This window comes from Sorex fumeus, unplaced genomic scaffold, assembly GCF_029834395.1.
Source record: "Sorex fumeus unplaced genomic scaffold, SorFum_2.1 ptg000039l, whole genome shotgun sequence".
Lineage (NCBI taxonomy): Eukaryota > Metazoa > Chordata > Mammalia > Eulipotyphla > Soricidae > Sorex > Sorex fumeus.
The window spans coordinates 3889210-3961298 of NW_026606096.1; the positions used below are offsets into that span (position 1 = coordinate 3889210).

Here is a 72089-nt window from a genome sequence, read left to right on the forward strand (position 1 = left end):
GTGACGTTGGGCCCTTTGATTACAACATGTCTTGGTATTATTCAGTTTTTGTTTATTTTGTTTGGTGCTCTTTTTTCTTAGAATTTTTATTTCTGAGAAGTTTGGTCTCACAGGTATTGAAAGGTTTAAAACACAGATAAATGTTAAAATATATTCATTATTATTGAATCTAATCAAAGTAGATAAAGTGTTAACTAGAATTCATCTACCTCACAGGCATTGGGAGTGTTGGGGGGGGGGTGTTATTGGGGTTCTTCGTGGTGAAAAATAAGTATTGGTAAAGGGAACTGTGTTTGATATTTGCATGACCGAGACTGAAACCTGAAAGCTTTGTAACTTTTCCCACAGTGATTCAATAAATAAATAAATAAATAAATAAATATATAAACAACAACAAACATATTCATTATTAAAATACACATTTAAACAAGTAACAAGGCTTCAACTTGCAAGTTAAACAGCTATCTTAATATACAAACTAGTTTTCTTATGAATGTAGAATGTATGAAGTAACATGTATCTTCATTTTCTGGGCTAACCAATAAAATAATTTACAATCTGAGACTTCCTTTCTTAGTTGCAGAAAAGACAGTGCCTTGATCCCACAACATATAAAGATAAATGACAAACATGAAAAGAAAAACTTTTTCAAACCTCTAATTCACGGACAAATCTTAAATCACAAGACATAACATATAACATGAAAATACATGGTGCATGAATCAAACTCCCATACAATCTTTCCCAAAGGTGGGCAAACAGTGGATGGGTAGGAGAATTATAATATTTCTAGCTAAGGAACACCTAGATCCCTAAAATTTCTTGTGTACCCATTGCTCAGGTCTCCAGCCAAGCCGGGCTTGTTTTATTTGTTAACTAGTTAAACTAGATATGAACATGATGGTTTGTACTTCTTCCAGAGTTCCATGAGGTCGTAAAGTATCTTTAAATCAGAATTTCCATTTCTCAGTATGCTATCTTTTGAGGAAATAACAGATGTAAAAGACCAGATATAGACAGTGAGATGACTCCGTTGTGGGTGGTATCCTTGAACCCCACCAGCTGAAGAGTAATGTTCGCTGGGTGGCTTATGTGAAGGGGAGAGGAGAGAGGCAATAGTCTTGAGAAGAAAATCTACTGCTTCCCTCTCTACCCCCCTTTATCTGGGGAAGTGCCTGGGAAATTCAGGACTGATGAAAGTCTGTGATGAGCCCCCTAAGCAGCACAGATACTCATGTCTTGCCAGTCCCATGATGCCCCTACCGTCAACCTGTTCTGTGTGGTGTGAGAAATGATCCTTGCCACCTGATTTTTTAAATTATACATAGTAACCCTATATTTTAGCATTGTTATTTTAATGTTAGCTGATAAAAGATTATAATAGCCTAAGTTCTTAGTTCAGCAAGGTGTGAGGCATTATATAGGGTTTAGATCTTTTGGTATTTTCTGTTTATTGTGTTCAAAGTCTTTAGTACTACTTCCTCTCCTCAGAAAAATTTCACTACAGCTCATGATCTTAGGGTTTTCTTTCTGGGAAGGTTATGGTAGTAGCAGTATTACAGAGGTAAAGCATGTATAGTAGAAGCATTGTTTTGTGCAATTGGACTAGAATTTCTTTTGCTAAAAGTTGTAGCAGAACCTGGCAAGCTCCTGTGGCATGTTGAATATACAAAATACAGTAACAATAACGAGTCTCATTCCCTTGACCCTGAAAGAGCCTCCAATATGGTCGCTAGGAAAGACAAGTAAGGAGAGGCTGCTAAAACCTCAGGATTGAGACGAATGGAGATGTTACTGGTGCCCACTCAAGTAAATTGATGAACAAAGGGATGACAGTGATGACAGTGACAGTGTAACAGTGATTTTTTTATTGAATCATCAAGAAATTCACAGTCACAAGGTTATTTATGGTTGAATTTCAGTCATACAGTGTTCCAAGACCCATCCCTTCACTAGTGTACATTTCCCTTCACCAAGCTCCCTAGTTTTTCCCTCCCCCTGCCAAGTCTGCCTTTATGGCAGATATTCCCCCAATCCCCCGTCTCCTTCCTCGAATATTCCAAATAAATATGTTATACTTCACAAAACAGAAAACTTCTCCAAATCCCACAGGAAAGTAGGGTCCTGACGTTTCTGTGACCCATCCTGAATGGTGTGAAATGCTGCAGGTGTCAGGCAAGGAAAGAAGGGAGTCCCCTGGGAAAAGAGAGCCACACCTGACTGATAACTGAAAAGTTTCTTCATCTAAGCTAAGCTTGTTGAAGTAGACTGCACTTAAATATATATATATATATATATTTACAGTTTTTGGTTACATTTAATATTCGAACAGCAATCCCACCACCATTATACCTTCCCACCACAATATTTCAGATGTTTCCATCCCAAACCCAAACCGCTGCCCCAAAGCAGAACCAAAATAATATATTTTGTATTGTTTGTTATGAATAAACTGCTGAAAATGATCCAAATAAGTTTCCTTAGAGGAAAGTGTGTGAAGATTGTTGTATTTCACCCAGGGGCCATTAAGCCCTTTTATAAGAGATCACTAACATGTTGTTAAAGGTTGAGCCTTGTGTGAGTGTGTATATATATATATATATATATATATATATATATATACACACACACACAAATAATATATATACACACATATATATATATATATATGTACCAAAAGTATCCCGCCCACACGGCAGAGTCTGGCAAACTCCCTGTGGCGTATTCAATATGCCAAAAACCAGTAACAATGATGGGTCTCATTTTCCTGACCCTGAAAGAGCCTCGAATGTGGCCCTTTTTAAAATCTCAGGACTAGGACGAAGGAGATGTTACTGGGGCCTGCTCGAGGCAATCGATGACCAACAGGATGACAGTGATACAGTGATTTTATATATATATATATAGATAGCACAGCAGGTAGGGCGTTCGCCTTACAAGCGGCCAACATGGCCAACCCGAGTTCGATTCCTCCGCCCCTCTCGGAGAGCCCGGCAAGCTACCGAGAGTATTCGATATGCCAGACACAGTAACAACAAAGTCTCCAATGGAGATGTTACTGGGCCCGCTCGAGCAAATATATATATATATATATCACACAGTCACAGTCCTCCCGTTATTCATCGATTTGCTCGAGCAGGCCCAGTAACGTCTCCATCGTGAGACTTGATGTTACTGTGTTTGGTATATCGAATACGTCACGGGGAGCTTGCCAAGCTTTGCTGTGCGGGCTCAATACTCTCGGTAGCTTGCCGGGCTCTCCGAGAGGGGTGGAGGAATCGAACTCAGGTCGGCCATGTTGGCTGCGTGCAAGGCAAATGCCCTACCGCTGTGCTATCACTCCAGCCTATATATATATATATATATATATATATATATATATATTTGTAAAAATATATTACCCTCTAAGATTGGTTGCCTTCTACTTTAAACCCCATCAAATTAGATGTGCTACTCTTGGAATATTAATGGTATGAGGTATGAGATATCATCCAGTAGTACGTTCACTCGTGAGTGAGCCTCAGCCTGACCGTGTGGAGAGCAGTTGTGAGCATGGCAGTGGTTGTGTTCTGTAGGTTTTTGACTGTGGAGGCTGGCTTCTTGGGGTAGAGAGGGGAACTCTCCCACCCCTTCCCACCTCTCTCCCACCCCTCTCCACCCCCAGGCTGGCGTGGGGTCCAGTGGCATGGCTACAGTGAGTTGTTTTACACTCTCTTCCAAGAGATTTATAATTAGTCTCATGGCCATTGATGAGATTATATGGTGTTAGCAAGGGGTGGCTTGTGGGTGTGACTGCCAAGTTGCCAGAAAGAGGGGGGAGATGGGAGTAGACAGCACTTTGACCTTACTTACTATTGTAACTGTGAAAGGTTAGTTCCATTGTCACACAAGAGCCATCAAACAAAAGACAAAATAACAGATCAACAAAGAGGTTAATCAAGGAAATTGAAACAGTAATCAAAAGTGTTGTCCAAAACAAAAACCCAGATGGATTCACTAGTGAATTCTTCCAAACCTTTAAAGAGAACTTACTCCTAATCCTATTCAATTTTTTTGAGGAAACTGAAGAATCAGAAACACTTCCAAACAGTTTCTATGGGGCAAATATTTCTCTGATACCAAAAGCAGACAGAAGCACCACCAAGAAAGAAAATTACAGGCTGATATCCCTGATGAACACAGATGCAAAGATCCTGAACAAAATTCTAGCAAACAGAATCCCATGACTGATCAAAAAGATTATACAACATGACCAAGTAGGATTCATATTGGGTATGCAAGGAAAAGATAAAAAACATATAATTATATTAATAGATGAAGAGAAAACATTTGACAAGATCCAGCACCCGTTCATGATGAAAACAAAAAACAAACAAACAAATACTCTCAACAAAATGGGAACTGAAGGAGCTTTCCTTAGTATAGTCAAAGCGATCTACCACAAGCCCACAGCAAGCATTATTCTCAATGGGGAAAAAACAAAAGCCTTCCCTCTAAGATTAGGGATAAGACAAGGTTGCCCACTCTTGCTACTTCTCTTGAATATAGTAATATAGCACTGGACATACTTGCCATAGCATTTAGGCAAGAAAAAGTTATCAAGAAATCCAAATAGGGAAGGAAGAAGTCAAGCTATCACTATTTGCAGATGACATGATATTATATTTAGAAAATCCCAACGATTCTACAGAAAAGCTCCTAGAAACAATAGATTTGAATAGGACAGTGGCAAGTTACAAAATCAATACCCAAAAGTCCATGACTTTCCTATATACAAAAAATGAAAGTGAAGAAAGAAACATTAAAAAAAAAATCCCCTTCACAATAGTGCCTCAGAAAATCAAATACTTCAGAATCAGCTTAACTAAACAAGTGAAGGACCTGCACAAAGAAAACTACAAAACACTACTTCAGGAAATAATAGAGGACATGAGAAAATGGAGAAAGATTCCCTGCTCATGGATGGAAAGATTAACCCTATCAAAATGGTAATTACCCCCAAAGCAATATATAGATTCAGTGCTGTTCCTATACGAATGCCCATGACATTGTTTTTTGAAGAAATAGACAAAACACTTCTGAAATTCATATGGAACAGTAAACCCCCATGAACAGTTAAAGAAATTCCTGGAAAAAGAAGATGGGTGGTATCACCTTTCCGAACTTCAAACTGTACTACAAAGCAGTCACTGTCACTATCACTGTTTTCCCGTTGTCCATTAATTTGCTCGAGCAGACCCAGTAACATTGTGAGACTTGTTACTGTGTTTGGCATAGTGAATACGTAACAGATAGCTTGCCAGGCTTTGCTGTGCGGGCAAGATACTCTCGATAGCTTGCTGGGCTCTCTGAGAGGGGCAGAGGAATCAAACTCGGGCCGGCCATGTTGGCCACATGCAAGGCAAACACTCTATCCACTGTGCTATCGCTCTAGCCCACTACAAAGCAGTAGTAATTTTTTTTTAAAAAGCCTGATATTGGAATAGAAACAGACGTGCAGACCAATGTTGCAATAAAGTTGAATATCCTGACACAGACCCTCAAATATATGATCACTTAATCTTTGAAAAAGGAGCAATAAATGCTAAGTGAAGCAAGGAAGGCCTTGTCAACAAGTAGTGCTAGAAAAACTGGACAGTTGCATACAAAAAAAAAAGAGAACTCAGACCTCTGTCTAATACCAGCCACAAAAATCAGATCAAAATTGATTAAAGATCTCAATATCAGACCTGAATCAATAAGGTACATGTACAAAAATATAGGCATACCCTTCCATGCCACTGAAGCTGAATTCATGTTTAAGGATGAAACTCCACTGACCAAGCAATTGGTAACAAATATAAAGAAATGGGATTTCATTAAACTAAGAAGCTTCTGCACCTCAAAAGAAACTGACCAAAATATAGAGACAGCTGATGGAATGGGAAAAATTATTTACCCAATATTTATCAGACAAAGGGTTAATACCCAGGAGATATAAGACACTGGTAGAACTTTACAAGAAAAAACCCTCCAACCCCATCAAAAAATGGGGAGAGGAAATTAACAGAAACTTCCACAAAAAAGAAATACAAATGGCCAAAAGGCACATGAAAAAATGCTCCACATTGCTAATCATCAGGGAGATGCAAATCAAAACAATGAGTTATCATCTTACACCACAGACAAAGACACACATCAAAAAGAGCAAGAACAATCAGAGCTGACACGAATGCAGGAATAAAGGGACTCTCATTCATTGTTGATGGGAATGCCAACTTGTCCAGCCTTTTTTGGAAAACAATATATGTGTTCCTCAAAAAACTAGAAATCAAGCTAGCAATACCACTTCTGGAGAGTATACCCCTGGGGGTGCAAAAAAAAAAAAAGAAAAAAAAACACACATTAGAAAGGACATCTGCTCTTAAATGTTCACTGCAGCCCTGTTCACAACAGTCAGAATCTGGAAGCAACCTGAGTGCCCAAGAATAGACAACTAACTGGATAAAGAAACTATGTTACATCTACACAATGTAATTCTATGCAGCTGTTAGGAAAAAAAATAAGTCATGAAATTTGCTTATAAAATGGATAGGCATGGAAAGTATCATGCTAAGTGAAATGAGTCAGGAAGAGAGGGACAGACAGAATGACTGCACTCATTTGTGGACTATAAAGTAGCATATTATGAAACTAACACCCAATGACAGTAGAGACAAAGGCCAAGAGGATTGGTCCATGGTTGGAAGCCTGTCTCAAGGTGCTAGGGCAGAGGCAGTTGGGATAGAGAAGAGACCACTAAGTGAATGATGGTTGGAGGGATGGTATGGGATAGAAGAGGTGTGCTGAAAGTAGAAAAGGACCAAACATGATGTCCTCTCAGTATCTATAGTAAACCATAATGTCACAAAGTAGAGAGAGAGAGTAAGAAGGTAACCTGCATGGAGGCAGGGAGTGGGGTGGAATGGGGGTGATGGGAGAGATACTGGGGACATTGGTGGTGGGAAAGCTACGCTGGTGGAGGGATGAGTATTTGATCATTGTATGACTGAAACTTCAACATGAAAACTTTGAATCTCACGATGATTCAATCAAAAAAAGATGAAGAAGAAGTTAACTGGGGTGATCTCTGAGGGGGACAGACAAGTGCCTGCCCAAACAAAGCCCCGACAGCTGCTCTTCACATCCCAAACCTGCCGTCATGCCTCCAGCCAGTCTTGAGGCGATGCAGTGAATCTAATCTACTGAAAGCTCCAGATACACAGGTCTTTATAGCTGAAAACTCTAGACCTTCTTGGAGTTAGGGCGGGCAACCTACTCTAACCTCCCTATACTTAACCATGCCCAGTTAAATGTTTAATTTCCCAGTTAAATATTCTGGATTTTCTGGAGCACCATGTTCAAACACTGCAATACTACTGGATAGTAGCACACCAGATTGGATGGGATGTTAACACAAAAATCAACCTATGTTGACTAACAAAAACGTTAACACAAAAGGCTTAACTTGCAACAATAGCTTAGTAAAACCTCAGACAAGGACTTAACGTCCTCATGACAAGATATAATTTTCACATTTATTTTCTTTTGGAAGTAATTTTTTGATCATTCGGTTAGCCATTTAGTGGTAACAAGCAATATAAAATAAATTATTGTGGGCCTGCTACTGGGGCAGGCTTGAGGGGTGGTTGGGAAAATGGAGACAGAGGTAGAGGGAAGGTGGCAGTGGTGGTGCGGTTGGTGTTGGAATACTGAATGCCTGTAACAAATCATCATGAACAACTTTGTAAACCACGGTGTAGGTAGGTAGGAAGGAAGGAAGGAAGGAAGGGAGGGAGGGAGGGAGGGAGGGAGGGAGGAAGGAAGGAAGGAAGGAAGGAAGGAAGGAAGGAAGGAAGGGAGGAAGGAAAGAAGGAAGGGAGGGAGGGAGGGAGGGAGGAAGGAAGGAAGGAAGGGAGGAAGGAAAGAAGGAAGGGAGGGAGGGAGGGAGGGAAGAAAGAGGAAGAGGAGAAAAGAAAGAAAGAAAGAAAGAAAGAAAGAGAAAGGAAGGAAGAGAAAGAAAGAAGAAAGAAAGAAGAAAGAAAGAAAGAAAGAAAGAAAGAAAGAAAGAAAGAAAGAAAGAAAGAAAGAAAGTAGGTTTACTGGCAATATACCTGCAGGTTGGAAGATGATGAACTTATAACCTCAAAGCAACCATCTTGTCTAGAGCCTTAAGAAGGTGTTTTTATAAGGAAAAAACAGAATAATGGGTGGGCTGCATAATAGTTGGCAAAAGAATAAAATGCCCTTTCAGACTTGTTCCCTTAAGGCACACTCATTCTTATCTACAAACCAAAAGATAAAGGATTAGGTTTTTAGAGGAAGGATAAATTGAGAATAAACTGTCCTTATCTTTAGACTTAGGGACAAGAACATTTTCCTTGTCTAATATTGATCTTTGGTCTGATTTCAAGGCTGCATGATAACCCCAACACCACTGGCAACAATTAATCAAGTGAGCTGATAGGAGCCCCCAAGCTTTGCCGAGTATGACCCAAATAAACAACAACAATAATAATAATAGTAATACTTATAAGAAAGACATTTCAAGGTATTTAAGGCATTTTTAATTCCCCTTCTCATTATAAAAGTTTAATAAATTTTAATGAGGACTATTAAAAGTATAGGAAGGAACTCATGCAACAGTGCAGACAGCAGTCTCAGGAGGGTGTGTTTATACCTGGATTACTATGCACTTTGAACTAAAAGGGATATTAAAATGTCATGACCACATTGGTGGTGGGAAATGTACACTGGTGAAGGGAAGGGTGTGGAAACATAATAGACCGAAATCTAATCATGAACAAGTGTATCTCACTGTGATTCAGTAAAAAATAAAGTGTCATGACCAATCATCGCACAATTGTCCTTGAGTCTTTTTGTAGAATAGCAGGATTTTTATGCCTGAAGAAAACTGCATGAACTTGAGAAAGCTGTGTCCGCCTAAGAGGAGTTAGGTTTCAGCCGTGTGGTTAGGGCTCCTCCTGGCGGCTCTATGCAAAATGGATAGTGGAATCTGTCACTGTCACTGTCATCTCCTTGTTCATTGATTTACTCGAGAGGGCGCCAGTAATGTCTCCATTCATCCCAGCCCCGAGATTTTAGCAGCCTCTCCTTATTCGTCTTTCCCAACAATAGGAGGCTCTTTCAGAGTCAGGGGAATGAGACCTGTTATTGTTACTGGGGAGTTGCCAGGATACTCTCGGTAGCTTGCTTGTATGTACCGAGAGGTACATACATACATTTCTGTCTATGATTTGTTGCCTAATGTCTGAACCCCATCAAACATGGTGTGACAATCATGGAAAATGGGTAGGAAGTGTCTTATGATGTGTTTGGAGTGTGATGGTGGATGGGTAGTGGAAGTAGGCTGCCTGGGCTGGGTCCCCAGGGGCAGGGAAGGCTCTCACCCATCCCACTCTGGGGCGCCCCAACTGAAAACAGCCTGGCGTGGAGTTCCTGATTTTTTAATTTACTTTTTCCTTTTTCATTATGTGTTAGTCCTTATGTATTAGTCTCGTATTAATGTCACAACAAATTGCCACAAATTTATTGGCTTAAAACAACAATTGTTTGTTTGGAGGTTCTAGCAGGGGAGCGCAGCTACTCGTATACCCTCGACCGAAGACCGGTCTGACTCTATCCGGGAAGGCTGGAGCGATAGCACAGCGGGTAGGGCGTTTGTCTTGCACGCAGCCAACATGGCCTACCCGAGTTCGATTCCTCCGCCCCTCTCGGAGAGCCCGGCAAGCTACTGAGAATATTCGATATGCCAGACACAGTAACAACAAAGTCTCCAATGGAGACGTTACTGGGCCCGCTATCGAGCAAAATAACAATTATTTTTTCCTGATATTTATATAAATTGTAAATTCAGAGTGAATTTCACTGCTGATATTTATATAAATTGTAAATTCAGAGTGAATTTCACTGGAGAAAACTGATGGAGGTGGGAGGGTTTCTTCTTTTTTTTTTTCCTTGAAGGCTGAGTTCTAAGAAGAAATCCATTTCTTTGCCTTTTCTAGTTTCTGGATAATTTCCACTTTTCTTACTCATAACCTTGTAGGAGACAAAATTTTTTTCCCAAAATAAATCTCATTGGCTTAAGAATTGTTTCACCCAAAAGTCCATGGCTTTCCTATACGCAAACAGTGAGAGAGAAGAAAGCAACATGAAAAAAACAATCCCGTTCACAATTGTGCCCCAGAAAATCAAGTACCTAGGAATCAGCTTAACTAAGGAAGTAAAGGACCTGTACAAAGAAAACTACAAAACGCTACTTCAGGAAATAAAAGAGGACATGAGGAAATGGAAAGATATCCCCTGCTCATGGGTCGGGAGACTTAACATTGTCAAAATGGCAATACTACCGAAAGCATTGTATAAATTCAATGCAATCCCTATAAGGATACCCATGACATTCTTCAAAGAAATGGAGCAAACACTCTTGAAATTTATATGGAACAATAAGCCCCCACGAATAGCTAAAGCAATTCTTGGGAAAAAGAAAATGGGAGGAATCAACCTCCCGAACTTCAAACTGTACTACAAAGCAGTAATAATTAAAACAGCATGGTACTGGAACAAAGGCAGAACTGCAGACCAATGGAACAGGGTTGAATACACTGACATCTCTCCTCAATCATATGCTCATCTAATCTTTGATAAAGGTGCAAGTAATGTGAAGTGGAGTAAGGAAAGCCTCTTTAATAAATTGTGTTGGCATCACTGGACGGCTACATGCAAAAAAATAGGCTCAGAACTCTGCCTAACACCATGTACAAAAGTAAGATCAAAATGGATTAAAGACCTCAACATCAGACCAGAAACCATAAGGTACATTGAAGATAAAGTTGGCAAAACTCTCCATGACATTGAAGCTAATGGTATCTTCAAAGATGCCACGCCACTGGCCGAGCAAGTGAAAACAGAGATAGATAAATGGGACTATCTTAAACTAAGAAGCTTCTGCACCTCCAAAGAAACAGTGACCAAAATACAAAGACAGTCTACAGAATGGGAAAGGATATTCACCGAATACACATCTGACAAGGGGTTGATATCCAGGATATACAAAATACTGGTTAAACTCCACAAGAAGAAAACATCCAACCCCATCCAAAAATGGGGCAATGAAATGAACAGAAACTTTCTCAAAGAAGAAATCCGAATGGCAAAAAAGCACATGAGAAAATGCTCTACATCATTAATCATCAGGGAGATGCAGATCAAAACCACAATGAGATACCATCTCACACCTCAGAGACTGGCCCACATTCAAAAGAACAAAAGCAACCGATGCTGGCGTGGATGTGGCGAGAAAGGGACACTCCTTCACTGTTGGTGGGAATGTCCATTGGTTCAGCCCTTCTGGAAAACAGTATGGACGATTCTCAAAAAATTAGAAATTGAGCTCCCATTTGACCCAGCAATACCACTCCTGGGAATATATCCCAGAGAGGCAAAAATGTATAGTCGAAGTGACATCTGCACTTGTTTGTTCATTGCAGCACTCTTTACAATAGCCAGAAACTGGAAGAAACCTGAATGCCCAAGAACAGATGACTGGTTAAAGAAACTTTGGTACATCTACACAATGGAGTACTATGTAGCTCTTAGAAAAGATGAAGTCATGAAATTTACATACAAGTGGTACAATATGGAAAGTATCATGCTAAGCGAAATGAGTCAGAAAGAGAGGGATAGACATAGAAAGATTGCATTCATCTGGGGGATATAAAGTAACAAAGTATGAGATTAATACCCAAGAATAGCTGAGATCAGCACCAGGAGGATTACTCCATAACTCAGAGGCCAGCCGGGTATCCTAGAGGAAAGGGCTGTTCAGATAGAGAAGGGAGCACCAAATAAAGGATGTTTGGAGGATCCTCCCAGGAGGGGAGATGCATGTCGAAAGTAGACTATGGACTGAACATGTTTGCCACTCAATGCCTCTTTTGCAGACCACAACACCCGAAAAGAGAGAGAGAACACAGGGGATTGCCCTGCCACAGAGACAGGGGGGATGGGGGGATGGGGGTGGGAGGGATATTATCCATGGTGGTGGAAAATGGGCACTGGTGGAGGGATGGGTATCTGATCATTGTATAATTGAAACCAAAGCACAAAAAATTGTAAATCTACAACTTTAAAAAAAATAAAATAAAATAAAGGGAAAAAAAAAAAAGAATTGTTTCATAGGAGAGGCTCTAAAAGATGGGTAGATTCAATATCATGATATGTTCTACCTATTTTTTTCCCCAATATAACTTATTTATTCATGTCTAACATAATTTAAGGGTTCAGCTCTTTAGCTTAGACACTTCATGACATTTAATCTAGAGGTATTTTTAATGAGTCAATGCCATTAGCCAAGCTAATGGAAGTAAAAATCACTCAATCACTTGATCTCTTGACATCCTGTTACTCATCAATTTTCTCAAGCAGGCGCCAGTAATGTCTCCATTCGTCCCTGTCGAGTGCTAGTGTAGCCCAAGGCTATACTCCCATGGAGATAATTCCATAGGAACTAAAGCCTGATAAGACTGTATTACTCTTTAGCCTGAAGAAGGCCAGACCCTTTTAGGAAAGGAAAATTTAATACAGGGGGGGAAGTGTCCTACTAAAAAATTGAGAGATTAAACGCTAGCAGCACAACTCCTTCCTTGTTGGATAGCATTGGTTTGTCCTTTCAGCCTTGCCACAAGGAACTTAGGTTTATTGGGTTACTCCCATCACTGTGCTCCCATTCCTCTGTGTTTATTTGTAACTTCTTTCTTTGTGCCCTGTTGACTTGTAAATATTGTTTTTCTCTTCTCCTTAAGTCCTTTGCATAGTTAATTCAGAGCAATGTCCTTTTTTGTATGGACACAAGAAGACAGTTAATACTATGCTTTCCTAACCTGGGAATTAATTGACTCTGAATGATATTTACCTCCTGGACATCTGTTCTCTTGATTTAAGCCTCAGTTGCCCTTACTTCCTAGCACCCCAAAAGCAGAGTCCCGACAAGGGACTGGATGGACCCAAGGCAAGCTGTGAGCTATGTGCTACCCTGACATCTAAATGGGCCTGGCCAAAGTGCCATAATGCTTAACTATATGTTAAGAGCTTGGTTCATGGACAAATGCTGTCAGGATCCAAAAAACAATAACTAGATTCGGACCCTGCTAGGGTTAGGAATGATTAATCTGGCCTAAGCACTGTAGTCTCAGTCTGTGGCGAGATGTTCCCAGGAGAGCCACCCTACAAGCTCAATGTATCTCTTACTGTGTCCATACAAAATAACTAATATTAAGAAGTAGAATTAAGATGTTAATTAAGATGTTAATTAAGTTACTGGACTAAGGAAAGGAGAGAAACACCTTAAGTGGTACTTTACCAGGGAGCAAAGGAAGGGCTTTCTTATGTTAATTTTGTTACCTAACTGGGTGTAGCTATACCCCTAGTGATGGGGAGTTGGAGAGAGAAGAGAGAGAGCAGGGCAGCAAGATGGAGCAGGGAGAGACTAGCAAGGGGGACAGAGGGAAAAGAATGTAGAAGAATACAGAAGCAAGCACGTGGAGAGAGAGAGAGAGCCTAGGCTGCGAGATGGAGCACGGAGCTATGAGTGGGAGAAACAGGAGGAGACAGGAAAGAGGGCCAGTGTGAGACTAGAGTGTCTGGAACAGGCTCCTGGGGAGAGTGGAATAAATGGCAACTGATCAACCAACAGGCTTGGACCTCGTTTCCTCCATCATCTGCCCCATGGCACGGGCAGCCCTGGCTGGGGGAACGGCCAGAGAACACACAACCTGGGCAGCAAGAGGGAGAGGCACCGGGGCCTTCCCTAGTCACTCTGGAGATTATATACTTCCTGACCTTCTGCTTGTTGCTGCACCATACAACAGGAGGCTTGCCTCTGGCCAACATCACTGGGTCTATCCTCAAATGGGACACAGAGTCCCTCTCTGTCAGGTGGGTCCCAGCAGTTTCCCCTCCTGACCTGCGCCATATTAAGGGCCCACATCACTACTCCTGACAAGTACGGTCAACAAATTAGACACTTCTCACAGTTACTATTGTCATTTTGAGAGGACAGACAGAGAATAAAGAGAGTCATCTTTAGCCTAATCCCTCTGTATCTTCCAGGAAGGATAACTACAAAGATTCACTCTTTCCCAACACAGCAAGAACCTAGAAAACCAATGGGGAAAACATGCAGAAGCCCACAAGTTTAATGAGTGTTTAATACTATCATTAAAGACAAAAACAACACTAACTGGCTCAGTAAATCCTCACTGTTTTTAGTGACACCATAATGAGGGTGATCGGTGAGCTCAAAGAAACAATAACACAGGTAATCATCAAAACAAAAAGAAAATGTAACAGTTGAAATGAAAATAAAACCCAATACAATCAGAAATGACAGAAATAAAGAGCGTGGTAGGTGATATTAAAAAAAAAACCTCAATAGAAACTCTGAATAGCAGGGAGTGTGAAATCCATTGCTTGACTTCATGAGATGTTCTCTCATTCTACTTATCTCATGAAGCCCATATTCCCTCCTGAATATGTTTCCTTTTCTCTCTCCCTTTTTAATAAAATTGATTTGATTCACTATTTGTCTTCTCCTGAATTCTTCTCTGGAGACAAATCAATGAACCTGGAAAGTCTGGGCAAGGGTCAGAAGTAATTCTCCATTTCCAGGAAAGAGCAAAAGCTTGCTTCAGACTGAGAACTATAGCATCTCCCAAACCAGAGTGTTAAGGACCACACGATCACATGGTCACTGGGAGCAGCCTGACCTTCTTGGAGCTGGCTGGACCAGAGTGCCCATGTTATTCAGCAGCTCATATAGACTTTCACCATTTCAGACCTCCCCAGACCCTTCACCAGCCAGGTCCTGGTGGGCCTCGCAGGAGTTGAGCACTGTGCCTATTGTGGCACTACCTTGCCCTCTCTGACTCCCAATGGTGCCCACTGGCAACACTTCTCATCCTAGTGGAACTGAAAGGAAAATAATTATTTCATCATCACCACAGCCAATTCCTCCATCTTTAATTCCTGAATGCTGGAACTTTTTTTTGGAGGGGAGGGCTTTTAACAAGCAGTGCACAAGAGGACTGGGGCCATTCCCAGAAATACTCAGCATGGTAATTTGGTTTTAATGAATCATTGCTCAAACCTGATGACCTAGCATTCATTAGGTTCAGGAGCATGCATTGCCAGACACTGAGTTTGGGACCTGACCATATCATGCATGTGCTCAAGCCTATTTTGCTATTTATCCAACCCTGTAATGATGAAGCTTTCTGATCCTTCCTCTGTTATCACAGTTCTGTACCTGATCTCAACTGGTAAAGGTTTCCTTCTTAAGGATTTATTTGATTAGGTTTCATTTATCAGATAATCCAGGATAAAGTTTTCATTTCAAAATTCTTAGCTTTACAAGACCTGCAAAGTGAATTTTTTCAGGTAAAATTCCATGGATTAGGCTTGTATATCTTTGGTTGGTCATTGTTCTACATAAACTACCATCCTGAGGAAAGAGTGTAGAAGATTGTAGAAAATTGTAGAAAACAGTGTAGAAAATGGCCAGGTGGATCGGAAAGGCCGGACATTCTTTTCATTCTTGCTGTTATCAATTACTGATAACATGGGAATTTGGAAGAACTAGTTCTATTGGTGCATTCTCAAAGAACAGGTTTCTTTTCTTACATTTAAGCTGAAATACTTACTCATTTCCCTGTATGTATAATGAGATATAATGAGTATAATGATATGCTAATGATACATGTTGTTACATGAGCAAACCTGCCATCTCAATACACTTGCGGAGTGCAGCACTTCTCACAAGCTACCCCTTTGGAAATGTTTTGATCTTTAGTTAACTCATCCTAGAAAATCCCTAGCCCAAAACACATCAGGCACAACATCCTCATATACACCCATGGTTCAGGTGTAGAGAAACATAAATCCTTTTGCTTTCTATATATAATGTCTTTTCCTTGAAGTTTTTACTTCAGTAGAGACGAAGACCCCCAGGACAGAATAACATTCTTTCAAAAGGACATATGTACATCTTTATTCATTGTAGCACTCAGTACAATAGCTAAGATTTGGAATTAATCTAGATGTCCAATGACAGAAAAGTGGATCATGAAGGTGTGGTACATATAGACAATGGAATATTACTCAGGTATAAAGAATAATGCAATTTGCTGCAACATCGATGAAACTGTTAAATGAAGTAAGCCAGAAAAAGAAAGAACAAACACAGAATGATATCTCATATACGTGATATTTAGAGTAACTGATGAGGAAATGCAATGGTTTAAGGGGGAAAGTAGATCATCCTTGGCCCCAGAACAAAGGGAGAAGAAGGAAAGAAATAGAGTGAAGGGTAAGGAGAGAGGAGAGAGGAGATAGATGAGAAGCAATGTGGTTGGGGTTAAGTGGACCCAAGTACGTTGGTGGAGTTAAGGAATGGTAGAAGTATACATCCTAACCAAAGAGCCAACAACACTGAAATAATGAGATCCAAACTTAATGACCAAATTAAAAAAGTTGTCAGCCAAGATGTAAGGCTGGGGCTGGGATGGGGTTTGGAGGATAGGAGAGGGAATCTGGAAAAACTTGTGGAGGGAAGTTGACACTGGGACACTTGTGGTGGGAGTGATGATGTGAGTACTGCAATTGTGTGCAGATAATGCAAACAAGAATATAACCTCTAGCAATAATATAACCGCAACAACAACAAAGGGCAAAAGAAGAGAAATTTAGTTGGTGAAAATTATAAAATAATGATAAATAAATATATGAAGTTTAAGAACAAGCAAAAACAGTGATGGGAGCAAAAATATAATAGGAGTTAACTTAGGAAACACAAACTTCTGGGTGTTGTAGTGCTCTATATTTTAGCCTCAATGGTAATAGTACACATAAACATAAATTTACCCAGCATGCAACTTAAAAACATTGCATTTTTGGTATAGCACAATGTTTTAAAAGATGAAAAGATGGAGAGGAGGAGGATACAGACATATAGGAGAAGAGGAGAGGAATGAAAAAACAATCTAAATAAACAGAAAAAAGAAAACAACAGAGATAACTAATGGGTCATGCAAAAAATGAAGAACTCAAGCCTTTTTCTAACACCATGAAAAAAATTTAAATCAAAATGGATTAAAGATCTTGATATCAAACCTAAATCCATGTTACATAGAGGAAAATGAACAAAATCCAAAAACAGCCCACAGACTGGGAGAAATATTTTCCCACAACTCATCTAATCTGAAAAAGGGTTAATATACAAAATATAACTGGTAGATCTTTACAAGAAAAAAAATTCCAACTCCATCAAAAAAGGGGAGATGAACTTCCTCAAAAACATACAAATGGCCAAAAGACATCTGACTCACTAATTTATCAGACAAAGACAAATCAAAACAATGACAAAATATCACAGATATCACCTCACACCACAGAGACTGGCACACATCAAAATGAACAACAACAACAGCAACAACAACAATAACAAAATACATTGTTGGCATGGAAGCAGAGTGTGAAGTCAAGTGTGTGAAGTGTTTGGTGACTAAGACCTGCCTCTCCGGCAGAGGAACAAAGAGACAGGGTACCACGCTAGTGATCAAAATGACCCATTTAATTCCAGAACCGAATAGCCTTTATCTTAAATCTGAAGGGGATTGAGGTACAGAACTGCACTGGCATATAAGTGTGATTGACCGTTTACATTTTGAAGAAGGTAGTTCTCTTGCTTTTCTCTTTCCCTTGCTGCTAGTATACATTCAACAATTAAGTTTACTTCTTATTAATCCTTGCAGTTATTTGGATAATCACAGTAAGAGATACAGATTCCAAAACTTAGTTCTCTGGGCTCAGGGGACAAGGCTTTTACCATAAATCCCAGACTAAGTCTTCGGCCGATTTTGCTTTTCCTTCCCCATGGGGGTCCTGTCTCTGAAGTTGTATCAAGACCATGCTTTATGGTCTTGTTGTATCAAGACCATGCTTTATGGTATTTATGGTTTTGTCTCTGAAGTTGCATCAAGACCATGATTTATGCTTTCCAGACTGTCCTATTTCCTATTTCCAGACTGTCCCATCTCAATGCCAGGGTAGCTTTGCTGCTTGCTCTGGGTCCATCCAAGTCCCACGGTGGAACCCTCCTTTTATGGTATTAGGAACTATGGTGACTGAGCCTGAATCAAGTAATTATGATGAATGCCCAGGAGTTGATATATTTCAGAGTCAGATAACTCCCAAATACTAGGAAGAGCATAGAATTAATTGGTCTTTCTATGTTTAAGCAAAGAGCATTGCTTTATAGTAAAATATAAAAAAGTTAGAAGGGAAAGAGGAGCAAATTATTCACTATAGATACGAAGTCCAGAATCACCAGAAGGTCTGACTTGATAGGTAACTAAGCCTTATATGGGGGATTTAAAGCACATAGGAAAGGTTAAAGATAAACTCTGGGGGTTACGAGTAAGAGCACTGTAAGCTTCTCTGAGGGTAGAAAAAGGGGAAATTCACTGATGAAGCCTAAAACACTTAGGATTAATATCCAACAGCAGAGAAAATGGGACCCTTATTAACTGATGGTAGGGATGTCAACTGGTCCAACCTTCCTGGAAAACAATATGAACACTTCTCAAAAAACTAGGAATTGAGCTTTCATTTGGCCCAGCAATTCTTGGAGCATACCCACAAAGACCTAAAAATACAACAGAGAAAAGGCACTTCAACTCCTATGTTAATTGCAACCCTATTCATAATAGTCAACATACAGAAACAACTCAAGTGCCCAAGACTGAGCAAATAAACCATGTGACAACAAAATATTACTCAGCCCTTTAAGTCTACAACTGTACCTCATGGTGTCTCACTAATAAAAATTTTAAAAAATTTAAATTAAAAAAACCAAATTAGTGTATATTATTAGCTGCTTAATAAATACTTATTGCAAAAAAAGGCAAAATCGTGTCATTTGCTACCACATGGATGCATCTGGAGAGTATCATGCTGCATAAAGTTAGTCAGAGGGAAAGAGACAGAAGGCAACAGAAACTGAGAACTGGTCTCCAATAGAAAGCTTACCACCAAGGGGCCAGTAGAGTGGAGAGGGGAACACTGGGACAGTGGTGGAAGGAAGTGGATACTCTGGTAGAATGTATGGTGCTGGAATGTTTCATGCACAAAACCCTACCATTGACAGTATTGTAAACCATGGTGCCTAAAAATAAAATTGCAAAATAACAAAATAAAAAATTTTAAAGGCCTTTTAGTGTCAGGGCTGGAGCAATAGCACAGCGGGTAGGGCATTTGCCTTGCACGTGTTCGATTCCTTTGTCCCTTTCGGAGAGCCCGACAAGCTGCCGAGAGTATCCCGCCAGCATGGCAGGAGCCTGGCAAGCTACCCGTGGTGTATTTGATATGCCAAAAACAGTAACAACAAGTCTCACTTCGTGTTCCTGTAGTGAGCAGACGCCATTGGGCTACACTAGCATGCAACAGGGACGAATGGAAATGTTACTGGTGCCAGCTCGAGCAAATCAATGAACAATGGAATGACAGTGCTGCAGTGCTACTGTGCAGTGCTTTTAGGGTCAGGGAGGTAGTTCAGCAGGTTGGGCTGTATGCTCAATATGCAGAAGTTAAATTTGATCCCTGACCACCACATGTTTGGTTGTGATACATAGGAGTTCCAGTGACTATTGTAGTTATAGCTTACATAAGACAAAAGATTTTTAATTTTACCTTTCAACATCTTCAAAACTTGCAACAAACACCATTTGAGCAAGCAAAAATAGGAGTACATTTGGGGTGGCAAACCAGCTAACCAGTTAATGTAAACCTCTTAAAAACACACAAAAATTGTCTAAGTATTAAGGATTCATTGAGATTAAGCTGAATATATTCTAATAATTCAGGACTTATAATGAACCCACCCAAGTTCTGTAAAACAGTATATTAATCAGAGACAGGAATCATTCCAAAGTATGAACATCCCCAAGTCTGACATCGCCAAGGCATCCCTGAAACCTACACCAGTGGGTACCTCCATTTCCAACTTTGCCTCCACTTTGACCTCAAGCTTCCTGACTCTGTGCTTCAGCATAGAGCACATCATAACTTAAAGAGTTCTCCATTTTATTTTTATTCTTTGGCCACATCCATCAGTACTCAGGCTTAATCCTAGCTCTGCACTCAGTGATCACTCCTGACAGGCTCAGGGGAACACATGAGTCCCAGGGATCAAGCCTGGTCATGCAAAACTCTACCTGGTGTGCTATTGCTGTGGCCCTATTCTCCATTTTTTATATAATTGTTAGTCTAAATAAACAAAAAGTTATTTAGAGGGTGGTGCTTTGTCTCCCACATCTTTGAAATACCATCACTACTTTAATTCAGAATACTTACGTACCTATTCTGTTTGCTCTCACACCCCTTTGCCTTAAAATGACATCTAGTTATTATGTTTAGATTAGGTAAGATTAGCAAATGTAAACAATGAAGAATGCCTCATTATAATCCTGGGGTTAGGAAATTCACAGCTGGAAAGTATTTAAGAGTGGCTGTTTTACTCATGGGAAGGGGGGCGTTGCGGACCGCCCTTCACGCCCTACCGAGGCCACCAGTTGCCCCCACGAGCGGCTCTCCAGCACGGCCACAGCCCCAGAAGCACAAGGACTTAATGCAGAACCCAGCAGCTTGGAGCAGAAAAGTGAAAGGACTATGCGTTAATCCAGGCCATCATGTCTGCCCAGAGGGAAAAGGGTGTTGCTCCCTTCCACCCTCCTCCCTCTGGAAAGAAAGATGGCGGCCACACGGGAGCCTTGTGGACAGCAGGTATGAGCCGGGGGTGTGGGGGCGACTAAAACCTCATGGGAAGGGGGGCGTTCTGGTCTGTCCTTCACGCCCTACCGAGGTCACCAGTTGCCCCCCACAAGCGGCTCTCCAGCACGGCCACGACTCCAGAGCACAGAAACCAATTTCTTACCTATCTGACTTTCAGTAGAAATACTTCCAGGGTCAATAAATAAAATAGCAGAAATCCAAAACCAACATTTAAATCTTGAACCCAGCTGTAGAAAGCAAATCACTTCACAATGCTTTTTCAGCCTGTCTGATTTGGGAGGGGTGGGGGGTGGGGTTTTATTGGGGTTCTTCATGGTAAAAAATAAGTATGGTAAAGGGAAATGTGTTTGATATTTGCATGACTGAGACCTAAACCTGAAAGCTTTGTAACCTTTCCCACAGTGATTCAATAAATAAATAAATTTAAAAAAATACACATTTCCATCTATACCACATGATTTATCTGAAATTAAGGTCTAGGTCTGAGTGAGTTTTTAAAATTTTTATCTTAATATTTTAACCCCTTAAGAAAATATAAGAAAAATACAAATAAACTGAGTATACATTAAAAAAAAAAGAGTGGCTGTTTTATATCTCTCAATGAAATTTGGAGTCCAACAGATTCTTTCCTCTGTCTACATTTCTTTGTTAAGAGTCTAAAAAAAATGGGAAAGACAGAAACGTACAGGGAAAATAATGAGAATGTCAGTGAGTTCTTGGTAACATAAGCAATTATTCTAATCTGATAATTAAATAAACAGAAATCGTCCTTTCACTGAGGCAAATCACATTAAGAGTAATATATTTAGCCATAAAAAAAAAAACTTAGCTTATAAAAATCAGGCAAAAAAAATCTCCCATACTGGCAACTTGGCAGTAGACCAAAGTAGCAAATTTTCACAATTTAATTGGGAAAACATAGTGAGGATCATGTAGGAAATGAAGGGCAAAACTCCTACAATTTGTTGGGAATGTGCCCAAATAACCCGGATAACAGATGAAATGAGGTTTGTCAATCACCCTACTCGTTTCAGGACTGTGCTCATTGCCGCCTCCGTGAAATGAGTCATGCTTTGCAGAATGTTTCACAACTCAAGTTTATTCACCCTTGCAGAAGACCAAGGGGCAGAACCACTCCTTGCTTCCACAGAATGCCACTTAGACATTAAAGCATAGATGGAGAATCAGGACTTAGATGAGGAGAAAATTGTGAGGAGAAAAAAGAAGACACCCAGAGGAGTGGACAGTGAAGCCTACTGAGCAGTCAAGGATAATATTGTTACAAGGGAAGAGGTGACTGAAGTCCAGTCCTCATGGAAAAGGTGAGCAAATAAGCCCGGTTCTCCTGACACAAGGCTGAAGAACCATATCCGACAGCAGCTACTCCTCACTGTCACGCTCCTCATCACTTTCCTCTCCCAAAGGAAATTCCTTTGTGGGTTTCCGATTTTGATGTACCCGGTTCTCCAAGGGACAGTCCTGGCTGAGTATTGCCTACAGTGAGAAAAGGAAAGAGAAATCACTGTTTATCTTATATCAGTCTCCCAATCCCTCCTCCCTATGATTCCTCCATATCTATTGTTGTTGAGGAAAAACTCAAAGAAAAGCACAAGACTGTATTTCTGCTCCATATTCACACACAAGCCTTCCAAGGCACCTGGGTGTACTGATCTTAGTGAGGAAAAGCATCTGGTTCTCTTTTGATCAATTTGCACTGTAGCACTGTCCTCCCGTCGTTCATCGATTTGCTCAAGTGGGCACCAGTAACGTCTCAGAACAAATTGTGAGACTTGTTGTTACTGTTTTTGGCATATTGAATATGCCATGGGGAGCTTGCCAGGTTCTGCCATGTGGGCAAGATACTCTCGGTAGCTTCCCGGGCTCTCTGAGAGGGGCGGAGGAATCAAACCCAAGTTGGCCGCATGCAAGGCAAATGCCCTACTCGCTGTGCTATTGTTCCAGCTCTTGATCAATTCAATACTAATAATTTCAAATGTAATTTTGGGCTGGAGCGATAGCACAGCGGTAGGGCATTTGCCTTGCGCACAGCCAGCCCAGCTGAGCCGGGTTCAATTCCTCCGTCCCTCTCGGAGAGCCCGGCAAGCTACCAAGAGTATCTCGCCCGCATGGCGAAGCCTGACAAGCTCCCTGTGACGTATTCAATATGCCAAATACAATAACAACAAGTCTCAAAATGGAGACGTTACTGGGCCTGCTCGAGCAAAAATCGATGAACAATGAATGGGAGGACAGTGTGACAGGACAGTGAATTTCAAATGTACTACAAGCTGCAAGTAGGAGCTCTCACAACTTGTATCACTCCCTATCAGACTCTTCTATTTTCTTTTGATCCTTTTATAACTATCTTTCAAACATTCAGAGGGTTCATATTACTACTAGAGAAAAGTGGCTTACTAAACTACAGTTGTATGTTGAGGTTTTCTTTTCTAGGACTTTTGTACTTTAAGAGCTGACTTGGTAAAGGTTAGCAGCAGATAAAAATTAATTAGCATGTATAATAGAATTTTGTTCACTTAGGAAACATATAATTCACACTCTACTAGTAAATACAACAACTACAGATTACCATGATACCATGATAGCCCCATAACCAACTTCCCTTCTTTGTACAGGACCCTTCTTGACAACTCAGTGTAAGAGAGAAAGTGATTAGGGGAAGAAAGAAAAATGAGAAGACACTTAAGGAAGGAAAAAAATCATAATATGGAGATCAGAGAATGTGAAAAATCATAAAAACTATAAACAAGGAAGAAATTAAAGCACAGGAAGAACGAGATAGAAAGAAACATAGAAAAACCAAAAGACATTTTTAGTAACAAAAAACTCTTACAATCTTCTCCCCCTTGGCCGGTGGGTTTCTCAGGCAGCAGCAGAGAGGAGCATAGATGATATTGACAACCCCAATGATAACCATGAGCCACGGGAACCCGATGGCATGCACAATGGCACCTGCAGTTGATGGGCCTGGTGGGTGGGGAGGAATTAAGTTCACAAATGCCTAGTCAGTCTAGTCACATGTAAGTACCACACTAGAGACTACGGGTACTCCAGAGAATGTCCCAGGGCCAAATATTTGCAGAGCCCTGGAATAATCAGTTTCCTGAATCCAATGATAGTTGGCCAATAATAGATGAGAAAGATTGGGATACAAAGCCTTGGGTGCTCCCCATCAACATACCTACAGCAAAGCCCATGCAAAATGCCACATCAGCAATGGCATAGACACTCCCGTACACCGAGGTGTGACGCAGATCAACCAGGTGTCCCATGATGGGCATCATAGCAGAATCCACCATGCCTGTGATCAGAGCAAACAGGGCCTGTCTGCCAGCTCTACCCTCCCTATCTCTCTTTTTCTGTAGCATTTTTCCCTCCACCTCCTTCCTTTAGTCTATTTCCTTTTTCTGCAATCCTCCCACTCAGCACCAGCACCCTTTCCAGATGGAATCATGAACACATCTCACTACATCCCTGCTATCTACTAGCCACTTTCATTTTTTTTTCTTTTTGGGTCATACCTGGAGATGCACAGGGGTTACTCCTGGCTCATGTACTCAGAAATTACTCTTGATGGTGCTCGGAGGACCATCTGGGATGCCAGAGATTGAACCCGGGTTGGCCGTGTGCAAGGCAAATGCCCTACTTACTGTGCTATCGCTCCAGCCCTACTAGCCACTTTCTTCTGTCTTTTCATACTTTCTCTGATCTAACCCAAAACCTTTATTCAAGGACTTTTTGTTCCCTTTAAGGGAACTTCTTACCTATGGCAAAGCCAAGTCCTGCATTGGGGCCAATGAGACCAAAAATATTATGTGCCAGAGGAACCTGCAGTAGAAAAGAAGAAAAGGGTCAAATGAGATAAGGTGAGAGAAGCACAAAAAATAGTTTTCATATGAAAAGTCATATGGTATGTGCACATATATATTTTCTTTGGTTTCTCACAACTCCTCAGGAAGCCCTTCTCAAAGTTACTGAGCTACTAAGCTGCAAGCCAAGTTTAAATTTCAGATTTAACTCCATTATACCACAAGAGTATTTTTTCTCTTGCATAAACTCTTCCTCAGTTTTCTCTTATTTACCATTAAACACACATTTCTATTTTTCTACCTGTATTCTTTTCTATTTCTTCTCTTTTCCATTAAGAGCATCATCTAAAAGTTTTAGTGAAAGCCTATCTTGGTTGACATCAGAGTCAGAAGACAGAGAGAAAACACTGGCAACAAATTATTCATGATGGAGTAGGCGGTAGTGTGGTTTGGTGTACCATATAAAAAGGTTGAGAAACTCATCCTTCAAATTTCCCACCGAAAGAGTTTCCTTAACTGGTTTCTTAACTCCTTCTCTAAGGATGTCAACTGACAGTACACTCACCGCTCAGAGGCTTAACATGCCATATTGGTGGTTTATAACAAGTTTAGGGATCTGTTTTAAAAAGACATTTGCATTTTACCAATACTTTTAGCTGTGATGTCCCTCTGTGCCAGACACTGCTTGGGTGAGTGGATTACTTCAACATCCCTACAGGATGCTCTCAGAATCCTCCTACACAGATGAGGTTACTGAGCACAGGACCGTGAACTAAGCAGTTTAAAGTTACAAAAGCAGCAAGTGGGAAATCTAGTACTGAACAGATGTTCTTCCCGTTCTCATCACCTTCCAGCCTCTGAGGCCAGTGTAGTTTATGATCCCCGTAGTGAAGAGAAGAAAATTAGGGCATAGCACGCTTGAGATAGTAAAGCCCTTCTTTCTTTCTACTACCAAACAGAGATTGAGTTATAGTGGTGACTTCTGTGATGGTGGGAAAAGCAAACGAGGGGCTGCAAGGATAGTAGGTAGGGTGTTTGCCTTGCATATGGCCGATCCAGGTTCAATCCCTGGCATCCCATATAGTCCCCTGAGCAATGCCAGGAGTGATTCCTGAGTGCAGAGCCAGGAGTAACCTCTGAGCATCACTGGGTGTGATCCAAAAAAGAAAAAAAAAAGCAGACAAAGTAAAATGTTCCATTTTCTAGATCACGAAAGGAGGCAGCAACACTTACTTCTTGCTTCCCATGCCATAGAGTGTCGCACACTGGTGCTAACAGCTACATCTTTACCCTCCCTGTCTCCTTCCTCACTCTCCTTCAACATAATGTCTGGTTGCATCTCCTGAAACACTGAATTCCTACATATCAGAAATGACCAATGATTCTTCTCATGAGACTTGCCATATCAATCTTCTACTCATTTTAAGTAGGCTGAAGTGGTAGTGCTGCAAGTAGCACATTTGCCTTTCACATGGCAGACCTGGGTTCAATTCCTCTGTCCCTTATAGAGAGCTGGCCAGCTACTGAGAGTATCCTGCCCACCTGGCAGAGCCTGGCAAGCTTCCCGTGATGTATTCGATATGCCAAAAACGGTAACAAGTCTCACAATGAGATGTTGCTGGTGCCTGCTCAAGCAAATCAATGAACAATGGGAGGACAGTTGTAAACTCATTTTAAGTACACTTGTCTTTACTTTACTCACTTTAAGTAAGTAAACAGATGTCTATTTTTTTGCATTGCCAGGAATTACTCTCAGGGCCTCACCATGAATGGCAAGGGGCTCCACAACTCCTCATCTTCCTCTGCTTATCTTTAAAGATACGGTTCTTTAAGTCTTCCCTCTTCTTCCCCCATGCACTTCCCCTGTCCCTGCCCCCACCTCTCTCTGTCTTCTCACTTCCTCCCCCCATGGAGAAACCACCTGGTTTCTCCCTCCCTCCCCCCTTGTTTTTTTTTTTCATATCATCCCGAGCACACTCATGATAATTTCTTTTCTTTTTTTTTTATTTTAATGAATCATTGTGAGATACAGTTATGGACTTACAAATTTTCATGATTATGTTTCAATCAAACAGTGTTCAAGTTCCAATCCCTCCACCAGTGCCTATTCTCCACCACCAATGTTCCTAGTGTCCCTCCTGCCACCCCATCCCTTCCCAACCCCTGCCTCTGCGACACATTCCCTCTTACTCTGTCTCTCTGTCTCTGTCTCTCTCTGTCTCTTTCTCTCTGTCTCTGTCTCTCTCTCCCTCTCTCTCTCTCTCCCTCTCTTCTTTTCCTTCCTCCCCTTTACCATCCTTCCAGGCTTTATACTTACACACAGCAGGCTGATGCCAACCGCAATCATCCCAATCAGAGCACACAGCCACCTGGAAGAGAGTCTTGTCAAACAATGTTGAGGGAAAAAATCCCATCTGCCTGCTACCTTGTCATCACCACACAGGTCACTTCTACTACCCCCTAGAATTCCTTTAGGTTATGAGAAGATGGGTGTAATAAGGGCAGAGAATGGAGAACTGTTCTCTGCCCTTTTCCTGCCTGTCATCAAGGTTCTGGCAGGATAGTGCAGTGGGACACATACTTTCCTCCTTTAAAAGAGAAATCAGTTTGAACTAAGAGAAATAAGAGAGCCGGTAAGATGTTTGCCTTGAATGTAGCTGACCTGACTTCAATCCTTGACACACCAGGTGGTTTCCCGAGCCCCACCAGAAGTGATTCCTGAGTTCAGAGCCAGGAGTAAGCCCTGAGCACAGACAGGTGTGGCCCCCAAAACAAAACAAAACAAAACAAAGAGCTAGAGAGGTAGCTCAACAGTTTGGAATGCAAGACCCAAACCTGACCTCTAGTGCCACAGGGTCTCCCAAGCACTCCAGGTGCAGCACCTGAACACCTCTAGGTGTGAACCCACACACACAATAAAATGAGGAAAAAAGGAGCAGAAAAGTATTAACTTCTTTCCTTCTCAGATTCCCTATCGAAATTTTTAAAACTTATTTAATCATCTTTATCCTGGACTACAAAAATAAAGTTAATGTTCTTACTGTACTTGGAGAACTTAATCCACAGCCATAATTTTTACCCTCATCCCTTTATACTTGGGGATGAATAATCTCTGGAGAACTCCCAAGGGGTCCATGGAAAGACATTTGGCAATTAACATCCTAAAATACTGATTTTTAAAAAATATATTCTCTGTTAATTATTTTACTTTTTCAACCGAACAGCAAATGTTGCCTCTCATATATTCACTACCTCTTTTATGGCAATAATTTCAGAAACAATACTTCTCCATACTGCCTTGATCACCCTGTATTTGTATCCAACAAGTGTGCAGTTTTTACCAGTGTTTATTTGTCCTATAAAAGAGAAGTTGGGGGCTGGAGCAATAGCACAGCGGGTAGGGCGTTTGCCTTGCACGTGGCTGACCTGGGTTCAATTCCCAGCATCCCATATGGTCCCCTGAGCACCGCCAGGGGTAATTCCTGAATACATGAGCCAGGAGTAATCCTGTGCTTCACCAGGTATGACCCAAAAAAACAAAAAAAAAAAGAAAAGAAAGAGAGAGAGAGAGAGAGAGAGAGAGAGAGAGAGAGAGAGAGAAGCTGGTCTTTGACCTTAGTGCAGGGACAACTTTAAGTGGTTCATCTATCTTATAACCTTCTGCATCTTCCCAGAATCTCAGGATACATACCGACCCATCTTGTTGGCCAACACACCAAACAAATTGGTACCGATGAGGTAGGACATACTGGCAGGCAAGAAAGCTAGACCTGTGGAAAGACATTAGTTCTCACCTTAGGACATGGCCAGTTTACTCTAAAATACCATGTTTACTCCTGTCAAGTTGATAGGTGAGGGTGGAGTGAGGGTTGGGCTGGGGAGGAAATCTGGGAACACCGTTGGAGGGAAGTTGACACTGGTGGAGGGATGGTGTTGAATTTTTGTATGCTTAAACCTCAACTATTAGTAACTTTGTAAATCATGAAACTTTCATAAAAATTTTTTAATTAAATAAAATACTATATTTTCTATAAAACAGTGAAGTTCCTTTCTTACCTTCAAGGATTCCACACAACTTTGCTTTGTGGTTTGAAGATGTTGGTACAAACCCATGAAAATATTGTAGAGACCTACAACTCTTCTTTAGGATCAGGGTTTAGGTTAGCTTCACTATATTTAATGTGTTTCCAGTATCCACCTCAATTTTCATATAAATAGTTATAATAAGCCATAAGCCATTATCACATAAAAAGTATCCTGATTATCAGCATAAGATTATAGGCTTTGTTTCCCCCCTTTTCTTCCCTTGTTGACTATTGTTGTGATGACCAGTTCTCTCTCTCTCTCTCTCTCTCTCTCTCTCTCTCTCTCTCTCTCTCTCTCTCTCTCTCTAGTGTCTGTCTGTCTCTCTCTCTCTTTCACACACACACATGCACACACACTCTTGCTTTGCAGTGCTCGCTGGGGGTTGCACGTTTTTGCTGTGGTGCTTGCACACATCCTTGCTTGGGTCACATTCCTCTAGCTGAGGCACTCAACATGTTCTGGCTGTAGAGTTCTCTGGTGGGTTGTTCTGGGGTGCTTACACTTATGCCTGCCGGGAGTGCTCACAGATCTTTTAGTTGTGTTGATCACTGAGGGCCATGGACTTGTTTTTAATTTTCAATTATTGCATACTCCTGGCACTCCAGAGATAGCACATTGCACTGCCATGCCAGAGCTACTTGGTACATGCAGATGTCACCAAGGATTCAACATTCAGCCCAGTGATTATAAGGCTTTTGCCACAGACTTACCTTCCAGACCCCAAGAACATAAGGTACACGTCCCAGCAGGCAGAATATCAATTTTGCTATTTGACTGTCCTTCTGCTACTCTGGTAGTAGTACTGTAGCACTGACCTCCCATTGTTCATCGATTTGCTTGAGCGGGCCCAGTAACGTCTCCATTGTGAGACTTGTTGTTACTGTGTTTGGCATATCGAATACATCACGGGTAGCTTGCCAGGCTTTGCTGTGCGGGCGGAATACTCTTGGTAGCTTGCCGAGCTCTCTGAGAGGGGTGGAGGAATTGAACCTGGGGTGGTCAAGTCAGATGCGTGCAAGGCAAATGGGCTTAGTAAAACAGTAAAACTCTGTATATGGGGAAAATAAAAACTTTATGCTGTTGAAGCTGGTAGGCTTACTCGGAAAAGTAAACTTGATAATATGTGCATAAAACACTTTTAAAACTGAAACCCTAGTCCATGATCTTTGGGGCCCCATAGTTCTGGTTCAAACTGTGAACTGAACATTTACTTACCCTTAAAGTCTTATTCATTCATCCCGTGTTTTAGACAATTAACAAGTACTCTAAGGACTAAGAATTGGGTGAGGGATAAATAAGAGAGAGAAAATTTTAACTCAAGGAATTGCATCCCAAGGGAGGGTTACAGAGAATAAACAAGTAAACAAATAAATAAAAAGATAATTGTAAAAAATGGTAAGTTCTATTGAGAAAATATGATGATATGATATGGTAGAATATCCAGAAATAAAGAATAACTTGGAGGTCAAAGGCTCAGCTAGAGGGATAAAGAATATTTGGAGGTTAGAGGCTTCTCTGTGGAGTTGACATTTAAGCTGAAAACTGCATAACCGAATTAGAATATTTCAAGCATATATAAAATCTAATATACATGGAAAGGCCTTAAGAAATCAGTCTTTTCATGAATAAAAAGAATGTGTAGCTGAAGCACAAAAAGCAAAATTTAGAGTAATAAATAATGCAGGCTTGAAATTTAGAATTTATTTCAAGTGTAATGGAAAGTATTGGAGGGGGATAACATATCCTAATTTTTTTTCTAAAGCACCCTAATTGGGGCAGAAGAGATTGCTCAAGGGTTGAGTACCAGTTTTGCAGAACTATGAATAGCCCCCAAACACTGCTGGGAATGGACCCCAAACCAAAAAGCTAATAATAATAAATACCCAAATTGCCTTGCATGTGGCCGACCTGTATATATTCAGCATATCCTATTTGTGCTTTCAATCTCACCTAATACATACACATGTTCAACTAGACTAAATAAATTAGATTTAGTGCAACCACACATTTGAAAGCAACATTTTCTCAAAGATAGATCACTGTGCTCCACATAGCAGACACTCAATAGTATCAAATACAGGAAAATTAGAAATCCGAATTGAGGGGTGCCTGCCTGTATGTGGCCCACTGAGGTTTGATTTTTCAGCACCCTTGTATATTCCCCAGAACCCTGCCAGGAGTGACCTTTGGGCACAGAGCCAGGATTAAGTCCAGGAGTAAGGCCATGTTGGGTATGGCCCCCAAACAAAAACAAAACAAAAATTCAAACTAAAATTTTTATTCTTCCACAACAGAAAATAACCATGAGTAATTTTCAAATAAAAAAATTTATCTAGTCATAAATTGACTGGGGTGATAGCACAGCGGATAGGGTGTTTGCCTTGCACATGGCCGACCTGGTTCAATTCCTCTGTCCCTCTCAGAGAGCCCGGCAAGCTACCAAGAGTATCTCTCCCACACGGCAAAGCCTGGCAAGCTCCCTATAGCGTTACTGATATGCCAAAAAACAGTAACAACAAGTCTCACAATGGAGATGTTACTGGTGCCCGCTCAAGCAAATCAATGAACAATGGGAGGACAGTGCTACAGTGCTACATACAAATGTTATGACTTCATTTTTCCTAGTGGCTGTGTAGTGTGTGATACTCCATTGTGTATAAGTACCATATCATTTCTTTACCTAGTCCAAAGTGACACATTTTGAAAAAACCTACTCAGAACATCTTGGGGAGATCTGTTAGTTTATTAGTTCCCTATATATTAATACACTGGCTCGGCTCTTCACTGGCTCATCAATACACTGGCTCGGCTCTTCACTCGCTACCTGTCTGAATGCAAGGTTCCGTCTCAGTGGAAAACCAGCAGGACCGTACTACTGTTCAAGAAGGGAGACATCCATGACATTGGCAACTATCGCCCGATCTGCCTATTGTCTTTCATCTACAAGTTGTTCACTCGAGTCATCCTGAATAGGATTGGCAGAACACTAGATGAAGGACAACCATGTGAGCAAGCAGGGTTCCGCAAAGGATTCAGCACCATCGACCATATCCACACGATAACCAAACTCATTGAGGTTTCTCGGGAGTTCAAGATGCCGCTCTGCTTAACGTTCATTGATTTAAAGAAGGCCTTTGATTCTGTTGAGACAGAAGCGGTCATTGAAGCCCTAGCCAATCAGGGCATTCAAGCCCAATACATCAGGATCCTCCGTGAGCTGTATTGCGGATTCACTACCAGGATCTCACCATTCTACAAAGAAGTGATCGTTGATGTCAAGAGAGGGGTGCGGCAGGGTGATACCATTTCACCAAAACTCTTCAGTGCCACCCTCGAGAACATCATGCGACGACTGGAATGGGAAGGAATGGGAGTGAAGATAGATGGTCGGCAACTACACCACCTCCGCTTTGCTGATGACATTGTTTTAATAACACCAAACATCAGCCAAGCGGCACAAATGCTGGCCGACTTTGACCGTGAGTGTGGAAAGGTAGGACTACAGCTGAATCTTACGAAGACAATGTTTATGAGAAACAGCCTTGTTCCTGACGCCCCATTCGCTCTCAATGGAACGACCATCTCCGAATGCAACAGCTATGTGTACCTAGGTCGAGAGGTCAACATGACAAATGACCTGGCACCCGAGCTGCGCAGGAGAAAGAGAGCGGCTTGGAACGCCTTCAAGAACGTCGAAGAAATAGCTAAGAGGACGAAGAACCTCCGGCTCCGGGCACATCTCTTTGATTCCACTGTTCTTCCTGCATTAACATATGCCTCAGAGACCTGGGCCCTACGCAAACAAGATGAGAACGCCATTCAGGTCTCCCAAAGAAGAATAGAAAGAGCTATGCTTGGAATATCACGTTTCACTCAAATGAGAGAACGAATCCGGAGTTCTGACATCCGTCGACGATCAAGGATCAGGGACGCTGTCTCATTTGCCAAGGTGTCGAAAATCAGATGGGCTGGTCACGTAATGAGATTTAAAGATGACCGTTGGACTAGAGCTGTTACTGATTGGATTCCACGGGATGTCAAGAGACCGCGTGGCCGCCCACCTACCAGATGGTCAGACTTCTTTGTCAAGGTCATGAACGATCGGTTTGAGGCCCTCCATGTTCCCGGAGCGAAGAGATGCCATTGGGCTACACTAGCACGCGACAGGGACAAATGGAGACGTTACTGGTGCCCGCTCGAGCAAATCGACGACTAACGGGAAGTTAAGTGATTAAGTGATTAAGTCTATTTTTCAACTGTGTGGCATTTATATTTCATAGGTGATACATTGGTGATGTAAAGATCATTTTTTCATTTCATTTCATCATCCTGTTATTCGTCGATTGCCTCGAGCAGGCCCCAGTAACGTCTCTTTCATCCTTGCCCTGAGATTATATTCAAGGCTCTTTAGGAGAATGAGACCCATCATTGTTACTGGTATTTGGCATATTTGGTAGGCCACGGGGAGTTTGCCAGACTCTGCCCTGTGGGCAGGCTACATTCGATAGCCTGCCAGTTTGTCCAAAGTAGGAAGATCATATATATGAGACATAAATCAACAGGTTGAATGTATTATCCTGCAGCACCTCTGGATGTGCTACCCCACCCTACTCCCAAAATAAAATGAAACAAACAAAAAGGGCATGTGTAAATTTTCTTGGGTAAACAGAAAATAATCACCCTAAGAAATTTAGATAAGAAATAGGCCAAGAGGCTGATAACATTACACGTTTGAATATTGAATCCCAAAATTAGTAGTGATAGAAGTAGATGTGAAAAGAGTATGACCAGGTGGTGACAATGTGACTTATAGCAAGGGATGGACAAATTATTGCAATGGAAAGTGATGAGTGAGTAGAGTCCAATATGATATATGAAAAAGTTAGGGTCTTTGAAGTAAAATAAAATAATGATTGAGGGGGTATGGTGCCGCCAGCAGGTCAATCTATATCTGTGAGGCGAGTGCATCAGCAGCCTGATGGTGCCGTCAGACTTCCAGATACCCCAAAATTGCTGCTGTGACTTTGGCCAGACCCCAAAAACTTGGGGCAAAGTTTACCAAGAAAGTAAACAGCCAAAAGTTAGGTATGTGGGAGACACACCCACAAACCAACTCGGGCTCAGCTATATTATTGGAGGCATGGCCTCTTTGTTTTCTGATCAAACTGCTTAATGGCCATGATTCCAAGACTCAGAAACAAATCTTGAAACCCAGAAGCTTTTGGCAGAAACGCATCTGGTCCCTGCAGTAGATTACCGCCGCCGGGCCAACCCAGGTGGGAATAAGTTTCATGCCTTGGCCTGTTCCCGCTGGCGACCCAGTGGCCACCATCCTCCAGAGGCCACTGGACAGTCCGGTTTGGGCCCACAGTGACGAGACACACATGGTCTCACATGATGGGGGTGGAGCCAGCCCTTTCCTTCCCACCCCAACGACACCCTGAGTTGCCGCCCACAAACGGCCTCTCTGGCTCCTGATCAATCTGCTTAATGGCCATGATCCCAGAGACTCAGAAACAAATCTCGGAACTCAGTGGCTTTTGGCAGAAATGCGTCCAGACCCAGCAGTAGGTAACTGTAGCCGGGCCACCCCAGGGGGGAAAGGGTGCTGTCCCTCCACCTGCTCCCCCTTGATGGCTCGGTGGCTGCCATCCGCCAGAGGCCATTGGACAGTCAGGTTTGGGACCGCAGTGATGAGACATGTGGAGCCTCACGGGATGGGGGTGGAGCCAGCCCTTTCCTCCACATCCCAATGAGACCCCGAGTCTCCGCCCATAAACGGCCTTTCTGGATCCTGATCAAACTGCTTAACAGCCATGATCCCAGAGACTCAGGAACAAATCTCGGAACCTAGCAGGTTTTGGCAGAAATCCCTCCAGACTTAAGTGTTAAAATTTTGGAATTTCAAAATTGCACAGCCACTATTGCAGCCACATGACATCATATGTTATTCTTAACCAGCAATAGAAAACAAATTGTCTACTGTTACCTTTTTAGCAGATCTGAGTGTTGGGGTAAAATCCCAAATAATAATGGTGGGTCTGGTGTCAAAATATTGAATGTGATCAAAGTAGAGAGAAAGAGAGAGAGAGAGAGAGAGAGAGAGAGAGAGAGAGAAAGAGTAATCATCTGCCCCACAGGTAGGGGGAGGGTGTGGGATGGGAGTATACTGGGGGTTTTGCTGGTGGAGAATGGGCACTGGTGAAGGTATGGTTGTTTCATTGTATGAGTGAGACTTAAACTCGAAAGCTTTGTAACTGTTCTCACGGTGATTCAATAAATAAAATTATAAAAAATGAAAAAAAAAGTAAGGTGGGGTTCATGCCCAATTCAATCAGCTAATCAGTGGTGAATAAATAGCAGTACTACTACATAAAAAAAAGAGTTATTGAGAAACATCAAAGAAGAAGAAAAAGATGTGGAGAAACACAAACTTCCACCAGAGGGAAACAGTCAGGTTTCAGGGAAGGGAAAAGTTATCTTAAAAAGGAGTCAAGGGGCCGGACCGATAGCACAGCGGGTAGGGCATTTGCCTTGCACGCGGCTGACCCGGGTTCGATCCCCGGCATCCCATATGGTCCCCCAAGCACCACCAGGAGTAATTCCTGAGTGCAAAGCCAGGAGTAACCCCTGAGCATTGCTAAGTGTGACCCAAAAAGAAAAAAAAAGGAGTCAAGGACGTGGGAATACTTTACACTGACAAGGAGTATTTCTTGGGAAAGAAGGAAGCACACCTAGCAATGCTCAGTGATTACTTCTGGCTCTCTGCTCAGGCGAACTCTCAGCAGACACAGAGGATCCTATGTGGTACTGGGGACTGAACAGGGATCAGTCTCTTGCAAGGCTGTACTTAAGCTCTGTACTAAATCTCCAGCACCCTCAGGGAGTTTTTTAATGATGTCCATTATTGGGAGAATAATGAGAATTTTAATCAAACTAAAATTCTCTTAAAATATTGATAATGTTATTTCATTCTAATAAATAATATAATAATTTCATTCTAATAAATGATATAATTAAACATGTAATTCATCTCAGCATTTTCCACAGTGCCAGCACAGAATAAGTGCTCTTAGAGCATCAGCCATAGCTGTCATAACAAAGGTAAGATAAATCATTCTAGTTCCAGGTGTCCCCACTGTCTTATATCACCAGTGTGGTAACCTAGATGCTTCTGATACAAGGGTCTTTTTAGAATCAACAACATAAGTTTCTCTGAGCCCTGCCAGCCTTTCTACTCCTCTGAATCTAAAGGAAACACAGTTTCCAAATAGAAACTGAAATGAGACTGCAGTTAAACCAAAGGTCAATAATCCACCAACTATTGGTTGACAGATTGTTTACTTTTAATATTCTCCTCTATTGAGTGAAATGAATCATACTTTAGTGTATTTGCCTACTCTGTCTCTATAGGGTATCAATCAATCTCTTTCAGACTATACCCATTTGTGTATGTTTCTCCACAACTCTTCACTTGCAACCAGGAAGTACATAGGCTACTGGTAGACTCTAGGAAATACATCAGTGTCCTAGACAAATACCCTTTGATGTCATTTTACATGGTGTGAAATTTCCTAAATAATGTTTTCTTCAACTTACTTTTTAGTACATTTTGCTTTTTAGAGGTCTTTTATGCAAATTAGGTGCTCCAGACAATGGTTGTAGGCACACACATATTTTTCACAAGTATAATCAAGGGATGGAGAATTACATGTAACTAGTATCAAAATTATTGAAACAAAAATTATGAAAAGAGTGCTTTGTTTTTATAGCAGTTACTGTATTTATATACTATGGCAATCCCCATTAGAATTCATAGAGCTACCAAATACTCAAAATAACACTGAAAAAATAACTCCTTGTTTAAAAATGAAAACCATATTGCTCAGAGGCTAAATAATTTATCTAAGATTAAAATTAATGAGGAGCTAAACTCAGATGGACTTGTTTCTAAAGTCTGACCCCTTTGCTCTACTCCTAAGAGTATAAGAAATATAAAATATCTTTAAAAACAATTCTCAGTCATTGAAAACAAATCACTATCCAAAGATGTTATTTCATTTGCTCCTCCTAACACCTATCAACAGAGTTCTGCTTGGGAACAGTGATTTTTTCTGGTGTGTTCACTGGTACCACATCCTTGGAAATGCATTAGTAATGCGAGCTTGTTGGGTGGGCCCCCCAAATTCTGTGTTTGAACAAGTTAGTTAAGAATCTTTATTTTATTTTTATTTTTGAGGTTTGTGGCCACACCCTGCAGTGCCCAGGGCTAGTCCTAGCTCTGTGCTCAGAAGCCACTCAGAACAGTGCTCAGGTTATCCCATATGCTAGAAATCAACACAGACCTCCCACACACAAAGTGTATATTCCAAGCACTGAGCTTCAGGCCTAATTGATAGTCTTTCTAGTTAAACTTACAGATACAGAGAACAGTGAGAAAAATCATGGAAGCCAGTGAAGGACAAAGCCTTCTTAGTGCTCTGATTTACTTCTTTGTAGATGTTCTACTGCAGATGTGTCTTAACTGGGTATAAAATCAGCCAGTGAACCTCTCTGGTTCACAGCCACCTTCTGCCCCGTAAACTTAGAGGAGACAATGCTGCCTAGTAGGAAACACACAATTCCAATGAAATCCAAAGTCAACAATTCGCTAATGACTTGTTTGTTTTTAATATTCTTTCCTGTGTTTGAAAAGGGACTGGGGCAGGGCACATCTGAGCTGTGATTGCCCACTTGCATGGAGAACCTGAATGACCAGAGCTCTGTAGCAGAGGATGTGCATCTTCATGGAACAGCAACTAATTCAATTAATTGTCACAGTCAGAGGCAGCTGCAGCCCAGAAAAATTCAATTAAAAATTCAGAGTAGAGTGCAGCTGAATGTCCACTTGGAATTGTCCCTTAAAAATTAGATTTGGTGTTTTTCATTGTACGCCAAGTTATATCAGGTTCTTATCAGCTTCCCCTTGCTCCCCAAAAGCCTCTCCTGTCTTCAGAGCAATTGGCACGTAGCCTTTTTCTGTCCCTTTCATTAGCTTCCTGGAAAGGGCAGAAGCCTCTTCTCTATGCTCATGAGTCACAATAGCATCATTCCACGGAGTACAAGAGACAGGGGCCTCCCACTCAAAAAAAACACTGTAAGCTCCTTTTTCACAGTAGAAGGAAAAAATAACAAAGGGTATTCTGGAAGAACAGAAATAGAGAGGAGAAAAGTGAGGGTGATTATGATTCAACATAAAAATATTCTACATATGTAAAGTATCTACATGTTATTTATTTCTCAAATTATGCCTGTGAACTAAAGAATGTACTGATGCCCATTTTAGAAATGATAAAAGTGGGCCTGACCCCTTCTGTCATCTCGGCTGGCCACCCCACATCTCCTGAACTTCTGCTTACTCTTCCATCCCAGTAAGGTTAACCTCCCAGCTAATCTTCCAGCCATTTATTGGTCAAGAAGAGAATTTCCCTCCCCTCCAGCTGAATCCTGGCATCCTCCATACATCATCCCTTCCACCAACTTCTCAACTGGCCACCTTCACACCTAAATCAAGTAAGTACACATGACTACAGAGGATCTAACTACAAAGTTTCACCCTCAGCATAGCAAACACAACGGGGACGATGCATAGAACCCCACTGCCAAGCTCAGTAAATTCAAATCATTGCATGATGGGAGGCTCTAGCAGTGCCAACCAGCTTTGGAAACTCTAAGAGTAACTTTAGTGACACCATATTGAGGGTGCTTAATGAGCACAAAGAAATGATGTCACAGGTAGTCAGCAAAGCACACAAAAGTATGAGGGCAGAAATGAGAATACTACATTCAGAAATGACAGAATGAAAAATATGGTTGGTGATAGAATGCAATATATGGTCTGCACAGCAGATCATTAATATCCACTGAGATAGAGCTCCAGGAAATTAAGATATAAGAACCGCTGGAAAACAACAGAAGACGGAAAAAATAAAAGGAAATAAACATCTCACCAGAGAACTATAGGATAAAGTCAAGAGGTAAAGGTAAAGGTAAAGGCCCTCCCGTTGATCGTCGATTTTCTCGAGCGGGCCCAGTAACGTCTCTAAAGGCAAGAGGAACATATAGAAATCACCAGAGTTCTTGAAGAATAGGGATACATATTGGAGAAGAACCACTAGTTAAGGAAATAATAGATAAGAATTTCCCACAGCTTAGGAATACAGTCAACAAGATCCAAGGGGTAAGAAGGGTGAGGTTGAAAATAAACTCAAATAGCAAAACTTCAACACACATAATAATCAGAATGACAAAACAAAACAAAAAAAGAAATAATATTGAAAGGAGCAAGATCAAAAAAAGAACTTATATTCAAAGAATAATTTAAAAGATTCACAGCAGGGGCTGGAGCGAGAGTACATAGGAGATAGGGCATTTGCCTTGCATGAGGCCAACCCAGGTTTGGTCATTGGCATTGGGCAGAGGGCATTGCTGGGTGAGATCCCTAAAACTCAAAAGGAAAAAAGAGAAAGAAAGAAAAGAAAAAATTCATGAGAGATCTATTCTACAAGCCAGAAGAGAATGGTAGGATATAGCTCTCTCCTTCTATGTTTTTTTTGAGAAAAAAAACTCAATGAAATAACACCTCATGAAGAATATTTGATAAAGTTAGATTATCACCGAGATTTGAAGGAAACATAGAGAGCTTCATAGTCATGCAACAGCTTAGGAAATTCATAGCCTTAAAACCAAGTTTGCAAGAAGCATTAACTAATCTTTAAAAGACAACTCTCAGCACTTTTCCATTGAGTATAGCATTCACTCATAGTTCTTATGACTTCCTCTATAAGATTAAGAATCGTCTATTTATTCCTTGCTTGCTAAGTTATTTTATACTTTTTCAATCATGAATTAAAATTTCATTTATATTGAATATTCTGTAATTTTCACCTATTGATATTTTAATATAAATACTCAGTAATGAAGATACTTAAGCATTATCCATAATATAAAATTTTTTAATATAAAGCTTATATTTGCTTTTTTAGGATAAAATGCACTTTTATAGATCTATTCAAATTTTCCCTGGAATTTTCTTAATTCTCTTCTCACTTATACTAAAGTGCATACTTGTAGGATTTATTCATTTCGTATAATTTTAAAATGTATTAGAATTGAATTATCCACACAATTAAATTTGTCTTGCTTGTTTTGAAGGGGCCACTCCTAGCAGTGCTCAGGGTTTACTCCTTGTTTTGCCCTCAGGGATCACTCCTGGTGGGGCTCAGAGAACAAAATGTGGTGCCAGGGATCCAACCTGGACAGGCATTGAGCAAGGCAAGTGACCTATTATTGTACTATTATTTCAGACCTACACTATTAAGAATTTTAAATTTATATACCTACATCTATATATATATATTTTCAACTTATTGACAATTTTGTAAAATTTCAGGGGTTTAGCTTTAATCACATATATGATTAAACACAATAATTTTTAAATAAAGTGAGGGTGTGAAGTTGGAATAACTTGTGCACAAATGATGTATGAAAACTATAATTCACTGTATTATAAATCCCAGTAATTCAGTACAAAAAGACTAAAAATAATTTTTTTAAAGAAGAGATGAGTAAAGTGATACCAAGAAAGTTTTCGTGAATTGCACAAGTTTTCATTGCCAATAAATGGAGCTAAAATGTTTTTTAATTCACTGTATCACTGTCATCCCGTTGATAGTTGAATTACTCAAGTGGGCACCAGTATTGTCTCTATTCCTCCCAGCCCAGAGATTTTAGCAGTCTCTTCTTTCTTGTCTTTTCCCAACGATTGGAGGCTTTTTCAGGACCAGGGGAAGGAGACCTGTTGTCATTACTGTATTTGGCATATTGAATATGCCACGGGGAGCTTGCCAGGCTCTGCCCGTGGGGGCAGGATACTCTCGGTAGCTTGCCGGTCTCTCCAAGAGAGTTTTTTAATTAGAAAGCAAAAATCATTCTACTACATAGCAAGGTAAGTGGCTGTTCCATATCCTTAAACCCCTCCCTTCACAATGGAACACACACACACACACACACACACACACACACACACACACACACAAATTTGGGCTTGATTCAAAGATGTCTACATGAAAGATAACTCTATAAAGGAAATACATTGTCCTTCTGTAGTCTTGCACGTGGCCGACCCAGGTTCGATTCCCAGCATATGTAGACATGATGACGTTTCTCTATTATCTGAGAAAAGCACACACCTCTGCCCAATCCTAGTTGGTAACTAAAGTTACTTACCTAGCTGCCATTCAGGAGAGCACATAGTCTGCATCATCCAGATGGGCAGTGTGGGCTCCAGCATGGACACTCCCATATTGGCAAAGCAGAGGGAGCCTGGAAAGGAAATTTTGTAAGCTACTGTTGCTATCACAAATCTCAGACACCCCCAGCTCAGAGGCTGCCTTTGCCAACTTACCTGCAACCACCAGAATATAAGGGTCCTTTAGAAGAGTGAGGAGTGGAGTTCCCTTGGTACTCTGAGAACATGGACAATAAAATTTAAAAAAATCAACTTTGCAGAAATTGAGAGACTATCTATGTCAAGAGACAGATACCTAAGCAGAAGGAGAAATAGGGACTTCCCCAATGTTAGAGTAAGTTGTTGACAGCACAGCCACATATGCAGGGCAAACTTTATACAAGTCAAAAAGGGCGAAAACTATTTCCAGAAGTGAGTCCTGTCCACAAATAATTGTGAATCACAGTATATTGTATCAAGGTCAACAGTGGGCATGGGTGTCTTGGAGAACCTCAAGCCAAATGCTGGATTCCTGTGGTGAGGATCAGGATATATAAGACCCTCATGCATACTAATTTTTTTGTTCTTATCATTTTGAGCCATTATGAATTGGTATAGCAGAAGGCACTCAAACAAATAGGTTAAAACCAACCTGATCTTGTATAGAAAATTCTTTTTTTTTTTTTTTTTTTTTTTGCTTTTTGGGTCACACCTGGTGATACTCCTGGCTCCGCACTCAGGAATTACACCTGGCGGTGCTCAGGGGATCATATGGGATGCTGAGAATCGGACCAGTGTTGGCCGTATGCAAGGCAAACACCCTACCTGCTGTGCTATCGCTCCAGCCCCTTGTATAGAAAATTCTTATTCCCACTAAATGTTATCACTCCACCATTTTTCCATGCATCCCCATTAGCCCTTGCTATTATTGAAGTCTTTCCTTTCTTCTCTGCACCAGTCTATACTCTACCCCTTCCTTAAATAGCTCCTTCTTTTTCAGTGTTCCCTGAGGTAGTAGCTATAACTTCTTTTACTTACAAACTTTCTCAGCACTGTCTTAATCTGTGATGTTACTGAGTTTTATTTTGTAATATATTTATAGTTTTGTCATGCTGACACTCTGCATAATCAAAAGGAGGATTAAGGTTTAGAGATAAAACTGAAAAAAGATCATGCCTTCCCTCCATATATAATTCAAAGTAAAGGAATATATCTAAATAATAAAAGAAATATTAAGATTTACAGGTTCTTTAACCCAACAACCCTAACAGTATAGCAAATTCTAGAATTTTCTCAATAATGCCACTTCTAGAATTATTCTAAATATTACCTCCATTATTATGATAATGCAGAAATAGAAAGTTTATTGGGACTGCAGTGACAGCACAGTGGAAGGGCATTTGCCTTGCACACGGCAACCCGGATGAGTCGGGTTCGATTCCTCCGCCACTCTCAGAGAGCCCGGCAAGCTACTGAGAGTATCTCACCCGCACAGCAAAGCCTGGCAAGCTCCCCATGAAGTGTTCGATATGCCAAACACTATTTCTCTATTCACAACTCTTGATACTAAAGTTATAATCCTTTCAAATCAACAATTGGATATCTCTACAGGTAGATCAATTCTACCTTCAGTTAGCATAGACTCATGGTTAAACTCCATCCTGAAAAACTGCTCTCCTTAGGTATCAGTCTTAAGCAGTAGGTTCTCATATTGTCCATTTATGTCTGACTTGACGATAAGACAAGATCCTAAGGTCAATTTGCGACTATTTTGGGAGCCAGAGAGATATTACATCAGGTGAAGACACTTGCCTTGCACGTTCGATCCCCAGCACCACATATAGTGGCCTGAGCCCCTTCAGGAGAAAACCCTGAGCACAAAAGTAATCCCTGAGCACAGCTGGATGTGACCACAAAAACATAAAACAAATAAGCAAAAGTAAGATACATATTTCTTCTACATAAAAATAAAATATGTACATGTCTATAGATGTATAAAAAGTTATTTAAATATTAACTTCAGAAACACAGTAAGGGGATAAGGGGAGTCAAGAGGGAACCTAGGGACATTGGTGGAGGGAAATTGACACTAATAGATGGATCTGATGTCACAACACTGTATGCCCGTAACTCTACTAAAGTTTGTAAATTATGGTGCCTTAATTAAAAATGAAATAAATTTTTAATAAAACCAATTTAAAAACTTTTCCATTTTTGTACATTTTGAACATTTCTTATTTCATGGTTTGTTTTTAACAGATTTTCCAGAGTTGAATACCAACTCTGATATTTAACAGTGACCAAAAAATGTCTGTTAAGGACATTCTGGGACACTTTTTTTGTGGTTTTGCATGTGTGTTTGTGCGTGTGTGTGTGTGTGTGTGTGTGTGTGTGTGTGTGTATGGTTTTTTGGAGAGAAGCTACTGAGAAAAACCCAGACACACAGTAAGGTCTTCATTGCTCTGAAATATTTTAAATATGAATTTGCAGGTACCAATGTCATTGTCACTTAGTTCTATGTTTTATATATATATGAGATTTAATATATATGTATATATATTAAGGCTTCTTTGATTTTTTTCAAAGAATAAAGTCCCTGCCCACATCCACAGATCCTGAACTTCTGCTCACTGCCACATCCTACCGTTTGAGATTAATCTCCAGCCTCCATCCCAATCTCCACCATTTCAACAGGCCTACACCCATAGCTCCTGAAACACATATGGCCATGCAATAGCTCCCTAAAAAAATTTCACACTTCTCACAGTTATAATTCCCATCACAGGGAAAGAAAAGAGAAGTTCCCAGTCTAATTTCTCAGAGTCCCAGGAGAGCTAACCATAAAGATTCAAACTCAGCACAACAGGAGTACCACAAACCCAAAGGGGAAGACAATTAAATCCTACCAAGTTCAGTGAGTGAAAACAGTAACACAGACGGCTCACCCAGCACTAAACAGGCTCTGTGAACCCTCAGACAATGACTTTAGTGACATCATGGTGAGGATGTTTAATGAGCTCAAACAAACAACAAGTAGTCAGCAAAGCATAAAAAAAATGAGAGCCAAAATGAGAAAAATAAAAGCCGAAATGAAGAGTATTGTTGATGATAAAAATACTCATTGGTGGTAGAAAATAGACACTGGTGGAGGGATGGGTATTGACTATTGTATGACTGAAATGCAAGCACGAAAGTTTGTAAGTCTAACTGTACCCCATGGTGATGCACTGAACAGAAATAATAGCAGCTGAAGAAAAAATTAAGGTGCTCCAAGATGAGATCAAGGAAACCACTAGAAAACAACTGAAGGTAGGGTAAAAGACTGAACAGAAATGAAGAGCATAAGTAAGAAATGTCTTCAAAAGGAACAACATAAGAATCATAAGCCCCTGAAGAAGAACAGGAAGGAAAATTCAGTAAAGAAAAACAGTAAAGAAAAAAATAGTTAAAGAAATCATAGGTAAGAATTTCCCAGAGAGTAGTAACATGGGCACTGAGATCCAAGAAGTCTGAAGGGTCCCAGTGAAAACAGACTCAACTAGGAAGACACATTGAACTCGAGACGCATTGTGGTCAAAGTTATAAAATCCACAGATAGAGACAGACTATTGAAAGCAGCAATATCAAAAAAAGAACTTACATACAAAGAAAAGCCCATAAGATTTACAGCAGATCTATCTAATGGGACTTTGAGTCAGCAGAGAATGAAGGGATATAGTACACAATCTCAATGAGATGAACACCTTACTATACCCTATTCAGCAAAATTATCATTCAGATTTGAAGGAACATACAGAGGTTCAAAGGTAGGCGATAGCTTAAGAAATTTATAGCCTTGACACTCTCCACATGCTGGGACAAGTCTCACCCATGAAGGAACCAGCAGAGGAACCCAGGTATGCAAGACCCATGGCTGAGATTTCCAAGCCTGCTCATATCGGGACTGGACCCTCCACCCAGCTCCCCGGTTTTCCAGTAGCTTAGCAGTCACACCCACAAACTTCCCCAGGGTCCATATAGTCTCCTCAATAGGCAAGATCCAGAGACTATAAAAATAAAGCTCCCGGAAGAGAGCGATGCAGTATTTCCTGCAGCACACGGCCGATGTGACCACATGACCTCTTACACTCTAGCCCACGATGTACATGAAGTAGTAAACATTTGTTTGGGTTTAACATACTTGCTTATATTCTCTGATATACAGTCTTAAATGGCTCCAGAATGAAACAACCTTCACACGCTTCCCTCTATTGTGGTGGGAAGATACTCACTGGTGGGGTGAGTGTTTGAATATTATCTGTAATGAACTATTGTGAACTACTTTATGAAAATAAAATGTATAAAAATCTAAAAAAAAGAAAGAAATGTATAGCCATGAAAATGCTTCTCCAAGAAGCATTAAAGGAGCTTATGTATTTTTGTTTGTGGGCACACTGAGGCTGCTCAGGACTTACTCCAGGTTCTGCACTCAGGGATCACTCCTGGTGGATTTGGAGGACCATATGTGGTGCTAGGGATTGAACCTGGGTTGGCTACATGCCAAGCAAGTGCCCTCCTGCTGTACCATTCATCCAGTCCTCAAGGAGCTTCTTCTCCTTAGCACGTGTTATTGCGTATGACATTCACACCTGGCACTTAGAGTTTCCTTCTCTTAAATTAAGGTTTGTTTACTTCTGTCTTGCTAATTTACTTCTGTAGGTCTATTTAGATTCCCTTCTTTTATGTTCCTTAACTCTCTTCACTCTTACTAAGTTTACATTTGTAGGATTCATCTCTTCCATGTAAATCTTAAAATGCAATAGCACAGAATTATTAATAATGCTAATTTAAAGATCATATGCCTGTAAATATATACTTTTAAATAAAAATTATATGTAATAAATAATATTTATAAATATATTTTTAATTACCTTATCAATTTATCATTGATTCATAACTTTGTAGAATTCCAGATTAGTTCTATTTGCCTATATGTGTAGGTGTCACTACTTCCACAATTTAAAAAAGGAGAAAAACAGGAGATGTATTGCGAATATAAGATGAAAATGAAATATAGTAAAGAAGAAATAAATGGTCAAAGATATTAGAACTGAAGATTTTTGATACAGAAGATAGAGAAATAAGAAGATATAAAAGTAAACTTATATGGGTGGGTGGGCATGAAAGGAGTCCTTGGGACTCTAGCGGAGGGAAGTGAGCACTTGGGTGTGCTGCTGGGGTGATGTATTCATAAAAAGTACAGTTAACAGTGTTTAAATCTAAGTACCTCAATTAAAATGGTTATATAGAGGCTTTCTTCCATTGTTGTCCAACATCAAACGAGTGCCTATCCATCCCCCACACCATCCCAATTAACACTATATCTGGTAAGCCAGTAATCCTCTTCACTTTCTTTTTTTTTTTTTTTGGAGGGGGTAGGGAGTCTGACAGGGATGCTATAGGTACACCTAGGACATTGCTCTTAGCTTTCTTACATAGCTTTAGCAATGGATATCACTAACTTCTTACCTCAGGAGATATTTTGGAAGGTTGTAGAATACAAAGTTGTAATGCTAAGAATGAAAGAAAGAAGGAAATTTTAATTTGCACACTGATTAGCTGGATAAACTAAAAACAATGGGTTCCCGCCCTGCTACTATAGGTCTAACCCTGAGTATCATCCTTTATTCTTAGGATGGGTCAATCCTTAATTCACCCAAATATGTCCATATTGACACCACAAAACAATGTCTTATCAGTCTGACATTTTGTCTGTCCTCTAAATGGTAGACTTATGCTGACTTACCTCCATCCAATAATGCCAAGAAGGCCAAGATGAGGAAGGGTGCAGACTTCCCAACAAACACATACATCACACTTCCAAAGGGAGCTCCCACTAGAAAGGCAAGACAATATAGATGCCAGAAGTGAGGGTCAGTTCTTAGCCAGCTTGTCTTGCTCACATTTTCTAATAAGGCCTAGTAGAAAATAAGTTCACGTGAGGTTCTTGGGATTCAGAGATGAATAGGACCTGGTACTAAGGGACTTGCTTTCCTCTGGAGACAATGTCTATTGATATAGTAAAAAGCCAAGTTCAGTATCACAGTGTCTGCAAAGTACTGTAGAAGCAGAGTAGACAGAATCAGAAAGTTCTGGTAATCACAAGACTTGTCAAGCAGGAAATACTGGTGGGGGGAAAGCATGACTGAAGAGCAGGTAGGGGCCATACTCATATGTTTGGAGAAAAAATATTTCAGTGTTACTAGAATAGGAGTATCTGGAAACAAAGAGTGGAGTTCGGTAAGGTTGGGTCCAAGTAATGAATGTCCACAGATCCAGGTGTTAAATCTGCTTGGCCTTATACCAGAAAGAAACTTTAGCAAGGGAGAGACACCACTATTTCTGTGTGCAAGAAATTTCTGGCAAGTTCTTTGAAGATGGCATGTTCAAGACATCAGGCAGAAAGAGGCAAAAGCTATATTCCAAACAAGACATGATCAGAAATTGAACTCAAAGAATGGTAAAAATATAATAGATTTTTTTAAAATAAAAGGTATACTAGACTTACTCACATGAAATTGAAAGGTGACAAAAGGGACCAGGATATTTAGGTTGGGTGTTTGTATAGGTGAATACTAATTAGGTATATGGTTATTAATACTTCTCTCTCCCATGGTGACAGAGGCTTAGGCATTTGCTGGTAAATAAAATTTTGATGTGTCTTAAAAATACCTTTTGATTTCAGATTAAAAGGAGATTACAAACTGCATCCAGAGCTTCTTTCTCTGTCTCCTCTGTGTTAACATTCTAACTTATTACGTTGACACATAAGTGTTCAGTAAAAGTGTTTGGCTTATTGAATGCTCTAACTCATCCATGCAATAGGAAAGTACAACCATGTGATTTGGAACCTAGGATCTGAGACCTGAAAATATGACTCAGTCTCCTGGTTCTGGTATTTCCTAATTGTACAGTTTTGGCTGGAAGTTCCGTATTTCTCATCCTCATCTATACAATAGAGACAGTCATTCCTTCTTCACAGGGTGGTGGTAATGATTAAAGTGGGTTATAACTGCTGTGTGTTAAGCACAAAGCAGGTAAAGAGCATACTCTCATGTTGAAGTTGCTGATGATAAATGGAAGCAGAGGTGAACTGCGTGGTGTGGACTAACAACAACAACAACAACAAGAACAACAACAAATTATAGCTAATGTGGCGGGTTTTCACTCCCTTGAATAGATGTCATTTCCAGATATTTTCTAATCCCTTACTGTTTAGGTTCTTAGAACAGATTTTTTTCTTTTCTGGGAAAATTTTCAGAAGATCTAAAAACATCACAGGACAGAGAAGGAACGTACTCATCTTCCATGACTTTGGGACCACCTTTTCCTGAAACCAGTTTTGTATCATCTTTAATATCCCAGCCTGGTGAACTATGGTCTGAGCCCAGATGCCACTTACCCAGCAGTCCCAAAGCCAAGCCTCCCAGTGCTATTCCCATGGCACGCCCTCTCTCATAGTCATCAGTATAGACACTTGCCAGCATCCCAAGACCTGAGGAGTAACAGATGAAGTCAGCACATGGCACTTTTCTTTTCTGTTTTTTTTTCTTGTTTATGTTTTGGGGCCACACCGATCATGCTCAGGGCTTATTCTTACTTGACACATAAGAATCATGCCTGAGGGTTCTTGGGGGACCTTATGTGGTGCCAGGGATCGAATCCGAGGCAAGTGCCTTGCCTATGCTATCTCACTGGCCCCAGAACACAAGAGCTTTCTCCATGCTACTCCAAGATTCCTCGGTCTCTTCTTAGCTCTATTATATCTTCAGAGATCTTAGCTTGATTTTGTTTGAAGGGTTTTATAAAACTTAATCCGGAGAATTTTGCTGTCGTATTTGTCCTTATTTCCACATTGCTTACTTCCTCTGCTTAGAATTTTATTTGGATTGCAAACATTTCTGTAGAGGACAGTAAATAATACCATTTCCAATGACATTTCCTTTTATGTAATTTTATCATTTCTTAGCACATTTCCTTAAATGGATGCATATAGAGTAAGTCAAGGAAATGAAGGCATACCAACACAGAGCACTCTTCTATTTGATAGGTGTACCTAATTGGCTGAACACCCAGAAGAGAATATGGGCTATGTCTATTCACTCATGTGTGCAATGGTATAAAATATATACATTTTATAGGATTATACCAAATCTTATATTTACAATGCTTTATAAACTGTCTTGTGTTACTAGTAGCATTAATACTGTATTTCTTATAAAATATTAATAGGATGACAGATAAAAGTCAAAGAAGTGATACTAAATAAAATCCCATCCTTCAGAGCTTTACTTTAGGTTTGCTCTGATCTGAGCTTTCTGTATTTTAATGCTTACTATTAGAATAAATTACGTGGGAATTTTAAGACCCTCTCCCACCAGCAACTCAACAATGATCTTGTTTTTGAATCATAGGGTCTGCCTACAAAATGTAAAAAAATTTACTTAATTTATGTACATAAAATTTATAGGGTGATGAGATGCTAAGTTGTGTGTGTGTGTGTGTGTGCATGTGTTGTGTTAAGATCTCAGTATTGGGGCTGGAGTGATAGTACAATGGGTAAGACATTTGCCTTGCATGCAGCCAACCCAGGTTCGATTCCCAGCATCCCAGATAATCCCCCTGAGCACCACTAGGAGTAATTCCTGAGTGCAGAGCCAGGAGTAACCCCTATGCATCGCTGGGTGTGTCCCAAAAAGAAAAACAAAATCTCAATATTACCTGCAACAGATGAAAATGAAGATCCAATGCCTTGAAGGGTTCGAGCCACAAAGAGCAGAGTATAAGTACTAGAAAAAGCAAACACTGGACAGAAAGAAGAACAAGAATATTCCAGTTATCAAATTGTCCTTCATTCCCAGACTAGTTTACTAGATATGAACCATAAATATGCTATAATAAAGCATAATTTCTGTTCCTTATTTTTGAAATTGTCATTCTAATCCCCTACCTTTTTATAAGTATTGCACTTTTATTGACTTAAAGGTTAAGAGGCCACAGAAGTGTAAATCAATTCACAACACATTGCATGGAAGACTAGGATTTCACAGTGCCTACCAAAAATCCACTGAAATTTGAGCTATTGATAAAGTACAGTACTCTGGGCTTGTCCCTGGTCTTTGGATCCTATTTCTGGATCCAGCATATGCAACATCCAAGCTTAATTTTTGCCTTTGTTGGCCTCTCGGATTATCCAATATATAGGGACAATCTATATACATTTCAAGGATAGTGGCCAGTCATTACAAAACAATATGTTGTGATTTAATGCAATATATGTCTTTACCTTACATTGGTAGCTCTTTCAATCAAATCAATCAGTATCTATTAAGAAATGCTGTATGTACAACAGCACTAGATTCTATAGTTTATGTAAAATAGAGAACATCTGGTTCATATCCTTGAAGAGATTCTGTCTACTAGACTAACATACATGAAAATAAAAACAAAACATCAAAAATTAAATTACAGGGTTCTGGTGGAAAGCTGTTAAATTCAGATGTTTCTCTCCTCCAATTTCAAGATAATGCCTCCAAAACATAGAATATGTCTCCTAAATTCTGCTGACTTTAAATTTAAATTTAAATCTTTTTTCCCCATTCATTATAGATACTTTTAGTTGTGTTTGTTACCTCTCTCCATTAATTTCTGACATGTTTACACTGTCTGCTAACCATGCACATTCTTGGTTTCCCCTTGTTAAACCCTTAACTCCTTTCTCAGACTTTAAGATCTGCTATTCCATTGTCCTTTGAAAACAGAATAATAAAACCCATCTATTTTCCCAAGATTTTCCTGGTTTGAAAAACAAAACTTCATATCTTTGGAAGTTTCTTGATCCCAGACATAGTAGGATGATTTGTTGCCCCCCAAAATTTGGTTTTCACTTTGTGACCCCATTAGGAGTTACTTTAAGTTGCTCATTATATCAGGTATGATTCCCAGCAACTTATCTTTTATATTTAAAGAACTCTTAAGTGTATGCTACATAGAAACCCCTACACTTGATATAGCAATAGTTATAGCATGAAAATAATAATGATTATTATTATATTCATAGTTTGATAGTATAAAAGTTTTCTAAATGATTTATTGGCAGAGAACCAGACAAGTCATTTTAATATCCATCCACCTGGAAACTGTGTTACCCTATTTATTGGTAAATGGCATATCTCTCTAGGAAGCTGAAAACTTGAATTTCATTTTTACATTCTCTAAGCGACTTTCTCTATCAAGTCAACATCTTTACATTTTTCTCAGTGATTTTTTCTATGCAAACAATACCCCTAAATGTTTTGTGAAGTAAGTTATATATCTTTGAAGTGAAAGTCTTTTTTTAAAAAAAATTTACTCTTTAGACTGAACTTCTAGGAGCTCAATAATATTTCTAATTTCAATTTTCTAATTTTCTTAGATTTAGCTAGAAATGTCATCAGTAATCTCCAGTTCTGAAATAGAACTTTAAAACACGGAACTCTTCACTTTCAGCCTTCTAGTCCTGAACACAACACATTCCAGTTAAGTGTTGGTTGATAAAATTTCTGGAAAGGAGACACTTCATGGAAGTAGAGTCAGCAGGCTTTCTTGTGTGCACTAACTTCTCAACCCCTATGTATTATTACTTTTTTTAATTCTCTTGGTTTAATGCTCTTTCCAGAAGCATTTTTGCATGTATTGTTCTATTTTATCTCAATTTACTAGTAATTTTATTATTTACTGAATAGACTATTTACCTTCTTTTTTTCTCTTTTGCATATTTGCTTTCCTATGCTGTAAGGTTTAATGTCTTTACTTTAAAAGATAATAGATATTTTTATTTTTCTAGTTGTTGTTGTTTAATGTTAATTTTTTATGTGCCCTTTAACTTTGCATGTCAAAATAAATCAGTTCTTCCTATAAATGGAAGTTTTGCTCTAGATTCACTCAGAAACTACTGATGCGCGCGCGCACACACACACACACACACACACAACATATACATTAAAACAGTTTTCATAGTTTTCTTCAACTGAAAGAAATGAAGTAAAACCATTCTATATCAGAAAATACAAATTCCAACTAGATTGAGTTGCTACAAATGCACTTGTGCAAAGCCTTTAAAGTCATAGGCCAGTTAGTTAACTTGACCTGACTCTACTGTGGTAGATGTGTTAAAATCAAAGGTTTTTGATGAAGGAAAGAAAAGAGGGAGCAAATTACTTACTAACTGTGGAGAGAAACATTATTATAAAACCAGCAAACATAGGAATGTGATATCCAATCCTAAAAAGAAATTTTAAAAAAACAGTTCAAATAGGCATCCATACTTAGACTATATCTATAATGTAATTGGAAATAGAAATGCAGTTTTGATAATATGACAAAACCCATCTCAACACTACTGAACAGAATATGATTTGTGAATGTGAACAAGCAAATATGGAATTTTGTCCATATATAATGGCCAAAATTCTTTTTTCCAAAAATGACTACTTGTTTAAAGTACACATCTCTTCAAAATAACAAGAACAGGACTAGGGAGATATACAGTGGATCAATGTTTTCCGTGAACATGGCCAATACAGGTCTGATTCCCCAGCACTATATATGATGTCCTGAGCACAGTCAGGAGTGATACCTAAGCAGAGAGCCAGAAGTAAATCCTGTGGAGAGCGAGACATGGTCCAAACCCCTCTATGTTCATCAAACAATAAACAAAGAAATTATAGTGACAGCAAAAATAATCATTCAGAAGTTTAATGTTCTGTGCTATTCCCATCCACATCCTATTTGAAGTGTGTTCCAGGAAACTGCAATAATACCAACAGTACACTTCTGTTCATTTGTTCTCTTTTTGTTATTCAATAGTCATATGTTACTAAGAAAATCTGATGCCATGGTAATGAATCAATATCAGGTTAACCTTTGGGGTAACCAGTTTTCTAATAAGATGACTATGCTGGGGCCCAGACAAGTGAATCTTCCTTATTCACCTTTATGATACCTTAACTCTTCATCCTATCCCTGAGCTCCCGAACACCCATAGAGAACAGTGTCCAGTGAGATACCTGCTGGTGAGAGGCCCCACAAATGGATTGACCAAAAGTTGCATGAGGGCCTTTGAAGCAAACAGAATTCCAACCCTGATGTTCTCTTCCTCCAGGAACTCTTTGCCTTGCAAACAGTTGTTTTTATTAGCAGTGATGACTTCATGAACTGGAGCGGGGATTGTGCCAGAAGCAGTTTTTGTCCAAACTGTGCCACTGTTTGCACTTCCTTCAATATCTATGGTATTATTATCAAAGAAGGAGAAGACAGTAGAAAAGACAGAGGAAGTGAGGGTGTGCTGAGAAGTCGTGGTGGGACCCACGTTCAGGGAAGAGTTGACCTCTTTGAACTCTGTGGCATATAGGAAGGCGGGCACAATCGGCACTGAAAATCAAGGAAATAAGAAATGAGTATTAGGACATACTACAGTCATAATTGGTTCAGAGACATTACAATGAGGCTCGGTTTCATGAAAGGAAGATATTCAAGTGGCATAATTTAAATACAACAAAAAGAGTGTGCCTGGACCTGGGGACATGATTCAGGGTAGAGAACTTGTCTTACATGTATGAGGCCCTGGGTTTAAACACACACACACACACACACACACACACACACACACACACACACACGTAGAATGTACAAATTATAGTATCTTCTAAACTCTATAAATCACCAATTGATCTTTATTGCTCCTAGACTCATAATAGCTAATTTGTCTACTTGCTAACATAAAGAAAATCAACCAAGAATGGCGAATGTACTTATGTATTTTATGTATATTATGTATGAAAGTATCTGTTTATATATTTCCCCTAAGACAATGATTTGGTATTAGCTAAATTCAGAGTTCATAGATAGATTTATAGAGTAGCACTGTCCTCCTGTTGTTCATCAATTTGCTCGAGCGGGCACCAGTAATGTCTCCATTGTAAGACTTGTTGTTACTGTTTTTGGCATATTGAATGTGCCACGAGGAGCTTGCCAGGTTCTGCCATGCAGGCAGGATACTCTCGGTAGCTTGCCAGGCTCTCTGAGAGGGACAGAGGAATCGAACCTGGGTCGGCCACATGCAAGGCAAACACCCTACCGCTGTGCTATCTCTCCATCCCTGTAGAGTATAACCATTATAAGTAATATGAACAAACTACACTGAACTAAAAGTTTCTCTCAAGAAAATTATTTTTTTTAAACTTGGGGCTACTCCTAGTTATTCTTGGATGACCATATGGTACCTCAGATAAAACCTGGCTTTCCATGTGTAAAGCAGATGCTAGGCCATCTACTGACCCCTGGAAATGTTCTTATTTAAAAGTATATATTTTGTCCAGGAAGAGAAACATTAGTATCTATCTATATGTTGGCTTAACTGAACATAAGAACCAATAGATTGGGGCTGGAGCAATAGCACAGAGAGTAGAGTGTTTGCCTTGCATGCGGTGAACCCAGGTTTGATTCCCAGCATCCCATATGGTCCCCCAAGCATGTCCAGGAGTAATTCTTGAGGGCAGAGCCAGGATTAACCCCTGTGGATCGCCAGGTGTGACCCAAAAAAGCAAAAAAAAAAAAAAAAGAAAAGAAAAGAAAAAAGAAAGAAACAGTAGATTAAGAACCAGATAAAAACAGGACTCTGAAAATCACGAGAGGTAGATTTTGCTAAAGAGTGAAATACACACATAAGATCTATTGTTTTAGTAATGAAGAAGTTAGAAAGGACACATGATGAAGTATTCATCATCCCAAAGACCACCTAGGTATATTGGTACTTCGGGCAGTTCAAATGAAAAAGACCAGTAATGTTAGTACTGGCTCCAAGTCTTTGGGGAGGAGAAAGTCTTTGGAGTGAAGTCTTTGAGTGTATTCTGAACCTCCTTCCTTTTGAGTTTGTAGGGTATTTTAGAAATCACTAAATTTATTACTCTTTTACCTAATGTATCATTGAATCCCCAACAAATTCTCATGCTTTTCAAACACTAGAGGGAAAGAAAATTCTCAAGTCCATTCACTGCTGAAACCTAGCAGGTAAGTGCTACCATCTGGGCCCAGAGCAAATAAATCCCCAGCACAGATATCCCCGAACGTACCCACCACAGTAAGAAGCATATTGTCCAGGAGCAGAGCAAAAAACACAACCACCAGCACCAGCTTCCTGGACTCCCTCCGCTCCCTCAGCAACTTCTGCCAAGCATTCATTGCTGTCTTGAGCATGGTCAGGATTTGGCTGAAAATGTCTTCTCTGCCAGGTGCTCAGTGATAGTCCCGTTATAGTCACAGGTCTTCTGCAGCCTTTATAGAACAAAGAGTCTCAAACACAAGTGAAACTCACGATTAACATGAAAAGTGTGGAGTTACAAGTAATAGGATAATATTTAGAACATTCTCCATACTCTGGTGTCTCTTTTCATTTTTTCAGTCTCAGAAATTTGAACTGGTTCCGAGAATACCTTCCAAGTAATTCCTCTTACCAACGTTTGTATCTGGAATTCTATCTAGCATAGTAGGTATATTCCAAGATCATCTAGAGGGGCTGGAGTGATAGCACAGAGGGTAGGGTGTTTGCCTTGCACGTGGCTGACCCAGGTTCGATTCCCAGCATCCCATATGGTCCCCCAAGCACCGCCAGGAGTGATTCCTGAGTGCAAGAGCAGGAGTAGCCCCTGTGCATCGCTGGGTGTGACCCAAAAACCAAAAAAAAAAAAAAAAACCCAACCCAAAGATCATCTAGATCATATCTTTCAAATGTCAGACATTGATCATTTTAGTCATAGTTGAGGCCTATGTGTACTATTATTTATCTTAGTTTTCCCCTCTAAATTCACTCTTTTGAAAAGCTGTTTTACTGATTTTTGTGTGCCAGGCCAAAAAATAATTATTGTCTGTCTTAATACCACCCACCCAACTGTTCTTTGTTTATGTTACAGAATTCTGCTCAGGCATAAGTCTATCTATAAATCACTGACTCATGATTTTTTTAATTTAAGATTTTATGTCAATAGTCAGCAAAAAGTCATTTATCATGGGCCAGAGAGATAGCTTAAGGGACAAATACACATCTTTCAATGCTGGAGGCCTGGATTCAAACCCTAGCACCACACAGCCCCCGGCACTGTCAGGAGCAATCACTGGGTACTGAGTCAGGAATAAACTCTAAACACTGACAGTTTGGTCCAAACAAAACAAAACAAAACCCTAAAAAGTCACCACATCTTGTTATACTACAAGGAAGAATAATCTCTGAGAAGAATTTTATTTTCATTACTGTGTCTGGTGTTAGGTATTAGCAACATCAATTTTAGAAATTCTAAAACAAGGGCTAGAGATACCACAGTTAGTAAGGAATTTTCCTCGCAATGGCTGATCTTGGTCCAATATCAAGTACCCAATATATTGTCCCCAAATCCCACTAAGAATGATCTCTGTTCACTAGGAGTAATCCCTGAGCACAGAGCTAAGATTAAGCCCTGAGAACAGTCAGGTGTGGCTCTCCCTACACCAAAAAAAAAATCTAAAATAGATTGCCATTATGAAACAAATCAGGATATAAATCTATAAAGCCTTTGATTTGGTAGATATACTTAAGAATATATCCTAAGTAGGTGATCAGAAGTACAGCAAAAAATTTATATTAAAAATATTAATTGTGAAATAATTTTCATTAGTGAAAAATAAAACATTTTATTGGTAGAATAAGAAGTATTTCTTAATATTTTAAAATAAATTTATTGACATAATGTCATAATGTCGGGGGTATGGTGCCACCAGCAGGTCAATCTGTACCTGTGAAGCGAGTGCATCAGCAGCCTGATGGCACCTTCAGACTTCCAGATATCCCAAAATTGCCTCTGTACTTTTGGCCAGACCCTAACAACTTAGGAACAAGTTTAACAAGAAAGTAAATGACCAAAAGTCAGGTATGTGGAAGACACACCCACAAACCCCCTCCGGCTCAGCTATATAATTGGAGGAAAGGTCTCTCTGGTTCCTGATCAAACTGTTGAACAGCCATGATCCCAGAGACTCAGAAACAAATCTCAGAATCCAGAGGCTCCTGGCAGACATGCATCCAGTCCCTGCAATGGGTTACTGGTGTCAGACCACCCCAGGGGGAAGTGGTGTTGTCCCTCTGCCTGCTCCCCCTTGGCAGCTCAGTGGCTGCCATCTTCCAGAGGCCATTGGACAGTCAGGTTTGGGCCCACAGTGACGAGACACGTGGGGCCTCATGGGATGGGGGTGAAGCCGGCCCTTTCCTCTCTACCCCAATGAGACCCCAAGTTGCCTCCCACAAATAGCCTCTCTGGCTTCTGATCAAACTGCTTAACAGGCATGATCCCAGAGACTCAGAAACAAATCTCAGAACTCAGAGGCTTTTGGCAGAAATGCGTCCGGTCCCTGCAGTAAGTTACTGGTCCTGGGCCATCCCAGGTGGGAATAGGTTTCATGCCTTGGCCTGTTCACCCTGGCAGTTTGGTGGCCGCCACCCTCCAGAGCCATTGGACAGTCAGTTTTGGGCCCGCAGTGAGGAGACACGTGGGGTCTCCTGGGATGGGGGTGGAGCCAGCCCTTTCCTCCCCCCTCAACGAGATCCTGAGTCGCCACCCATGAATGGCCTCTCTGGCTCATGATCAAGCTACTTAACAGCTGTGATTTAAAAGACTCAGGAACAAATCTTGGAACCCAGCAGGTTTTGGAAGAAATCCCTCCAGATTTAAATGTTAAAATTTCAGAATTCCAAAATCGCGCAGCCACTACTGAGGCCACATGACATCATATGTTATTCATAACCAAAAATAGAAAACAATTGTCTACAGTTGCCCTTTCGGCAGATCTGAGTTTTGGGGTAAAATCTCAAATAATAATGGTGGGTCGGGTGTCAAAATATTGAATGTAATCAAAGTAGAGAGAGAGAAATGTGGAAATCATCTGCCCCACAGGTAGGGGGAGAGTGTGGGATGGGGGATATACTGAAGGGCTGGAGCGATATAGCACAGCGGTAGGGCGTTTGCCTTGCACGCAGCCAACATGGCCGACCCGAGTTCAATTCCTCCGCCCCTCTCTGAGAGCCCGGCAAGCTACCGAGAGTATCTCGCCCGCACGGCAGAGCCTGGCAAGCCACCCGTGACGTATTTGATATGCCAAACACAGTAACAACAAAGTCTCCAATGGAGACGTTACTGGGCCCGCTCGAGCAAATCGACGAACAATGGAAGGGCCTTTACCTTTACCTTTGGTGGTGAAGGGACGGGTGTTTCATTGTATGACCAAGACTTAAACCCGAAAGCTTTGTAACTTCTCTCACAGTGATTCAATAAATAAAATTATGAAAAAAGAAAAAAAATAGTAAGGTGTAGTTCATGCCAATTCAATCAGTCTAATCAAAGGCTGAATAAATATCAATACTAGTACATAATAAATAAATAAAATTAAAAAAAGAAAATATAATGTCAAAATTTAAAAGCAGTATGTTAAACTAAATTTACAGCTTTATTTCAATTATTTAACGAATAAGCATATGTCCACATTTAAAAAAATTTAAGATACACATCCAAGTGCCTGCAAGTACAATCAGACTTAAATTATTTTTTCTTTAACTTCTAAAACATATATAACAGACTTTCTTAATATAAGAAGTGGAATTCAATAGCCAGCCTGAAGAGCCTGAAGTTTCATGCATTCTGATATCCTGTCCTATAAGGCCAGGACTGGAAGGATGTCGTCATGTTATGGTTCAAATAACCTATGGATCCTCACTGAATCAAATTCCAAAGACAAACCAGGAAATAGTGCAATCATTTATGACTCTTATTTTCCTTCTATAATTAAAGTATTTCTAAATAGAGGTATACTTTTGATGCTTAATATATAAACACATTAGAAAACAAGAAGAAACTGAAAGAAAGAAATAGAAAATTTAAAAAACTTTAAAATGGAGACTGACTTTAAAATAACGACAGGCCCAAAAATTTTAAATCAACCAGACCAAAACAATAAACCGAAGCTATAAATGTACCAACAAATCATTAGCAGACATTAGAGTCAAATTCTCTGTTGATGGTGGTGGAAAATGTGCACTGGTGGAGGGACGGGTGTTCTATCACTGTACGGCTGAATCTCAAACATGAAAGCTTTGTAACTGTATCTCACTGTGATTCAATAAAAAAAATGGAATGTGGAGTTTATATTCAATTCAAACAGCTTAATCAATGGCTGAATAAATCGCAGTACTCCTACTTTAAAATATATATATATATATATATATACAGTAATATTTGAATTTCTAAAATGCTTCTGAAGAATAGAAAGGTAAGAACTTTTAAAGAGTTAAACTAAAAGTATTTTCTTAGAAAAAAAATTCTCCGTTGAAGCTCACAAATGACAAAGAATTAAATGTGTCCAGAGAAACACCTTACCTTAGAGTCGATCTTGTGTGAGTTACTCGATGGGGTAGTGAGAGCTGTTAACCGTTTAGCTGAACTGTGCTCTATGAAAGTGGATGTGCCAATGGATTTATTGCCACCTGTTTCTAAGGGTGACATGTGGACCTTTTGTCCACAAAGATTTAATTGCAGCCTCCAATAGGTTTCATTCACGTCCTAAGCTCCCGGAGTCAGAGACAGAAAAGCAGGACTGGAGAGAATAAAAAGGAGGAGAGAAAAAAGCCTAAGCAAAGATGCACTGGGCTAGGCTGTTTTCCATTTGTGCTTATCTATCATCAAACTCTAACTCTTGCCTAGGTCTGAATACAAATTGAAAGACAAAATGGAACCAGAGTACAGCTCTTGTTCCTCATCATGTTGCCAAGATAATCAGTGTAACCCAATTTCATTTCTTTATAGACAGAAACATTTTTAGAATACCCACCAAATAAAACAGAACAAAACAATAATCTGTGCCTGTTGTTCTCAAACTATAAAAGTTCTACATCTACAACCTTTGTAGCGACATACACTATACATTGTCATCTTCACATCTCAGTACTAGCTAAATGCCTGGCACAGAGTACCTTGCAGTAAATATTTTTGTTATGGATAGATAGATACACGAAAGGATACTTTACTGTGGGATATTCACTGGCATGGGACACCTATATCTTTCTGACATTTAGAGTCATCAATAGAGCAAGCATAGCAACAACAAAAATAAGAACCAGAGAACAAGAAAGGAAGAGAATTTTATCTGGTGTCTTGTCTTGGTCATAATATGTTGAAACTTTATGACCCAAAACTTTAATTTCAGAGGAATTCTTGAATTTAAAAATTCAAGAAAATAAGAAAGCATCTAGGGGAAATACACTAGGTATAAAATTATTATCGTAGGGCTGGAGCGATAGTACAGTGGGTAAGGTGCTTGTCTTGCACACAGCAGACCCGCATTGGACTCCCAGCATTGCATATGACCCTCTAAGCCCTGCCAGGAGTGATCCCTGAGGGCAGATAGGAGTAATCCTGAACACAGCTGAGTGCACCCCCCCCAAAAAAAAAGCAAAAAATTCTTATCATAATACATAGGAAGAACTGTAAATATCTCAGATATCCAAATCAGAGAAATATGTAAGTACAAGGGCTTGAAGGGCTAGCATGTGCTATCACTAAAACAGAAAAAAATAGGTTTTTAGCAAATTATTAGCACAAATAGTAACCTGGAATACATTTATATATTTACAGAGGTTTTAAAATGTGAGGTGAAAATACTGATAAGCACCACTGTATTTGCTCTACAAAAAATGATTCAGAAAGCCTATACATAGTATCATACTCAATAGTGAACTGCTGAGAGCTTTCTCATCGAGACCTGTATCTAGACAAAGATGTCTTTTTTTGTTTGTTTGTTTTTGCACCATACAATTTCTTATTTTTTAAAAATTTTTTTAATGACTCACTGTGAGATACAATTACAGACTTACAAACTTTCATGATTACATTTCAGTCATACAATGATTGAGTACCCATCCCTCCACCAGTGCTCATTCTCCACCACCAATGTCCCCAGTATCCCTCCTGGCACCCCCATCCCATATGCACCCCACCCCGACCTCTGGCCTCTGTGCCAGGCACCTTCCCTTTTACTCTTTCTCTCCTTTTGGGTGTTATGATTTGCAATATAGGTAGTAAGTGGCCATCATGTTAGTTTCTTTCTTAAAGCAGAAATTGTTGTTTTAGGTAGTCCCCTTTTCTGTTTTCCTTGTCAATAATGTCAAATCACTGAAGTCAATGCACAGTGTTTTTTTAGCCCATGTTTTCTCCTATGGATTTTATGGACTTTAGCCTAAAGGGAGGTGAGAGGGGGTGTTGGTTTTTTTGTGTTTGGTGCTTTGACCACACCAGCTATTGTACTCAGAAACTTGCTCATGGGGCTACAGCTGGTTACGTATTTGCCTTGCTTGCGGCCAACTGATTCCCTGCATCCCATATGGTCCCCTGAGCACTGCCAGAAGTAATTCCTGAGTGCAGAGCCAGGAGTAACCCCTGTGCATCACTGGGTGTGACCCAAATAGCAAAAAAAAAAAAAAGAAAAAAGAAAGAAATTTGCTTATGGGTCACATCTGGGAGTGTTTGCAGTGTTTGCCTTATTTGCTGTACTATCTCTTTGACCCCAGAAAAATTCTTTTTTCCCACCTTTTCTTGAAGAGCTTGAAGGTAGGTAAGTTTTCTTTGTAGTTTTGGTAGAACTCACTGGTAAATTTATCTGGATCTAGGCTTTTGTTTTTGTAGAGATTAGCACAGCGGTAGGGCATTTGCCTTGCACGCAGCCAACATGGCCGACCTGAGTTCAATTCCTCCGCCCCTCTCGGAGAGCCCGGCAAGCTACCGAGAGTATCTCGCCCGCACGGCAGAGCCTGGCAAGCTCCCCGTGACATATTCGATATGCCAAACACAGTCTCATGATGGAGACATTACTGGCCCCGCTCGAGCAAATCGATGAACAATGGGAGGACTGTGAGAGATTTTGATTACTGCTGGATTACATTTTTCATTTGCTCCCCAATAATTGATCTTCAGGTTTTCTTTTTCCTCCTAATTCAGTATTGGGAGGTTTCAATTTCTAAAATTTCACTGGTTTCTTCTAGGTTCTTTACAGTTTTTCTTTATATTTTGTATTTCTATGGAACCTATTTCAATTTCTGTCTTTTCATTTCTTATTCAACTAACTGGAGTTTGATCTCTCCCTTCAGGTCTAGCTAAGGATTTGTTAATCTTATTTATTTATTCTTTAATTTAAAAACACTGATCTTGCTTTACTTGATCTATTGTATTATCTCTTACATTTCTCTCTCTCTACTTTGATTACATTCAATATTTTGACACCTGACCCACCATTATTATTTGAGATTTTACCCCAACACTCAGATCTGTTGAAAAGGCAACTATGGACAATTTGTTTTCTATTTCTGATTATGAATAACATATGATGTCACACGACCTCAGTAGTGGCCACGCAATTTTGGGATTCCAAAATTTTAACAATTAAATCAGGAGGGATTTCTTCCAAAACCTGCTGGGTTTCAAGATTTGTTTCTGAGTCTTTGGGATCACATCTATTAAGCAGCTTGATCAGGAGCCAGGGAGGCTGTTCATGGGTGGTGACCTGGGGTCTATTGGGGTCAGGAGGAAAGGGCCAGCTCCACTCCCATCCTGTGAGGTCCCATGTGTCTCATCACTGCAGGTCCAAATCTGACTGTCCAATGGCCTCTGGAGGATGACGGCCACTGAGCCACCAGGGGCAACAGGCCAAGGCACGAAACCTATTCCCACCTGGGTTGGCCCAGCGCCAGTAACCTACTGTGGGAGGGGGGAGTGTTCTGAGATTTGTTTCTGAGTCTCTGGGATCATGGCCATTAAGCAGCTTGATTGTCCTTTCCTGTGGGACTACTCAACGTGGGTAAAAGGGAGCGGGTGAGAAAGTGAAAGAAGGAGACAGAGAGCAGGACTAGAGTATAGTGAGCCAAAGCTGCTTTATTGTAAATTCCACAGCACTTATATACTTGAGCTTAAGCTTTTTTCCTCAAAGCTTTGGGACAAAGGCAGATAAGGGTAGTCATGGGACAGATGGGGGAGATAACAGACTATCTGGGGCTCTTCACAAAGCTACTCGTTAAATCACGGTCTGACATTAAGAATGTCATGTACTGTTTTTTAGTTCCTGTTGGCCAACCATCCTGTTCTTGTAAAATGCCTTTCTTAACTCTGTAAATATTTTGTAGGCAATCTCACCCTCACGGCAGAGCCTGGCAGGCTACCCTTGATGTATTTGATATGCCAAACACAGTAACAACAAAGTCTCCAATGGAGACATTACTGGGCCCGCTCGAGCAAATTGATGAACAATGGGAGGACAGTGACAGTGACAGTCTTGTGAAAGTTCTGTACCCAAGAGCCCGCTCACCACATCTCCTCCCTTTCTTTATTTTAAGGAAGGTAAGGTTGTTTTGGAAGGGGCATTAACCAGCAAAGGAGAGTAGAAGCCTATACCCCTCTACGGCCCTATTGGGGGCAGGTTGAAAAACTAGACCCTTTTTATATCGAGGAGGAATTTCCAGGGTCTAACCTCCATTCAGACAGACGTGCTCTTCAGCAAGGGCTTGGAACCTGCTCAGGGGCTCCCCTTGCCTGTGGATACCTCTGTTCCATGCTTTGAAGGTGCCCTAGCCCAGGAGGTGATTGCTGGTCCCAAGTACCAGCGGGCATATGATCTTTTAAGGATATAGGGAACCCAGTGAAGCACTAAGGTCCTCACCGTATCCCTTATCTGCCAGGTCCAGCCGGTGGTAGTGGACTTGTATGGGTTTAGCCTGCAAGGAGTCCAATTGTTGCTTGATGAAAGTAGTTAGGTGTCAAAAGGCCCATGGTCCAAAGGAAATTAACAGTAAGAGCCCGATTAGAGGACCAAGAACAGTAGGTAACAGAGTGGTTAGCCAAGGGGAAGTAGAAAACCAAGTTTGAAGCCAGCTTTGTTCCTGGTCCCATTGTCTCTTGTGTTTCTCCAGGCCCTCCTGCACTTCAGCCCTAGAGTCCTTAACCTGCCCAAGTGGTCCGTGTAGAAAAAGTACTCTTCTTTCAGAGCAGCACATAGTCCTTCTTGCTGGAGGAGCAGCAAGTCAAGACTTCTCCGATTCTTCAACACCATTTCAGCCAGGGAGGTCATGGAAACCTGCAGAAGGGAGATGACCGCTTCCATTTTCTCGATGTCCTCATCTATGAATATTCCAGGTGCGATTGAGAGGCACATGAGGATTAGATCCTTGAATCGTCTCCAGCCACATCAGGGTCATGAAGGCCAGTTGCCGGAACAGCAGAATTTGGTTCAGTGATTTCTTCTCAGCCATCTTTGTCGGTTTCACCTAGGAAGGAAGGAGAACAGGTCTCAGGGCCTTCTGGATCCCTGGAAGCAGGTATATCATTAAATGCTTCACTGATCATTCAGGATTTCAAATTTCACTAATTTTTACTAATTTCAGATTTCACTAATCTTTACTAATCTAGCAGCTTCTTCTTTAAGATCAAAGATGCACACAGACCCACGTCCACATATAAGTACAGGGTCGGGGCCATTCCATTGGGCAGTCAGTGGGTCTTTCCATAAGGCGGAGGCATAGTGCTCTTTCGTGTGGGATGCCAAAGCCTATCCGCCAAGGATCGTCCTTGAGAATCCAAGTTTAGGAAATTAATAATGAAAAGAGCATGTGCTAAGATATTATGAGGTAATATCATAGGTGCACCTTTAACAGGGTAGAGCTGCCTTCTCTTTAATTTGTGAAGCATGTTTTTTACAGTGAGATGTAAAAAACTTCTTTTTTTACATCTTTTCATAATCCCTTGACCCTGGGGGTTGTAAGGGATACCTGTTCGGTGAGTGATTCCAAAAGAGGAGCAAAATTCCTGAAAAAATTTTCCTGTATAACCGGGTCCATTATCAGTTTTAATGATATTGGGTCTTCCTATGACAGCTAAGCAGGAAAGGGTATGCACAAGAATATTCTTTCCTGGTTCTCCCACTTCAGCATGATAAATCTGCTAAAGGTGTCCACGGTGACATGTAGGTATTTCAGTTTGCCAAATTCAGAGACATGAATCACATCCATCTGCCAAATGTCATTAGGTACTGAACTAAGGGGATTAACCCCCAGCTGTGGGGTAAGCAAAGAGGTCACACAGGCCAAACACTGTTTAACGATTTGTCTAGCCTGTTTGCAACTTATAAGGAAAACATTTGTCGCAAGGTACTGGCATTAAGATGGTGCAACGAGTGTGCTTGTTGGGCCAGTTCAATTCCTGTGGCAGTGATCATTCCCGCAAATTTAGTAGCCTTATCAGCCAGAGCATTTCCTGTGCAAGAAGGCCAGGAAGGCTGGAGTGAGCTCTAAGATGTCCTATATAAAAGGGAAACTTTCTAACCCTAATTAATTCTTGAATTTGTACAAACAAGCAAACTGCATTAGAGGAGGGTTTGAGATAACTAATGGTTTCTAATAAAGGAATGGAATAAGCAACATAATGTAAGCATATCAGATCAATTATTTGGGCTACAAACTTTTGGCAAAGTGTCGGACTGTTAGCCATTCCCTGTGGCAGGGCTTTCCATTGATATTTTTTCATGGGTCCTGTGTAATTAATTACAGGAAGGCTAAAAGCAAATCTCTTCTGATCTTCAGGATGCAAGGGAATGGTAAAAAAAACAATCTTTTAGGTCAATGACAATTTTCTTATAAGAATTTGGGATAGCTACCAGGGCGGAAAGCCCGGTTGCAGGGCTCCAAAAATGACCATAGTCTTATTAATAGCTCTCAAATCCTGTAACAATCTCCAATGGCCAGATTTCTTTTTTATTACAAAAATAGGTGTGTTTCAAGGAGAGGTGGTGGGCTCTATATGGCCCGCAGAGAGCTGTTCCTGCACTAACTGTTCTGTGGCTGCCAACTTATGGCAAACAAGAGGCCACTGATCAACCCATACTGGATTGTCAAATTTCCAAATTATTTTGTCTGCATGGGGTGCAGGAATGTCAGTGGCTGTTATCAAAAATTTCCAAGCCCAACTCTTCTGTTATTGGGTTTGAGAGCAATGGGCTCTATCTAATTCCTTACAAGCATTTACCTAAGCCTGCTCCAGGCATGAAACCACTGTTCAGCATTTGTTGAGTTATGGGGCTATCAGGTCCACATACAAAAAAGTTCATCTGGCTTAAAATGTCCCTTCCCCATAAATTTACTGGGAGTTTGGGGAGGACGTAGGGACGCACCGTGCCAGATTGTCCAGATTGTCTGCCCCCATGTCTAAGAAACCGTCAAATTCCCTGCCACCCAGAGTCAACTTAAGGGAGTTTTTGAATCCAGAAAATGTCTGGGGATTCTGAATTGATAACATCCCTGGTATTTCCTAAACTGGGACTGTAAGTAGGCTGGGAAGGAGTAAGCAACAGCTGGGCTAGGCACTGATTAGGTTCTATAACCAAAAACTGGAGAGCAGAGATAGCTATCACTTGTATATGTTCAGTATGATCATTATCAAGCACTCCAAGAATGACTTGAAGTCCTCTAAAGAGGCAACTGCCTCACCCAATGATGATTCCAGAGGTATGAGGGGATAGAGGGCCACAGGCAGTGGTGGCAATAATCTGAGGCCCAGAGGTATTTGTTAATACTGTGCAGGCGGTCGTACTGAGGTGCAATCCTGCGCCATCTGGGACAGCACTGCAGAGGCTAGAAATGGATTGGGGGAGGGGATCTGTGACATGGTTCTGGACACCCCAGGGTTCTGTGTATTGACTGAGCTTTGGGCTGGCCCCGTTTAAAGTTTCTCTGACCCCATTTTTCTACCAGGGGATTTCCATGGATATCAGTTAATGATCAACATTCAGATTCCCAATGATTACCTCTCTTACAGAGTGGGCAAGGGCCAGGTGGTTCAGGTTGTTTTTTCTGTTTGGCCTCAGGACAATGTTTGGCAAAATGTCCCTCCTGTTCGCAATTAAAGCATTTCTTGCACTCAGTAATGCCTGCCTCTTTAAGTGCTACTCGGATAGCTAGCCCCATGTTATGGGTTGTGTCGATGTCAGAGCAAAACCATATGTAATCTGCAAGTGTTTTTTCTTGTTTATGAGGCCGCAATGCAGCCTGACAAGCAGGTTTAGTATTCTCAAAAGCAAGGTGGAGAACAGTCCGTTTCTCCCTCACTTGGGCCAAAAAGTTTCTCTGCGGAAGTAGTGAGCCTGCTAACAAAATCAAAATAAGGCTCATGGGGCCCTGACGGACGTTAGCTAGGGACATGGTAATGGCCCCCTTTTGAGGCAATCTGTGCTAGGCCTTGAGTCCTGCTTTCTGAATTTGAGCGAACAACCCAGGGGGGTAGGTCTTTTGCTGTTTATTTGAGTCAAAAGGTTGATTTCCCACCCTCATATTTAGAGTTCAATTTACTCCTTCCCCATTAGCCACCATGCTGTGGCAGGCATTATCTCTGCAGTTTTCATAGAATTCAGATTTCCAGAGTATAAAATCTCCTCTGGACAGGGTGGCTCTGGCCATCTGATGCCAGTCATTAGGAGTTAGCCATGAATCTCCTAAGGTCTTGAGAATGGAGAGAGTGAAGGGGGCCACATGTCCATACTGAGTCACCGCAGCAGTCACTTCAAAAAGTATCATCGTTGAGTACCAAACGATGATACTCACTTTGAGTTACCTCATGCCTGTCCTTGCCCTCCCCTTCCTGCTTGATCATTTCTTTTACGGGAAAAACATCGAGGGTGGAAGCCCTTGGTTGGTTGAAGTAAGATTTACTGTCAGTTTTTCCCTGTGGTGTTGTGACCAGTTTAGAGGCATTATCTGGCGTGACAGGTGAGCCCATTAATTCGAGATCAAGGGCCCAAAGTTCAGCTACCAAAGTGTTCTGTTCCTTTTTTAACTGAATCGCCTCTTGAAGTGCCTTTATGTGGGATGAGAGTCTTTTTTGGTCTGCTGAAGGATAGGAAAGGGAGGGTAATCAACAAACGGTTCTTCCATCGGGGTCAGGGCATTGGGAACCTAGAGTGTAGATGATCCTGTGAAAGTCCAGGGAAGTGAAGGGCAGGAAAATTATAGGGAGGCAGTCATTGAGAAATGGAAGGGGGCCAATCAGAGTGAACATAACGAGCCGCTTCAATTTCTAATTCTGTTTCTTCCTCTGGGGGAAGTCGGTCAGGAAGATCTATGGGAGGGGTATGGGATTCCAAAAGGAAGACTGCCGGCTCTCGACATAAGTCTTTTTTGCAAGTTCAGGGGTAGTAGGCATGGTAATAGAAACAGAACCCTCACTGTCAGGGGAGTTGGAATGGAGAGATCTAAGGCTATGACTTGACTTGAGTAGAAGACACTCAAGGGGGCGGGGGGAGGGGTCTAGAGTTCTTTTTCTCTAGGAAATCCTGACCAGTGGAAACAGCTTTTTGGATCTCTGAGTGACACTGTTTAGTAGAGAGGACTTCGTTGATCAGAGACCAGTAATTAAAACATGTGATAGAAACTTTATCAGGACCAAGTGTGTTGTAAAAATCCTGAAGAGCGTCACCTACTCTTTTCCAACGCTTTAAATCAATGGTGCCCTCTTGGGGGAACCATGGACAGACATCATAAAGGAATGTAAAAAAACTGGATTATGTCCTTTTTGACTTTACCCCCCCCCAGTTTTAAGTGCCTCCTTTAGATCAATAACGAACTTCTCTCTAATCGATAATTACTGACCCATGATCAAAAGGAAAAAGTCTAAAAGGAGAAGCAAAGGAGGTGAGAAGAGAGGATAGGTTCAGAAAAGCAGCCAACAACAATTCCTTATAATCGTGGTGAACAGAATGCTTAGTGACAAGTACCTAATCAATGCACAGTTTTTCTTATGCAGGGGATAAGAATTTATCTGGGATTCAAGGCTGTGACCCCCTGATTTTTTCAAGGGAGACTTCTAGCTGTGGGTGCCCTAATGGCGTTTAAATGCCCGACCTGTGCCTTCAGGGGAGTAGTCATGGGTCTAGGAGAAACAGCATTCAAAGAGACAAATAACAATGAAGATAATGGATGTAGGATAACACTGTTTTATCCTTCCTGCATAACCTCAGGTAGTTTAGGTATATTAGGTTGCTCCCATCACAGTGCTCCCATTCCTCTATGTTTATTTGAAACTTCTTTCTTTGTGCTCTGTTGACTTGTAAATATTGTTTTTCTCTTCTTCCTAAGTCCTTTGCATAGTTTTATCAGAGCAATGTCCTTTTTGTATGGACACAAGAAGACATGCCTTTATAATGTGACTCTCAGTGATGTTTCCCTCCTGGGCATCTGTTCTCTCACCTAAGCCTCAGCTGCCTTTTCTTCCTACTGCCCTCCAAAGCAGGGTCCCGATGAGGAACTGTATGGAACCAGGGCAAGTGGTAAGCTATGTGCTACTCTGGCATCGAGATGGGCCTGGCCAAAGCGCCACAATGCTTAACTATAAATTAAGAGCTTGGTCATGAACAAATGCTGTCACGATTCAAACATAATAACTAGATTTGGACCCTGCTAGGGTTAGGAATGAGTAATCTGGCCTGAGCGCTGTAGTCTGAGTCTGTGGCAAGATGTTCCCAGGAGAGCTGCCCTATAAGTCTCAATGTTATCTCTTACTGTGTCCATACAAAATTAGCTAGTATTGATATGCTGACAGTTATTGGACTGAGGAAAAGAGAAAAACACCTTAAGGAGGTATTTTGCCTGGGGCAGTCAGGAAGGGCTTTAGAATACCTGTTAGGTGGGCCCTCAGGAAGGGCTTTCTTATGTTGATTTTGCTACCTGACTGGGTGCAGTGTCAGCCCAGACTGCAGGGCAGTTGGAGAGGCAAGAGAGCTGGGGAGAGAGAGGAGAGAACAAGATGGACTGCCGAGAGGCTAGCAAGGGAGAACATGTGCTTGAGAGAACCTAGGCCCTCTATAACATAAATTCCTTGTATGGCATAAATTTCCTTGTAATAAACTGCTACGAAGACCAACCAGCCTGGCCCTTGTCTCTTCCTTTGTCTGCCCTTGGCCAACAGCTGTCCCGATCCAGGCCACACACAGAGGCTCAAGAGCACTGAACGCAGGCGGTGAGACAGAGCTGTCCAGAGAGTCCGCGAACACACAAACTTCAGTGTGCATAGTTTTTTTACAATGGAGGTCAAAAAGACTATAAAAACAAATGGCAAATCTTGTGGCAGGACACAAATGAAATCAATAGAAGAGAGACATGCCATGAGTAGGGGAAGAAGAGAAAAAGTTTTGACCACCTAGTCCCCTTCTGACATAGGTTGAGAAAAGAGATCCACCGCTCACCTTTCCAGAAGTCTTCGTGACTCCTGTGATCGTGGCCACTTCTCAGCAGTGCTTGTCGCAGGGGTCCCTTGTGCCACTAGTGAACGTGGGTAACAAGGATAGGGTGTGAGAGTGAAAGAAAGAGACAGAGAGCAGGACTAGAGTATAGTGAGCCAAAGCTGCTTTATTGTAAATTCCACAGCACTTATATACTTGAGCTTAAGCTTTTTTCCTCAAAGCTTTGGGACAAAGGCAGATAAGGGTAGTCATGGGACAGATGGGGAGATAACAGACTATCAGGGGCTCTTCACAAGTCTGCTCATTAAATCATGCACTGACAGTAAGAATGTCATGTACTGTTTTTTTAGTTCCTGTTGGCCAACCATCCTGTTCTTGTAAAACGCCTTTCTTAACCCTGTAAATATTTTATAGGCAATGTCTTGCAAAAGCTACCTACCCAAGAGCCTGCTCACCACACTTGATCAGAAGCCAGACAGGCCATTCATGGGCGGCGACACAGAGTCTCCTTGGGGTGGGGAGGAAAGGGCTGGCTCCACCCCCATCCCCAGAGGCCCTGTGTCTTGTCACTGCAAGTCCAAACCTGACTGTCCAATTGTCTCTGGAGGATGGTGGCCACCGTGCCACTAGGGGGAACAGGCCAAGGCACGAAGCCTATTCCCACCTGGGGTGGCCCGGCGCTGGTAATTTATTACAGAGACTGGATGCATTTCTGCCAAAAGCCACTGGGTTCCGAGATTTGTTTCTGAGTCTCTTGGATCATGGCTATTAGACAGCTTGATCAAGAGCCAGAGAGGCTGTTCGTGGGTGGAACTTGGGGTCTTGGGGCAGGGAAGAAAGGGCTGGCTCCAGCCCCATCCTGAGAGGCCCCACGTGTCTCATCACTGCGGGCACAACCTGACTGTCCAATGGCCTCTGGAGGATGACGGTCATCAAGCCGTCAGGAGGGAGCAGGCAGAGGGACAGCACCCTTTCCCCCACCCAAGGTGGCCCGACGCTGGCAACCTACCGCGGGGACCAGACACATTTATGCCAAAAGCCGCTGGGTCCGAGATTTATTTCTGAGTCTCTGGGATCATGGCTGTTAAGCAGTTTGATCAGGAACTAGAGAGGCCTTGCCTCTAGTTATGTAGCTGAGCCGGAGGTGGTTTGTGGGTGTGTCTCTCACATACCTAACTTTTGGTCATTTATTTTCTTAGTAAACTTGGCCCCAAGTTGTTGGGGTCTGGCCAACGGCATAACAACAATTTTGGGATATCTGAAAGTCTGAAGGCGCCATCAGACTGCTGATGCACTCGCTTCACAGGTACAGACTGACCTGCTGGCGGCACCATACCCCCTAATTCTTTATTTCTTCTTCAGTTTCCTCCTTGACCAAATAATTATTCATTAGTATGTTTTGTCTTGAAATATTTAAGTTTTTTCAAGAATATAGTATTATTAATTTCCTCATGAAAGGAATTCTAATTTGTAATTTGAAAATATAAGATTTCAATATGAAAAATAAGCTTATATACTTTCTATCATTATGACTTTATTAATACCTGTTTGTGTCCAGCATATTCATATTGTCTGCCCTGAAGAATGATCTGCATGCTCTGGAGAAGATGTGTATTAAGCTTAGGTGAGTGGAGACTCTGCACATATCTATGAAGTCGACACATTCC

General features: G+C 40.8%; 1 protein-coding gene across 2 annotated transcripts; it reads right to left on the reverse strand.

Annotated features, from left to right (window-relative positions):
* Positions 1-22263: 22263 nt before the first annotated feature.
* Positions 22264-55338, reverse strand: SLC18A1 (solute carrier family 18 member A1). 2 transcript variants are annotated; one of them, XM_056119148.1, is made up of 15 exons: positions 55215-55338; positions 53151-53514; positions 52307-52365; positions 49825-49908; positions 48506-48598; positions 46850-46939; positions 46573-46616; positions 41242-41302; positions 41064-41159; positions 28402-28480; positions 27028-27079; positions 24666-24729; positions 24083-24202; positions 23735-23868; positions 22264-22377 (listed from the first exon to the last, which is right to left on the reverse strand). In XM_056119148.1, exons 1-15 carry the CDS (start codon positions 55336-55338, stop codon positions 22264-22266), a joined length of 1578 nt encoding a protein of 525 aa, XP_055975123.1. The 2 variants fall into 2 exon arrangements, with proteins under 2 accessions (XP_055975123.1, XP_055975124.1); XM_056119149.1 differs by lacking the exon at positions 41064-41159.
* Positions 55339-72089: the final 16751 nt, after the last annotated feature.

Bases quoted from the DNA above. Each gene is read 5' to 3' on its own strand.
- SLC18A1 (XM_056119148.1), bottom strand. From the start codon at position 55,338: ATGCTCAAGACAGCAATGAATGCTTGGCAGAAGTTGCTGAGGGAGCGG. The intron at 48,599-49,824 runs GTAATATTGAGA...GTTACTCCTCAG, and splicing joins TTCATTTTCATCTGTTGCAG to GTCTTGGGATGCTGGCAAGT. The intron at 27,080-28,401 runs GTATGTATCCTG...ACTCTCTTCCAG, and splicing joins TTGGCCAACAAGATGGGTCG to GTGGCTGTGTGCTCTGATTG.